Genomic DNA, 60,948 nt, shown 5'->3' on the forward strand with positions numbered 1-60,948 from the left:
ACTAAGAAAGAACCATATTATCCAAGCCGTTTTATACCTTTTGTTCCATGTATCAATTGGTCTTGAATGTCTTCCCATGTTTACATTATGTCAAATTGACTTCATCTTGTAAATTCCTGTACAATATGTCATTCAGTCAATCATTTATTGATAGACTTTTAGACTGTTCCCAATATGTCCATAATATGAGTAATGCTGCAAGAATATTACCAGACACACATCTTTGGATCTTCTGCATGTGTATCTGCAAAATAAATTCCTGTTTAGGATAGCTGTGTCAAAAACTAAGAACATTTTCAAATTTAAGATGCATTTCCAAATTGTCTTCCAAAAAAGGATGTATCAATTTTCCTTTCACCAACAATGAATAAACAGAGTTAGACAAACTAATGTTCTTAACATCTATTTCCACATGGGTAAAATGAGTGGGCTGGACTCTATGCATTTATATTCTAATTGCTTGATTGTCTCCTAAGGGCAGGTACTACAATTTGCTCAACATTAAATTCTTAGTGGGCAGAACATTGCTGGGCACATAGTAGGTCACCAATAAATATCTGCTAAATGAACTTATCTGTAAATTACTCCCAATCTCACATTGGGATATGCATCAATGGTAATGGTAATGTCAATGAAATCTCTTAGTTTTCTTTCATGGATCGCTAAATCTGAAGTAGCATGAACTGCTGGCAATTGGTAATCAGGATGGCTCCTAATTTTCTAAATTTCTTATTTAGTCTTTTTCAGTTTGGTATTATAGTAGGTCCAAAATAAAACTGTGCCCTAATTCTTTCATGAAGGTAGGCAAATGATCAAGAAACTCCTTTTCTGCACTATAGTGAAGAGGTAAATAAATTCCTTATTCCAGAAGATCTTCAGGCTGCCGCACCCCCCTCTCATTAAAAATTTTTCCAGACACTTACTACAACTTTTTTTTTTTTGAGACAGGGTTTCACTCAGTCACCCAGGCTGGAGTGCCGTGGCATGATCATGGCTCACTGCAGCCTTGACTTCCTGGGCTCAGGTGATTCTCCCACTTCAGCCTCCTGAGTAGCTGGGCCCACAAGCATGCACCACCAAGCCTGGCTAATTTTTGTATTTTTTGTAGAGATGGGGGTTTCACCATGTTGCTCAGGCTGGTCTTGAACTTCTGGCTTCAAGCGATCCTCCCATCTTGTCTTCCCAAAGTGCTGGGATTACAGGGGTGAGCCACAGCACCTGGCCACTTTTTACAAAGATTTTAATAGAATGTCCTCTGTTCTTACTGACAGTTTTAGGTTTTCATACCTATTTCTCTCTGAAATAACTATAATGTCTTGGCTTTTCCTGAGAATTTCTAAGAGTATATGGTAGAAATACAAGCCAGCAATTATATTTTCTTAGCTGAACATGGGAAAAATTGTAAGAAGGGAATGTTGTGCTGGAATTGCTAGGTCACATCAGTAATGGTAAAAAGATTTTATGACTTAGAGCTAAATATAGAGTATTTTCTTCCACTTTCAACTTTTCTCTTACCAGAGGATAAAATACAGTACATTGGGAAATGTACGACAGTGGGATCAGGTAGGCTTGGGTTCAAAATGTTGGTTCTGCCACTCAGCAGCTCTGAGTCAGAGTATGTCCATTTCCTCACCTATAAAATGGAGAAAATTATGCTACCTACTAATGAAGATTTTTATGAAAATCGATCCTGTTTCTCCTTGAGATCTCAATGTAGTCATCATCTCCTCTAAGAAAGTATTCTTGACTCCTTTCTCCCACAAGGTAAAGTGTCTTTTGTCTGTGCAAATTGCCACCACTCCCTACCTACTTCCCACTCCACATCAGAATTCTATGCTATCACTGCATTTCTTATTGTATTAAAATTGCATCTGTGTATGCCTGTCACTCCTACTAGACTGTGAGAAATTTATAACTCATATCTCTAACACTTAATAGGGAACCTGCCTATCAAAAGTATAGTCTTAGTAAATGTTTGTTGAGTGAATGAATGACATATTTCAAGTGATTGCACCATACTTAAAACATTGGAAACATCAAACAATGTGCTCTTTTTTGACTTCTATCATAAATAGAGGCCTGAAAGTTTGAGTAAAAACATTCATCTCTTGCCTATGATGCTGTAGCTAAGAAATATAAGGTTAGAACTGTTTTTTTGATTCATTCTAGGTAATTAGATACACTGATGGGCATGGTTCATGGAAGAGGTTAAGATTTAACAAACTTGATGAATAATGGGATGAAAATTTCTTTGAACCTTTAGCCATAGCTTATGCACATGCATCCAGAAGGAAAATTAATTGTTTGAGCCTTTGTTCATATTTTTTTGTAAATATATAACTTGGCAATGTTGATTTAGATCATTAAAGCAATGTATTGGTGTCTTTTGCATTTGTCTCAGCTGCCTTTTTTCATTGCATTACAAATGATGTTAATTCTGTGCTTAATTATGCTTAACATAGTTTATAGGCAATCCAGTATTTATCAGTTGGACAGAGCAAAAATTCTGTTGTTTTCTTTCCATCTTCCTTCTGCTGATCATTTGTTGATTTTTGAAAGCAGCTGGAGTTGTTCCATGTGAATGGAAACAATTATAAGGCTGTACAATCTTCTCTAGAGAGAAATGCATTTCTCTGTAGAAACCATCTTATCAACTACAATCTTTGCTTTTTAAATAATTGATATATCTTCTCATGCAGACTTTTAACCTGATCTTTGCTGTCCTCTCAGATCAAAAGAAATCTCCACTCAGATTATAAAAAAAAACCTCTCCACCTATCAGGATTTTCCAAAAGCCTGTGTATTTCATCCATTGAAATAGAACCTCCATCTATCCAAACTGACTACTATAGGCAGTGAGACATATATTGATGTTTTAAGGAAATTATAACTGTTTGAGATGAGGGATATGCTAATTACCCTGATCTGATCACTATACATCATATCATTATGTATAAGTATAGTCAATTAAAATTTTTTTTCTTGTTTTATTTATTTTTACTTTTTTTAATGGAATGTTTCATGAATCTCTATGTCATCCTTGTGTAGGGGCCATGATAATCTCTGTATTGTTCTGAGAGTGACAGAAGGCAGCCAAATGCCTAGGCAGAAAGGGGAGGGTCCCCAGTGAAACCCCACCTCCAAGCCGAAGACAATTTAAAGCCTGAAAGCCAAGCTACAGGTTAAATCCTCAGACTGGATTGAGAACTTCCTGTTTGGCATGCTTTCCTCTGATTGATCCCCACCCTTCACCTATTTAACGTATAGCTACCCTTTCCTAATTGGTTTTCTACACTGTCATGCCCATCTTTGAGTGGTGTCTTTGCTTTAACCATTTTTGCATACTCACAAACCAATCAGCATGCACTTCTTATCCTCTGCCTGTAAAGACCCCAGACTCAGTTGGTAGAGTCGAAGACAGCCTAACTTCAGGGAAGAGACAATCTAACTTTGGGAACCACGACCTGCCCTTTTCATCCCCTATCCAGCTGCCCTCTCTGCTGAGAGTTGTTTTCATTGCTCAGTAAAATTCTCCACCTTCACCATCCTTCAATAATCCATGTGATCTTATGCTTCTTGGACTCTGGACAAGAGCTTGGGACCCACCGAGTATGGGCACTCAGAAAGGCTGTCATACTGGCCCTTCGCCCTCGCCAGCAGAGGGCAGCCATCCTCCACAATGAGGCAAGTGGCCAAATGAGCTGCTAAGACACAGCTGTTGTTGGACTGTGGCTGGTGGAACTAAAAGAGCGCTGTTAACACCTCCTCTGGGGCTTCAGGGTTGAAAGCACCTTCACCTGGGTGCCTGCATTCCCCTTGAGGCAACATGCTTAGTCTGGCCGCGGGTTCCACACGGAGCTTGTTCCTGTGTCAGCACCCAGAGCAGCCTGCCAGATTCCGCACTCACTCGCTTAGTTGCTCCCTTCTGCAAGGGGCTGAGCGTGGTGGGCCGAATAGAGGGGAATGTCTGCCGTGAGTCTAGGGAAGGGGTCAAGAAAAATACTGCATCGGTTCCAATTTTAGTATACGTGCTGCCGAAGCGAGCAAGAGAAAAAGTTGTTTAAAAAGTTCATGTTAATATAATGATTGGATATTTGTATCTTAGGTTCTCATATTTTCTTTTTTCTTTTTTTCAGATGGAGTTTCACTTTGTTGCCCAGGCTGGAGTGCAGTGGTGTGATCTTGGCTCACTTTGACCTCTGCCTCCCGGGTTCAAGCGATTCTCCTGCCTCAGCCTCCTTAGTAGCTGGGATTACAGGCGCCCGCCACCATGCCCAGCTGATTTTTGTATTTTTAGTGGAGTTAGGGTTTCACCATGTTGGCCAGGCTCGTCTCAAACTCCTGACCTCAGGTTATCTGCCTGCCTTGGCCTCCCAAAGTGCTGGGATTACAGGGATGAGCCACAGCGCCCAGCCAGGTTCTTGTGTTTTCAATTATTATGTGTATCGTAGAAGTTGAAAAGGGAGTACTTTTGTTTAATATTTACTTTATTATTTGATTTTTTATTGTCATTTTTAATTTAAATTCAGGGGGTATATGTGCAGGTTTGTTACAGGGTATATTGTGCGGTGCTGAGGTTTGGTCTTTTATTGATTCCATCACCCCGATAGTGAACATAGAACCCAAAAGGAAGTTTTTCAGCCCACCCCCCTCCTCCTTTTGGAGTCTTCATTGTTTATTGTTCCTATCTTTATGTCTGTGTGAACCCAAGATTTAGCTGCCGCTTGTAAATAAGAACATGTGCTATTTGGTTTTCTGTTTCTGCATTAGTTCGCTTAGGATAATGGCCTCCAGCTGCATCCATGTTGCTGGAAAGGACATTATTTAATTTTTTTTATGGCTGTATAGTAGTCCATGGTGTATATGTACCACATTTTTAAAATCCAATCCTAGGTTAATTCCATGTCTTTGCTATTGCAAATAGTGCTGCAATGAACATATGAGAGCATTTGTCTTTTGGGTAGAATGATTTATCTTCCTTTGGTATACACCCAGTAATGGGACTGCTGAGCGGAAATGGTAGTTCTATTTTTAGTTCTTCGAGAAATCTCCAGACTGCTTTCCAGAGTGGCTGAACTAATTTACATTCCCACTAAGCATTCCCTTTTCTCCACAACCTTGTCAACATCTGTTGTTTTTGGACTTTTTTTTCTCTGTACATAGTGATGACTTTTTAACAATAGCCCTTCTGACTGGTGTAAGATGGTATGTCATTGTGGTTTTAATTTGCATCTCTCTATTATTAGTGATGATGAGCATGTTTTCATGTTTGTTGGCTGCTAGTTGTCTTCTTTTGAGAAGTATCTGTTTATGTCCTTTGCCCACGTTTTAATGGGGTTGTTTGCTTTTTTCTTGTTGATTCATTTAAGTTCTTTATAGATTCTGAATATTAGATCATATTTGGATGCATAGTTTGCAAATATTTTCTCCCATTCCCTAGATTGTCTGTTTGTTCTGTTGATCATTTCTTTTTGCTGTGCAGAAGCTCTTTAGTTTAATTAAGTCCCATTTGTCTATTTTTGATTTTGGTGCGTTTGCTTTTGGGGTCCTCATCATAAATTTTTTGCCTAGGTCAGTGTCTAGAAGAATATTTCCTAGATTTTCCTCTAGAATTTTTGTAGTTTGAGGTCTTACATTTAAGTCGTTAATGCATCTTGAGTTAATTTTTGTATATGGTAATAGGTAGGGGTCCAATTTCATTCTTCTGCATATGGTTAACCAGTTTTCCCTACGACATTTATTGAATAAAGTGTACTTTCCTCATTGTTCATTTTTGCTGACTTTGTTGAAGATGAGCTGGTTGTAGGTGCAACTTTATTTCAGGGGTCTCTGAAATGTTTCATTGGTCTATGAGCTTTTGGTTAGTATTCACTTTAAAAGGATCATTTCAGTGGGCTTGACACACTGAAGATAAATTCATTTTTTTAAATTTTTATTTTTTTTTCAGTGTAGGATCAAAAATACAATTAGAATATAAGTGTTAAGTATTGAAAAGCAATGTAGTTATGTGATTTTCTTTCTAAGAGTTCTGAGATCAAAATATTTATGCAAAACATTTTTGGTGGCTATCATGAGTTTTTAAAGATTAACATAATTTCTCAGAGTAGTTTTGCAGGTAAAATTTAGGTCATTATACAACATATGAGTTATGCTCCAAAATTAATAATTATATTTATCAAGTGACTATTCTGTGTCAATTGTTTTACATACATTACAATGATCTCATTTATTCCTTAGAGAAAAAACAAACATTTAAAAGGTGAGTGCAGTGGCTCATGCCTGTAATCCCAGCACTTTGGGAGGCCAAAGTAGGTGGATTGCTTGAACTCAGGAGCTCGAGACCAGCATGGGCAACATGACGAAACCCCATCACTACCAAAAATACAAAAAATTAGCCAGGTGTGGTGGCATGTGCCTGCGTTCCCAGCTACTCAGGAGGCTGAGGTGGGAGGATTGCCTGAGCCCAGGAGGTGGAGGTTGCAGTGAGCCAAGATTGTGCCACTGCATTCCAGCCTGGGTGACAGAGTGAGACGCCATCTCAAAAAAAAAAAAAAAAAAAAAAAAGATGAGGGCCTGAAAGTTTATAATTTTGTTTAGATTTAGTAGGTGGAAGGTGCAGGATTGGAGGCCATGAAAAAATGCTCATCACTGGTCATCATGCCACATTTTAAAGGCTGCAAAATCTCTAACCAGAAGTTTATAAAATCTGTCCTTAAAAACGGTCCAGTCCTCAAAAACTGGATTCTTTCCATTTCTCTAGGGTTAAAATTGCTTTTTTTCTGTGTAGACAAAGGAAGCAGGATCAGGAGGGAGGACCAGATGAGAAGAGAGTTTGGGCACTTAATTGTTACCACTTTGATCAACATACTTTGAATTCTCTGAATCCTCAGTTGCTCATCTGTAGAGTGTGTATTTAATGGTATGTAGGCTCACAGGATCTGTGGCAAGGCCTAAATGAGGTAACACACATGGAACCCTTAGCAGACTCCCTGGCATGTAGTAAGTACTCAATAAATGGCAGTTATTACTACTCTTCAGGGTCTGGGGCTCCTCCTTGAAATAATTTCTAATAATAGCAATAATAATCATGGTTAATATTTATTGAGCACTGACTGTGTACCAGAGGCTCTTCCAAACACTTTCTTTTTTTTAAACTAGAAATCAACTTTATTATTCATTTATTTATTTATTTTTTATTATTATACTTTAAGTTCTAGGGTACATGTGCACAACGTGCAGGTTTGTTACATATGTATACATGTGCCATGTTGGTTTGCTGCACCCATCAACTCGTCATTTACATTAGGTATTTCTCCTAATGCTATCCCTACCCTTGCCCCCCACCCCATGACAGGCCCCTGTGTGTGATGTTCCCCGCCCTGTGTCCAAGTGTTCTCATTGTTCAATTCCCACCTATGAGTGAGAACATGTGGTGTTTGGTTTTCCATCCTTGTGATAGTTTGTTCAGAATGGTGGTTTCCAGCTTCATCCATGTCCCTACAAAGGACATGAACTCAACCTTTTTTTATGGCTGCAGTGTATTCCATGGTGTATATGTGCCACATTTTCTTTATCTAGTCTATCATTGACGAACATTTGGGTTGATTCCAAGTTTTTGCTATTGTGAATAGTGCCACAATAAACATACGTGTGCATGTGTCTTTATAGGATTTTATTTCTCCTTCACTTATGAAGCTTAGTTTGGCTGGACATGAAATTCTGGGTTGAAATTCTTTTCTTTAAGAATGTTGGATATTGGCCCCCACTCTCTTCTGGCTTGTAGAGTTTCTGCTGAGAGATCTGCTGTTGGTCTGATGAGCTTCCCTTTGTGGGTAACCCAACCTTTCTCTCTGGCTGCCCTTAACATTTTTTCCTTCATTTCAACCTTGGTGAATCTGACAATTATATGTCTTGGGGTTGCTCTTCTCGGGGAGTATCTTTGTGGCATTCTCTGTATTTCCTGAATTTGAATGTTGGCCTGCCTTGCTAGGTTGGGGAAGTTCTGGATAATATCCTGAAGAGTGTTTTCCAACTTGGTTCCATTCTCCCCGTCACTTTCAGGTATACCAATCAAATGTAGATTTGGTCTTTTCATGTAGTCTCATATTTCTTGGAGGCTTTGTTCATTTCTTTTTACTCTTTTTTCTCTAAACTTGTCTCCTCCTTTTATTTCATTCATTTGATCTTCAATCACTGATACCCTTGCTTCCACTTGATCAAATTGGCTATTGAATTTCGTGCATGTATCACATAGTTCTCGTGCCATGGTTTTCAGCTCCATCAGGTCATTTAAGGTCTTCTCTACACTGTTTATTCTAGTTAGCCATTCGTCTAATCTTTTTTCTAGGTTTTTAGCTTCCTTGCGATGGGTTCAAACATCCTCCTTTAGCTCGGAGAAGTTTGTTATTACTGACTTTCTGAAGCCTACTTCTGTGAACCCATCAAAGTCATTCTCCATCCAGCTTTGTTCCATTGCTGGCAAGGAGATGAAATCCTTTGGAGAAGAAGAGGTGTTCTGGTTTTTAGAATTTTCAGCTTTTCTGCTCTGGTTTCTCCCCATCTTTGTGGTTTTACTTATCTTTGGTCTTTGATGCTGGTGACCTACAGGTGGGGTTTTGGTATGGATGTCCTTTTTGTTGTTGTTGATTCTATTCCTTTCTGTTTGTTAGTTTTCCTTCTAAGAGTCAGGTCCCTCAGCTGCAGGTCTGTTGGAGTTTGCTGGAGGTCCATTCCAGACCCCTGTTTGCCTGGGTATCACCAGCAGATGCTGCAGAACAGCAAATATTGCAGAACAGCATATAATGCTGCCTGATCCTTCCTCTGGAAGCTTTGTCTCAGAGGGGCACCTGCCTGTATGAGGTGTCAGTCGGCCCCTACTGGGAGGTGTCTCCCAGTTAGGCTACATGGGGGTCAGGGACCCACTTGAGGAGGCAGTCTGTCTGTTCCCGGAGCTCAAACGCCATGCTGGGAGAACCACTGCTCTCTTCAGAGCTGTCAGACAGAGAGGTTTAAGTCTGCTGAAGTTTCTGCTGCCTTTTGTTCAGCTATGCCCTGCCCCGAGAGGTGGGGTCTACAGAGGCATCAGGCCTTGCAAAGCTGTGGTGGGCTCTACCCAGTTTGAGCTTCACCAGCCACTTCGTTTACCTACTCAAGCCTCAGCAATGGCAGACACCCCTCCCCTTGCCAGGCTGCTGTCTCGCAGGTTGATCTCAGACTGCTGCGCTAGCAGTGAGCAAGGCTCTGTGGACGTGAGACCTCCTGAGCCACGTGCGGGATGTAATCTCCTGGTGTGCCATTTGCTAAGACTGTTGGAAAAGCACAGTATTTGGGCGGGAGTGTCCTGATTTTCCAGGTGCAATCTGTCATGGCTTCCCTTGGCTAGGAAAGGGCAATCCCCCGACCCCTTGCCCTTCCTGGGTGAGGTGATGCCCTGCCCTGCTTCAGCTCACCCTCCATGGGCTGCACCCACTGTCCGACCAGTCCCATTGAGATGAACCAGGTACCGCAGTTGGAAATGCAGAAATCACCATCTTCTGCATTGATCACTCTGGGAGCTGCAGACTGGAGCTCTTCCTATTAGGCCATCTCCAATTGTTTTGAAATGGAAGCATATGGTTGGGCTGGTTGTTGAGTCTCAAATAAATAGCTTCTTTGAGCCCACTTTCTAAAAAAATTTTATGTATTTTTTGAGACAGAGTCTTGCTCTGTCACCCAGGCTGGAGTGCAGTGATGCAATCTTGACTTGCTGCCACCTTGCTTAGTTCCTTAGCTAAAGAGCTAAGACTCACTCCTTAGCCTGTTGAGTAACTGGGACCACGGGTGTGTACCACCTCATCCAGCTAATCTTTGTATTTTTAGTAGAGATGGAGTTTTGCCATGTTGGCCAGGCTGGTCTCAAACTCCTGGCCTCATGTGATCTGCCTGCCTCGGCTTCCCAAAGTGCTGCAATTACAGGCATGAGCCACCACGCCTGGTCTCTTCCAAACACTTTAAATGCATGTGTTTGCTTAATCCTTAAAACAACCCAAGTGGTAGTTTGCGTTTATCATCTCTCTTTTGTAAGTGACAAGATTGATATCCAGGATATGCTTACCCAAGAGCATCCCTTTACTAAGTAGAAAAGATGAGATTCAAGCTCAGCAAGTTCGGCTTCGAAACACATGCTTTTACCCTTTCCATTGTCCCAATGCTGTTTTAACCTTCCCTGGAACATTTTTGTCCTTTTTTAAAAAGTTTTCTTTTCTGTGAACTCTGCAGAGAAGTATTTTGTCCTTTTTTGGCATCCATTCAACACCAAGCCCATTGCTGGACTCATATTGACTGCAGAGAACACCTGATCATTTAATGATTATTTGATGTGATAATTGGTTGGTTGATTAATAATTTCCAATATAGTGAGTGATCAACAAACATTTGATAAGCAGTTATGAGATGCTAGCCATTTGGCCCAGCATTGTAGCAACAAAGATAAGATTAAGAGGCAATTACAGTACCTTGTGATGAGCCCATAGACAGACATATTCTGAGGGCAATATAAGTACTTAACTATGCCTCTGGAAGGAGACTGCTAGGGACTAGTACCAAAGTTAGTCTCTGTTTATACTTGCCCTTTCTCTGATGGTTGGACAGATGCAGAATATGCAAGGTAATGGTAATCAGGAAATAAGCAGCTACTATGAAAGCCAGGCAGGTAGAAAGCATTCTGCATGGGTGAGCTGGAACATAGTATAGGGATCCCCAGGAAGTGTTGAGGACATGGCAGGCCTGACAGGCCAACCTGAGGTACAAAGATTCAAAAAAGATTTTAATTTAAGCCACCTGAGGCAGTCTTATAATTTGTTTTTTTTTTCTTTATCCAACAAGTACTTATTAAATATCTACCATATTCCAGCCCCAGCCAAACATTGTGCTAGGGATACAATAATAAGCAAAAAATAAACATGACTCCATCTCCAATGGATTTTAGTCTAGCCAAAAGACAGATATTAATCAAATAATTATGTAACAGTGAATGCCAAGTCTCAATAACAATTTGAAACTAAGAGTGGTTTCTTTACTCATTCAGTATGCAAAAGATGTGAGTTCATGTATTGCTAATATTAATGCACCAGGCTCCATCCAAGGTGCCCAGTGTACAAAGACGTAGAACATGAATTGTTATGTTAAGGCAGTTCTTCCCTGTCTTTTTCAAATCATGGTATGCTTAGCAGATGTGTTTTTGCACAATGGGATAAATGGATGAATTTGGTTGTGGTCAGAGGCATCTGATTCACTGTCTGGCTACCCCAGGAGTTGAGAATAAATGAGAGAAATCAATATCCTTCCATGCCTACATTCAATTGTAGCTCATTAGTTAAGGGTCTCTTAATGTGTTCCATCATCTAGTGGGAGGAGGAAGATATACAGACGAATCACTATAGAGTAAGTAAATGCTATAGCAGATATACAAAAAAAAATACTGTGAGGACACAAAGGAGGGAGAAATGATTCCTAACTTGGAGATGCCAAGAAAGTCTTCAGAGAAGAAGGGACATTGAAGCTGGATTCTGACAGTTTTTGTCAGTCACAGAGGATCAAAAGGCATTCCAGGGCAAGAGACCCACATGCACAAAGATGTGGAGTTATAAAAGCCATTACATGTTCAAGCAGCTGCTATGCTCTGTAAATGCAGTATCTGAGGAATGGAATGTGATAGGAAGAGAATGGTAACAAGATATAGATAGAATCCATATTTTGAAGCTCCTTTTATACATATGTTTTTAAATGGCTTCATCTTCTCTTTCCTAATGTCTCTTTCATTTATTCATTCATTTCTTTTCTTCAGACAAATATTTATTGAGTGATTGTTATGTGCTAAACACTATTCTTGGAGCTAGCATTAGAATAAAAACCTTGAAAAACATTAGTGCACTACTCTGTTATATTATCCAGCAAGAAATAAGGTGAGTCTCAAAGAGTGTATTACTGGTCCAAGATCACATGGACCGCTGGTTGGAAGTCATTGTTCTGAAGCTCAGGTTTTTTGACTTCCAGTGCTTTATTGACTCATGTGTCGGCTGCAGAAATGTGCCACTCAAATTTCCTTTAAGAGAAGCTGCTGTGAGGAGCGTAGTTGATGACAGCGTCTGGATGCCACCCTTTTAAATCCACTATGGTGTCCATGAAAAAACCACGCCTCCCACATATACACCATGGAATACTATGCAGCCATACAAAAGGATGAGTTCATGTCCTTTGTAGGGCCATGGATGAAGCTGGAAACCATCATTCTCAGCAAACTATTGCAGGGACGAAAAACCAAACACTGCATGTTCTCATTCAAAGGTGGGAATTGAACAATGAGAACACTTGGACACAGGAAGGGGAACATCACACACTGGGGCCTGTTGTGGGATGGGAGGAGGGGGGAGGGACAACATTAGAAGATATACCTAATGTAAATGATGAGTTAATTGGTGCGGCACACCAACATGGCACATGTATACATATGTAACAAACCTGCACGTTGTGCACATGTACCCTAGAACTTAAAGTATAATAAAAAAAAAAGAAAAAAACACACTTCCTTCCCCTGCTTTGCCCCCCCAAGACAATGACTGAGCATTGGTGAAGATAATAGTACTGGCTTATTCTAGGAATGGGGAAATTGATTCAACATTAGTAACTCTTGTTCATATAATTCACCTACGAGAAGAACAAATAAGAGAAATAATATGATCACCCAATCAAGCACTGAAAAAAACTCAATCAATTAAAGACTTTATGGACACATTTTAAACTAATAGTCACTTTTTAAAAGCCAGCATTATGTTTAATTAAAACACACTGGGAGTGCATTAAATATGATGCTAGCTTTTGGATGGTGACTATTAGCTTAAAATGTGTCTATGTTGTTCCATTAATGTCAAGAAAAAGCCAGAGTGTCTACTATCACTACTATTTTATTAACATAGTCCTGACTATACTTGCCAATGTAATTAGAAAAAAGAAGAAATGAATTACATATATATTTGAAAAAAGAAAGTAAAATTTTTTTGCAAATGTTATATTTGCTTACATGGAATACACAAAAGAATAAACTAAAAAATTGTAGCTAACAGTAGGGGAATTCATAACTACTTGAGTACAATAATAAACAGTAATCAACAGCTTTCATAGGTACAGACAATAACCGATTAGAAGAGATAATGAAAAAAATCATCACATTTACAATAGCAAAAAAAATTAATTTCTAGAAATAAATATAATAAAAAGTGTACAAAATCTATATAAACAAATGGAAAACATACATTTAAATACAAAGATTCAATATTATAAAGATGCCAGTTCTTCCTAATTTAAGTAATAAGCTTAATTCTCTTACTGTAACAATAAATACAGTAAGAGTATTTATTGTTTGTCTGTGCATTTGTTTTTGGAACTGAAAGTGTTGATTCATACAGAAAATTTTAAAACAGCAAGAAAACGTCATGCAAGTCCGCCTCCGGTTCACCTTTCCCTGCCTCAGCCTCTCGGTAGTGGGATACAGGCCCGCCACCGCCCGGTAATTAGTAGAGACAGGGTTTCACCGTGGTCTCGATCTCCTGACCTCGTGATCTGCCTGCCTCGGCCTCCCAAAGTGCTGGGATTACAAGCGTGAGCCACTGCGCCCGGCCAAAAATTCTTGAAAAAGAAAAATAGCAAGTTAATTACCCACCCAAATGTTAAAATATAGCACTACTGTAATTACATTAATATAATAACAATTACATTAATTACTGCATGAATTCACAGGCAGATAAATGGAATAAACAAGAAAGTCTGTAAGTAGATCCAAATATATATCAGATGTTAATATATGGCAAGAATGGGATAGAAAGTCGGGGGTAAGCAATGTAATGGCAATTACTCTTGCACCAAACTAATAATAAATGGTATTGGGACAACTGGATAGCCATCTGGAAAATAAAATTAATTTTGGATCCTTACCTCATTACTTACAACAAAATTCCAGATTTTTCCAAGATTTACAAAGAAAACTTCACACTTGATCTTAGCCAAAAGGCGGAGAAGCGATACAAAGAAAACTTAAAATACAAGTGTACTAGGAAAATACTATATATGTATACACAGGTGTGTGTATGTGTGTGTTCGTGTGTGTGTGTGTTGGGAATACTTTTCTAAGGTTAATCCAAAACTAAGAAATCATAAATGAAAAAGTTGATTAATTTGGCCACATATAATTACAATAAAATTGTCATGGTATTAAAATACCTTAAGCAAAGACAAATTACACATGACAAACCAGGAAAACATATTTGTTTGCACATCATGACAGAACAAAGGGTATATTCCTCAGCATATACAAATAAATATGTAAGAAAAAGACCAATAATCCAATAAAAAATGAACACAGTATAAAATAGTTTGCATTAAGGTAAATATAGGTGGGTCTGAACATAAGCAAAGGTATTTACTTTATACATAATAAAAATTAAAACTATGCTGAGATGCCATTTTCCCATGTCAATTTGGCAAAGAAAAAAGAATTCTGATGGCATATTGTATTGAAAAAGTGTAAGGAAATAGCATCTTATACACTGCCTTTGGGGATACAATTTGGTGTAAACTCTGTAAGAGGCTATCTAACAATATCTATCATAATTACAAATGCACATATCCATTGATCTTGCAATTCTACTACAGGAGTTTACCTACTTATATACTCACCACACCTTAAATGACAAACTTAAAAGTATATTCATCATAGCATTGCTTGGAGTAGCAAAAAGATTGAAGGCAGCAGAAATATTAATATTAGAGAACTGGTTAAATAAAAAAATAAAAAATAAATTATGTACAGGCATGGCATGAGAAACTATGCAACCTTCATAAAGAATAAAGCTGCTCTATCTGTATTGATTTGGGACAATATTCAATATGCAATGTTAAAAGAGTAAAAAATATTGTATATAATACTCTTTTTTTTTGTTTTACACACACACAACTTCATATGCATAGAATATCTATAAACTGGTAAAGGTGGTTACTTTAGGGAAGGAAACTAGGAAACTAAAGACAGGAGAGATTAAAAAAACTAAATTTTGAATCTATAGATTTTTATTTTTATTTATCATTGTGATATATTACATATATACAATTCTCACTACAACACTAAGCATGCCATTCAGTTCAGCTCATATTTTCTTTGTAAAAAGACTTTCTCAATGAAGGAAGCAGTATGTTCATTCACATCTGGCACAGCTCCTTACCCTGTCACAGATTGGTAACAGTTTGCTGACTGGCTGCTTTCAGTAGTGGTAGTGAGGCTGTCTCTGAAGCAGGGAATATATGGCTATACTTATGGGACTCTGGTGACTTGACCTGTGTTTGTGATGCTGGGATGAAAAACTAGAGTAATAGGAGTGTGAAAGTAGGAATTGTGGTGGGTGGTGGGCACAGCTGGTAGACTTTGCAGAAAGGTAAAACTTGCTAGCAACTTTTAACCTTTTTACTTAGCTTGGATGAAGAAAGGCATTCTGGATGTCACTTTGTATTCTGGAGAAGTATAAAATCGTAACAGAAAGTTAACCAGAGCTTAGAGTTGTCTCTGAGGAAGCAAAATGGCTAAGAAAACACAGCAGTAATTTAATGTTTATAAAGACTGGACTGAAATAACTACAGTATATCAAAAGCAAATAACTGCTGAGGAAATTGGCATATTTTAATTTGGTTCAGACTATATTTTACATGTTCTGGGTGTACTGTGATGTATGAGTTTGTATGTAGAGCTTAAATGTATAATTAATACGGCTTTGAAGCTAGTTCTATCCACATGATTAAAATTTATCATGGTATTAGCTTTCAGACAGAGACTTTTTCACAAGTTATAGTCAATGCTGTAAGTTAGATCTTTTCTGCTGAGCTCTGAACAAAGGACTATAATTTATCTCAATGGTATTTTATTATAGGCATTTTAATTGCTGTGGCAGGTGAAAAGCACCATTCAATATTTTGACCAAACTTTTAAAAATGAAATTATTTGCCTCCAGTACCGTTGGTTTAAAGAATATTCTGTTTTATCGAAGATGAACTAAAAGTCTTTATTTATACATGTGACTCAACCTCACCTTGAATACTAGGCAAATCTACTTAGTGGGGAGTTTATTCCATAAAGAAGACCAGGAATCCTTTAACATTTGTAAAGGGGTTGACAGGTTGGTCCTTGCAAGTGTAAATCAAAAAGAAGAAATTCCAAATTTCTTTTTCAGTGGTCTATAAGTGAAGAACTGGGAATTGATTGCTGCCAAATAAATTATGGGTGTGGCACATTTCTTGCTTTCTACTTCTTTTTTTCTGATCATATAAGTAATATATGCTTTAAAAAATCAAGTTATAGAAATGTGCAATTTCAAAAAAAAACTTTAACAATCATTTCTCTAAGAGATAACTACTATTAACAATTTGGCATACATTCTTCCAGAAATTTTCTACACAAAATACTTTTTTTCCCTCTTAAGACTGTGGGTCTGATGCCAACAATGTCTGAATTTTTCCTCCTCTGCCTGCTGTATTTTATCACATTTGCCCACCCCCCACAGTTTCAATTACTTTGTTGGAATGATATATTATGCAAATGTATCCAAAAGTCCCAGTTACTGGGCCTAAGGACAGATTTCATGCCAATGCATCTGTGCCTAAGAGCGGATTTTAGATTTGTACCTGTGCCCAAGTAAGGACTGGGTGCCAGCTTGTCAAAGCTTAGCTGAGTACAGACCACCATGCCATGAGTTAGGCTGCTTCTGGTGGTTCCATTTCCTCCAAACCAGACGGAAGTATCTGGTTGAGTACAGTGCTGGAGGGCGGTGTCTTTATTACACTTCCCCACATTTGGTTCAGTGGATTAAGCAAGGTTTCTTACTTCAATTTCACCCTTGTCAAAATGATTACCAAGCTTATTCCATCTTGGGTTGTATGTTTCCTAGCTTCTAATGGATGCTTTTTATGGTTTAGTATTTGACCACTAATTCAGTAGACACTAGTGAGAGGCTTTAAAAAATGTCTTAGAAAACAATCTTTATTCAATGTGATAGGTCATTTGGAGTAAATACCGATGTATAGAGGGACTGAAATTAACAGTCTAAATGCCTAGCTGCATTTAGTGTGTGATTGAGTTTTAACACATCAAATAGATTTACTAAAGCCTAATAAAAAATTCCACGGATATTAGAATATTAATTCTGAGAAACCCTGGGTTAGAATGCATCAGAAGCTGTTAAATATCTTATTTAATTTTGTCAACATGCTCACTCTTCTTAATATACCATATTCAGAGTAGAAAAACAATGTGTGCATTGTCAAAGAGACTAAATCTATCCTTCTAAATTATCTTTCAAAGCCATCTAATATTTCTTCTTCAGAAAGGATTGAGACAGGAAGTTTAAAAAGCCAGCTTTCGGCCAGGTGTGGTGGCTCATGCCTGTAATCCCAGCACTTTGGGAAGCTGAGGCAGGTGGATCACTTGAGGCCATGAATTCAAGACCAGCCTGGCCAGCATGGTGAAACTTCGTCTCTACTACAAATACAAAAAATTAGCTGGGAGTGGTGGGGCATGCCTGTAATCCCAGCTACTGGGGAGGCTGAGGCAGGAGAATTGCCTGAACCCGGGAGGTGGAGGTTGCACTGAGCCAAGATTGTGCCACTGCACTCCAGCCTGGGTGACAGAGCAAGACTCCGTCTCAAAAAGAAAAAAGCCAGCTTTTCCTATTTTCATGTTGGAAACATCTTGGGTGTCACAGACAATGTGAAATTTGGTGTATATCTATATGCATACATATAGAAAACTTACATAGATATACTACCATTTATGAGAGACTTATTTTGAAACGGACACTTTACTAAGTGTTCATGTGGATTATATTGTAAACTATAAGCACCTCTTAAGCTCATCAGTATTCACAAAGTAATGGTGAAGCTCATATAACATCCCCATTTTCAAAAAGAAATAAGCAAAAGAATATCTCTGTTTTTTTCAAACAGAATAGAGACAGGAAGATGACATAACATGTTGTGATGAATTTCTGAAAAATCTCTGTATCGCTTCCAAGACTAAACTTGCTATGAAGCTTCCAGAAGCAGAGTCTAGATTTGTATCTGAACCTCCTGCCTGTCATTGAAATATTTGCCTGATGACACTTTCAGGGGTCTTGAAATTTAGAGCTGGAAAGAACTTAAAAATTATTGTCCTTCTTATTTTACTAATGAGGAAATAGAAGATGCGAGTCACTTGCTCATTTATTTATTCTTTCTATTGCCAGTCACTAAAAACAGGCTACGGGCTTGATTCTTTATTGTGTCTTGTGATTAAAAGCGAATAAGTTGACTTAGTCTAGTGCCCAGAATTTTAGAGCTGTTTATTTTAGTGGGAAAGGGCATGGAAGAAGCACTGGATCTATTGTCATAGGATTAATATGAACCCTGACTCCACTTATGAGTAGAAGCCATTAATTCACCATTAATTTTTTGAGCCCCTACTATGCATCAGGCATAAAGACACAGTAAATAAGGCCTCTGATCTTATCCAGTTTGCAGTCCAGTGGGAGAGACATTTGAAAAGGAAGCAAGCAAAAGAAATGAACATTCACAATGAAATGAAAATTACAAACTGTGATAACAAACAGGGCTAGGTGAGAGAAGTTTAGAGGGTGGGTTCCAGTGAGAAGGTTTCTCTGAGAAGATGTCACTGAAGAATGCAGAGACAAAATGATGAGAACGGGCAAGACAGGACTTGAATAGGAACTGGTGTCCAGGGTGTGACTGTGAAAAGTACAGTGACCGGGGCAGGCAGAGCAAAAGGTCATGGCAAGGAGGTGAAATTATATATATATTATACATAATATAAAATTATATATTACATAAAATTATATGTTTTATATATATTTATATTTGAAACAGAGTCTCTCTCTGTCACCCAGACTGGAGTGCAGTGACTTGATGATCTTGACTCACTGCAACCCAGGTTCAAGCGATTCTCCTTCCTTGGCCTCCCAAGCAGCTGAGATTACAGGTGCCTGCCACCATGCCCAGCTAATTTTTGTATTTTTAGTGGAGATGGGGGTTTCACCATGTTGGCCAGGCTGGTCTCGAACTCCTGGCCTCAAATGTGCACCTTGATCTCCCAAAGTGCTGGGACTACAGGCATGAGCCACCATGCCCTGCTTGAAATTATATTTGAAAAGCAGTGAGAAACCATTAAGGGGTGCTTAGCAATGGAAGCAACATTGTGAATTTTTAAAAAGACTTCTAAAGTGACATTATGAATTTTAATTTTTTTTTAATGGAGTCTGGCTCTGTCGCCCAGGCTGGAGTGCAGTGGTGCAATCTCAGCTCACTGCAACCTCTGCCTCCTGGGTTCAAGCGATTCTCCTGCCTCAGCCTCCCGAGTAGCTGGGATTACAGGTGCCCGCCACCACACCCGGCTAATTTTTGTATTTTTAGTAAAGATGGGGTTTTGCCAAGTTGGCCAGGCTGGTCTCAAACTCCTGACCTCAGGTGATCCACCTGCCTCAACCTCCCAAAGTTCTGGGATTACAGGTCTGAGCCACTGGAATTTTAAAAATTTTTATGTTGATTAGAGAATGTATTAGAAGGGAGCAAGTGTAAAAGTGGAACGTGCAGTAAGCAGGTTCTTTGCAGTAGTCCAGGTGAGAGAGTACAAGTGGGTAACTTGGCAGTGGTAAAGAGCAGCCTATGGACTGAGCTATTTTGGGGAACCATATACCGAGGCTTGCTCATGGATTGAATGTGGGAAATTGGAGAGGTTATCATGAATGACAACCAGGTATCTGGCTTTAAAACTGAATGGATGAGAGTGCCGATGTATTTACTGATAGGTTGAAAACTGAGGGAGGATGGAGGCTGATTAGGCTCTTTGGAAGTCTTATGCATTAAAAATATTGCATTGCCTCCTTTCTTTAAACATAAGATGAAATGAAAACAGTACTAAATTATAACGTAAACATAAAGATGTCTAATCAAGTCCTAACCCTTATGACTACTTACATGGTGTTATTTTAAAATATTAAATATTAAGTTATTTCCTTAAAAAATTATTAGGGGAGGAGTTTCCCCTATTTTGTTTTGCTTTATGCCCAAGTTTGCCCTTCTCATTCAATTTTCCCAAGTCCTGGGAAAAGTCAGTAGTTGTATTTTGGTATGTTGTGTTTGAGATGCATGTAAAACTGCTAAGAAATGTCAAGGTGGCAGTTGAATATATGACCGTGGGGGCACAGAAGGTGGAATGGATATATTAAGTAGGGAAATGTGAACAAATAGGTGGTTTTAAAAGCTACATAAATAGATGTGATCATCCAAAGAAAATGGGTGAAGAGCCAGGTAGAATCTAACATTTCTAACCTTCAGATGAAGAAGAGAAAAAGGAGAGTGAAATGGAGTGGCCAGACTAGGAGAAGATGATGTCAGGGAAGCTAAGGGGAGAATAATTCAAGAATAGGATAGTGTACAGCTGTGCCAGTGCTTCCGTGTGGTCAATTCAGATGATGTCAGAGAACTGGATGTCATTATTGACCTTAGGATGACGGAGTTTCAGGTTATGGTTGAGATTGAAGTTGATTGAGGGTTAATGGGAGATGAAGAAATTGAAATGATGTATATAGAAACATTTTGAAAACTGGTTGTAAAGGAGAAAAGAGAATTGGGTTAATAAGTGGAAGGGATTGTTGGGTCAGAGGGTGTTTTATTTGATTTTATTTTTAAGGGTGAATGGTAATGGTGTATATTTGCACAAGAGGAAAGACCCAATAGGAAAGAAAGTTTGGTTGATGCAGAAGAGAAAAGGCCTAACTTTAGGCGTAAAGTTCTTGAAAGGGTGAGAAGGAATGTGATTCAGAGCAGAAAGGTCAAAGAAGATGAAGAAATTCCTGTCTGATGCTTAAGTATGGGGAGAACATGTATCTTTAAAACATTCATCTTTGTACTCATCTGAGCCAACCTCCTTGTATGAAAACTTTTTCTTAATCAGAACATACAGATTGCCTTGAGAAATCATAATTTTATAGTATGAATAAAATACTGGTAAGTAGTAAAGTATTCAAAGGGAAGACCTGAAGAAAAAAGATACAGAATTTATGCCAGAAAGATGCACCTGGAAAGTCGATGATCTGCCTGATCTACTCCATCTTCTTGGGGGAAGCCAGGAAAGCACTGAAGCCTGAGAGGAGGTCTGAGGGTAAGAGACTAAAGAGAAGACCTCAGAGAATCACACAGAAGAGGGGCAGTTAGCATTAGGAGACTGCTGAACGCCCTCTAGTAGCCAGCATCAAAGAGTTTTGTGGAAGCTTAGACAATACCTGCTTCTAACAATAGCTCACATTTATTGAACACTTGTAGACATTTGTTTACATGCTCTACACACAATAATCAATTCAGGTTGTTTAATTCCAAAAACCATTTGCAATAGAAAGTTATTTCGCCATTATTTGGATGAGGAAACTGAAGTATAGTACTTAGGTAACTTTCCCAAAGTCATGCAGCTATAAAGTGGGGTCAGATACTCAAGTTTAAGCAGTCTGGCTCCAAAGCCTCATTCTAATCACTATAGCCAACGGCTAGAGAGTAGTTTTCAACAGTAGGAGTAATCACTGCATGGCTGCAGAGTTGTTGCTGGCTGCTGACTGGCAGCTCAGTTGGAAGCTGTTCAACCAGGAGCCTTGGTTCCTGCCCACATAGGTCTCCTGGGAATACTGGCACTTCCTCACAGCATTGTGGATGGGTTACAAGAGTGAGTGTTCCAAGAGGCCTGAGTGAAAGTATAACAAGCTTCTTGTGACCCAGTCTCACTTCTGCCGTAGCAAATTTGTCAAGTGATTGAAGCCAGTCCACATTCAAGGAAAGTGGAACTAGACTTCACCTCTCAATGGGATGAGTAGCAAAGAAATCATGGCCATCTTTATTTTGCCACAGCCAGCTTTTTGAATTTTGTAATGTGCTGTGATTTTTTCTCATTTTAATTAAATACTCTCCTTCACATCTAATTTTGCATACGTAATTTTGTATTCTTTCTCTTATAGAAAGCCCTCAAATTATATAAGGTGGAAGCTCTAATGGGAAATGTTGATGTCATCTCACGAGTCAGAGGTAAACAGCTTTGAGCCTGCATGACTTAAGTTCAGAGAATTACTCTTGGTTTTATTAATTTTTTAAATTTTAGACTTGAATTTTTCCCCATGGCTCTGGGATCATTTAGGAGGTAGATAATCTAGTATTGTATGCACTGTTCTGGGAGGCCTGTGGAGTGTGTCATTACTTGTGAGAATAAATTCCAATCTTTTAGAAAGGCAAGCCAGTGGTGTCAGCAGCAGGCAGAGCTTGCTTTTTTTTTTTGAAATGGAATCTTGCTCTGTCACCCAGGCTGGAGTGCAGTGGCACCGTCTTGGCTCACTGCAACCTCCGCCTCCTGGGTTCAAGCAATTGTCCTGTCTCAGCCTCCTGAGTAGCTGGGATTACAGGCACCTGCCACCATGCCCAGCTAATTTTTGTATTTGTAGTAGAGACAGGGTTTCACCATGTTGACCAGGCTGGTCTCAAATTCCTGACCTCGTGATCTGCCCGCCTGGCCTCCCATAGTGCTGGGATTACAGGTGTGAGCCACAATGCCCGGCCAATCTTGGACATTTAGATGTGTTTTTCTACTCATGTTTATTTTCTGCTACCTAAAAAAAGAGAATGGACACATTGGCCAAACAGAGACATATGACATACCCTTGATTTTCTAAACAGAGTTGCATCCATGGTATCTACCAAATTGAAGCAAAATGTTTGGATTTTGATTTTTCGGTACCCAACAAGGAGAAGGAGAGACTAGGAGAGCAACTTTTAAGGTAGGAACAATTTTTCTCCTTCCTTGAATGAAAACTACATTATGTTCAGATTGACAACAAAGAATAGAACTAAAATGATCCACACACTTTCCAGGAGCATTCTAGATAGGCTGTAAAGTCAAAAACGAAATACATATGAGAGCATATTAAGGAGTCATTATCATCATTATACCCAAATTCTAGAGCCTCAGGTATGGCCCATCATGGTGGTATAAAAACAATCTGGCAAACTATCATTACATGGACTATTGCATTCTGAATATGTGCACCAAAACGGACTAGTAACCTGTCCCAGAAGTTCAAGCCATCTTGGACTGACTGCCAAGGAGACATTGGAGGTCGCTTCTGGACTTGAGGAGTAAGAATGATTAAAGGCATATGGCTAAAGGAGATAAAGAAAAATATTGACTTCATCTGCCCTGTATGTGAGAAATGGGTGGAATATTAATTTGAAAAACTGCCCAAACATATTTCCAGGGCCTCTGCCAGTTTCCAGTGTTTAATGGAGAAGGTAATTGGGGGATATAAATTACCTAGAGGCATTTATTTATTTAGATGACATAATCATTTTTGGCAGGATTCTGGGAAAGCCAGAGCAAAGACTTAAAGTTAGCAAGGGCAGGGTTGATGATGTCCCTTGATAAGTACAAATGCTGACAAACCTTCATGAATTATGATATAAAGACACAGCGCAGAGTGAATACTGTTTCTGGAAAAAAATACCTATTAGCCCAAATGACATCAAATTTAAAAGCTTGTCTGAGGTGAGTGATGAACAGAGTAGAGTATGAAGGGTATTCTCTAAAAGCTAAGCCATGAACAACCACAGATTGCCCTATCAAGAGAGGACTAAGGTCAGCAAGGGTGCAAGACACCAGGTAATGGCCATGTGGCCTCTCCAACTTTTCAGGGATTGCTGCTTGAAAGCCTGAAACCAGGCAGTGAAAGGCAGTTGGGGAAACTTAACTTGGCCTTCACGAACCCTGCTATGCATTTGTTACCTGTATGGATGTCAAAATCGAGGTCTGGGAGCTGTTATGTCCAAAGAAGGGAAACAAGCCAGTGGTATTCACCAGCCATTGTCTGTTGGATTGCAACCTCATATACTACTCACACCTTGGTAATTTCTAGCCCTAAGACAAACCATTACTGACAAATTTCAGGAATATGTAAATGAGGTGGCTTTGCGGTATGAATGAATAGCAATATACTTAAATTCATGCTCATCCAGACCTAACCAGACACTACGGTGAGTGGTTGACCTAGCTGACATATTTAGTGTTTATTATAAATCAGGCCTCAGCATCAACATATGTGGCTGCACATCCCTAAATATTCTTTATATATGATGGTAAGAGCATTGCTCAAAAGGAGTCAAAGCAATTTATGATTCGTAAGTCCTCTTGAAGGACTTATGGCCAAAATTTTGGTGTTCTTTCTAATACAAATGGTATATTGTTCTGGTTTTCATTTACTTGCTCGTTAAAAATATGTTTATTATTACAAATATAGTATGTGTGTGATGTAGAAAACCAATATAGGCAGGAGAAAAATAAAACTTTACATTCCCTCCATCTGGATATCCTCTTTGTAATACCTTAGTGCCTTTCCTTTTAGATCTTTCTCTTTGCATGTAATATGTACATATATAGACTCATACATATGTGTAATATATATATGCAAAATACACTCATACTGTTAGTACCTGCTTTATATATGTGTGTAGAAATAATTTCAAGCTTACAGAAAAGTTGCAAAAATAAAAATAGTACAAATAACACTCATATACCTTTTCCCCACATTCATCAATTATTAACATTTGACTCCATTTGCTTTATCATTTGTGATATCTATCTAGATTTTTTCCCTCGAAACCATTCAAGGGTAAACTTTATATATCATGGCACTTTGCCCTTCTTTTTTAATGTTTTAATTTTTTATTAAAAAAATTTTTGTAGAGGCTGGGTCTCACTATACTGTCCAGGCTGGTCTTGAACTCCTGGCTTCAAGCAATCCTCCTGTCTCAGCCTCCAAAAGTGTTAGGATTACAGGCGTGAGCCACTGCATTCAGCCCCTTAAATACTTCCACTGTATGGCTAGGTTTTCTTCTAGGGTTTTTATCCATTGTGGAAGACAGTGTGGCAATTCCTCAAGGATTTAGAACCAGAAATACCATTTGACCCAGCAATCTCATTACTGGGTATATACCCAAAGGATTATAAATCATTCTGTTATAAAGACACATGCACACGTATGTTTATTGCAGCACTATTCACAGTAGCAAAGACTTGGAACCAACCCAAATGCCCATCAATGATAGACTGGATTAAGAAAATGTGGCACATGTACACCATGGAATACTATACAGCCATAAAAAAGATGAGTTCATGTCCTTTGCAGGGACATGGATGAAGCTGGAAACCATTGTTCTCAGCAAACTAACAAAGGAACAGAAAACCAAACACTGCATGTTCTCACTCATAAGTGGGAGTTGAACAAGGAGAACACATGGACACAGGGAGAGGAACATCACACACCAGGGCCTGTCAGGGTGTGGGGACTGGGGAGGGAGAGCATTAGGACAAATACCTAATGTAGATGATGGATTGATGGGTGCAGCACACCACCATGGCACATGTAAACTTATGTAACAAACCTGCACGTTCTGCACATGTATCCCAGAACTTAAAGTATATATATATAAAACTTCTACTGCGTTCAGCTCCTTAAATACTTCTGAGGGTATTTTCTAAGACTCCCTGTTTTTAAGAGGCCTAGATAGTAGGTAACTTGGATTACTGGAGGAAAGAAAATACTTCAGATTTCATCTAGAATTGAGATAAGACGCTAGACGACTTTAAGTTCAGAAGTAAGCCTTGCATTCATTGCATCCAGCAAAAAGCCTGCCTCTGCTGACTGCTTCCTTGGTCTACTCAAAGCAGGGTAGTCCATGGAAACTGTTGTGCATGGAGTTTTCTAACCTTGGATGCTGGTACTTATAATCTGATCTAGTTACCTGGGTTTTTTTTTTTAACCTGCTATTTTAGCCGAGAAAAGATGTTATAAACATGAGTATTTAAAGTCCAGGGGGTTCCAACTTCCCTTCTTAAAAACTAAATATTTTCCAGCCTCTAGACAAGGTGTGATCTAGAAAGCTTGCTTGAAAATAAAGAGAAAGGACAGATTTACTTTGGGCGGTGAAAGAAGGAAAAAAGAGGAGAAAGGAAGGAAGAAAGAGGAGTAAGAAAGGGAGGAAGGTCATGAGATACAAAGCATATACAGTACATATAATTTCTAATTTTTCTGGAATCAACAGTGTGCTTTATACTGTAATTTCAAACGCTGTGACTTCCCAAAAAGTCAGTTTCACAAAAGTAAATTAATAATTCTTGAGCCAAATGGAAATGGCTTTGATTACTGTGCTCCTACTCATTTCTGACAGTGCCAATAATCAGAAGCCACAGAATAAAAGAAGGCTTAGATTCTCTAGCTATAGACAATAAGGCTGAGGACAATGGCACACATCAATTAAGATCTCATGGTAAATCAGTAATAAAACTAGGAATTAAACTTTCATGTTCTAACTTCCAGTGTTAGAGTCACTAATTTACACTGTTCTGCTTCTAATGAGCACTGATTATTTTAAATATAGAGAAGTTCTACTCTTTTACAATGCTAAGCACACTACTTATTGTGTTGTATTCGTGGTATCACTGGTGGAGAAATGAAAAAGCCCAATTAGGTCATCTTGTCCTCTTCCTGGGGACGGAACTATGTCTATTCAACTGCAATGACTCAGCTGATGAAAATTTCATTGTGGGCTGAGAACTCATTGTAGAACTCAGCCTGCAGTAGAAATCAGGCTGAATGGGATGATGGGTTTATTAAAAAAAAAAATCAAAGCAGAATAAGATGGAGACCAGGAAACCAGCAGAGGGGTAGATAACTTGCAGCATCACAGCACTGTGAGTGACTGTTAGAGGTCATCATTCACTGTGGACAAACCTAATGAATTTAGTCTAAGCGTACCTGGAAAATATTGCATATTTTCCTTAGAAAGGCTTTTTAACAGCTGAGTTCCTGACCTTCCCTGAAGTCAGTTTTCTTTTGTTTTATTCTCATAGCTAAATTTAAAATCAGTACAGAAATAAAAAAGTCTGGTAGAGAATGGGTTTTTCTTTAAAACATGGGACATTTTAGCTCCCTGATATTTCAGCAGCTTTCCGCGACTTCATCTTCTGCTTTATAACTTGGCAGATCATTAGAAACGACTTTATTATTGTCCCATCCAATCTGATGGAGACCCTTTAGGCGTCACATCTCAGCTTCTCATTTTGTTACCTCTTTAACTCTCTCAACTCCCCTGTCCACTCCCTTCTCTGTGGCAACTACATTGGCCTGCTTCCTGTTTTTCAGACGGCCTACAGAATTTCCTGCCCCAGTGCCTTTGTACCGGCTTGGATTGCTCTTCCTCAGATATAGGCCTCACATCCTTAGGCCACTTCTTTCAGGTCGTTACTCATCTTCTTGGTGAGGCCTTTCTGGAAACCTTATTTAAAGTTTTACTCTTCCTCTTTAATATGCACAATCAGGAGCACTCATTCTATTTTACAGAAGGTGTTGCCCCATAAAAAAGATAATTAAAAAATATCTAATATATACAATCCCTTTTTCCTTTGCTATTTTTTTCTCCTTAGTACTTACCACATTCCAACCCAGAATTTACATTTAAATTATTATCCATTTCTGCTCCTCTAAGCGAGACTATAATAAGCTCCATGAGGGTAGAAATATTTATCTTTCTACTTTCTGTTCTACTTTTCAGGATCCGTAAGACTGGCTGACATTCAATAAATATTAAATAAAGGAATGTATGGATAAAGTTAGCTTTTGAGGAGAGGAGTATATCAGGGCTTCCATAGCTTGAAGGACTTTTTTAACATCAACTCAGTGAATTCCCATACCTCACCTTCACCACTCTCTTATTATACTTAAGATGAGAAAACCCTCGCAGAGCAATTCAATTTGAAATCTCAAGCTTTAACAACAACAAAAATGCTACCTAAAAGAACAAATTCTTTTTTTTTTGTTTGAGTCAGAGTCTGGCTCTGTCGCCCAGGCTGGAGTGCAGTGGCGCAATTTCGGCTCACTGCAAGCTCCGCCTCCCGGGTTCACGCCATTCTCCTGCCTCAGCCTCTCCGAGTAGCTGGGACTACAGGTGCCTGCCACCACGCCCGGCTAATTTTTTGTATTTTTAGTAGAGACAGGGTTTCATCGTGGTCTCGATCTCCTGACCTCATGATCTGCCCGCCTCGGCCTCCCAAAGTGCTGGGATTACAAGCGTGAGCCACCGCACCCGGCCAAAAGAACAAATTCTTATTGAGGATGCTAGGACCTTGATTTGGGGGCATGGGTATGGTAAAAGAGGCAGTTCAACTCCCAAAATTTGGGCAAAAGAAAAAGTAATCTATACAATCTGAGATTTTATAACTAGAAATCTTTCTAGGTATTTATTTCAGATTCTAATAATTGGCACAGTGATGTAAGTTTGAGGATAATCTATTAATTTTCCCGACATCTATTTACATAGTGTGATTTTCACCCAGCCACATTGACTGAGTTAATTCATATTCTTTCCTAGGAGCTTCAGGCTCTGGAAAATAGACTGAATGTATCTGTCAGCCCCTTTCCCCTTCAAGTTGTATGAATCCATTGCCTATTTACTAAAATAAAAAGGAAATGTATAGACTTTTAACAAAAGGAGAGAATCAACTATAAGTTTGTTGAATAGTTCCTCAGATGTCTTATGTGAGAGCTTGCGTCCTGGTACGTGGAGTTGAATCAACAGCTTCTGTTCCTTGAGATGTCACCACACAGAACCATGGGAATTTAACTGTTTTGTGAAATGGATATATATATATATAAAATAAATATATAATATAATATATACTACATATTATATATGGATATATAATACAATATGTATTATAATTTGTACACTTACATATTTATAAATTTATACTTATAAATTATAATTTATATATTGTATATATTTATAAATATATGATATAATACATATATTTATATAATATATAATATATTATATATGTTTTATATTTTATAAATATACATTTATATAATATATATATTTTTTACTTTTATATAATTATACTTTAAGTTTTAGGGTACATGTGCACAACGTGCAGGTTAGTTACACATGTATACATGTGCCATGTTGGTTTGCTGCACCCAGTAACTCGTCACTGAACATTAGGTATATCTCCTAATGCTATCCCTCCCCCATCCCCCACCTCACAACAGGCCCCGGTTATAATATATATTATATATGTTTTATATTTTATAAATATATGTATTTATAAAAGAGGTAGGGACTTCTGAGTTCAACTTTTCCTATTTACCACTACTACAAGTGAGACTCATGGGGTTAAGTGACTTGTGTAAGGTCACAAGATAAATAGTTAATTGTAGGACTTCACTAGAACCTGCCTCCTGACCCATTTCTCTAACCGTGTCTTTGTTTTAGCTAATGCTATGACCATCCGCCCAAGCTGCAATCATGAACTCCATCCTCCTTATCCACTGGGAGGTCAGTTCTTTCCTAGAACTGTTACCGAATAGAGTTGCCCAGGTTCTCGGTGTGTTGAACAAAGAATTGAACAAAATGCACAAAGTAACAAAAGAATAAAGCAACCAAAGCCAACGCAATAGAAGAAGGGAGTAATGAAAGCACAGATGTATTGAAGACAACTCACTGAGTGGGACTGGGCTCCAGCAAACCGCACAAGAGCCTCTCCAATTAGGATTTTTATAAAGCCAAAAGAACTTGGCAACACCCCTAGGTGCCCTTTAGAGGCCTCAATTGGTTACACCCTATGAAGGATTGGAAGTGGAAACATCTGTCTTGTCACAGGATTGAAGATATGGCCTGTATGCGGCCCAGTCTTGCCTACAACTGGCTGCACCTGCTGTTCCTTTGCTTATGCCCCCAACCCTTGGCTACCCTAACTCCCTATTCTCCTGCCTCAGAACTATCTTCTGATCTGTCCACGTCTTTTACTCCTGTGTCATTTTTTGGTTGGACTCTAGCAACAATCTACTGAATGATTTCCTAGCTCCATGTTTCTCTTATTTCTAATCCACACTCCTTCTATACAGTTTCCAAAGAAACAAATATGATCACATCCCTTTTGTTTGTAAAGACATCCAAATCCTTCAATATGGATCCAAAACCCTAATTAATCTCCTTTCAGAATACCTATTAATCTTTATTTTTATCATACTCCTTGTCCAACCCCAACGTAATATTATGAGCTTTATGTCATTCTTCAAACATATCCTGCTGTTTAAGTCTCTATGTCATTAGATTTCTTTCGTTTTTTTTTTTTTGTTTTTTTTTTTTCTTTTGTGAGATGGAGTCTCACTCTGTCACCCAGGGTGGAGTGCAGTGGTGTGATCTCAACCCACTGCAACCTCCGCCTCCCAGGTTCAAGCAATTCTCCTGCCTCAGCCTCCCAAGTTGCTGGGACTACAGGTGTCTGCCACCACGCCCAGCTAATTTTTGTATTATTAGTAGAGACGGAGTTTCAACATGTTGGCCATGCTGGTCTCAAACTCCTGACCTCAGGTGATCCGCCTGTCTTGGCCTCCCAAAGTGCTGGGATTACAGACGTGAACCACCACGCCCAACCAAGCCACTGCGCCCGGCATCTATGTCATTAGATTTCGATTTCTTTTTTGTTGTTGTTGGTTTGTTTTTGTTTGTTTTGAGATGGAGTTTCGCTCTTGTTGCCCAGGCTGGAGTGCAATGGCACGATCTCGGCTAACTGCAACCTCTGCCTCCCAGGTTCAAGCGATTCTCCTGCCTCAGCCTCCCGAGTAGCTGGAATTACAGGCATGCACCACCACACCCGGCTAATTTTGTATTTTTAGTAGAGACGGGGTTTCTGCTTGTTGGTCAGCTGGTCTCGAACTCTCGACATCAGGTGATCTGCCAGCCTTAGCCTCCCAAAATGCTGGGATTGCAGGCATGAACCACCGCAACCGGCCTCGATTTGTGTATATATAATGAAAAAAGTTACCTGTGTCTCATACAAGATACATATTTAAATTTCTCTTACATAAAAAAAGCCAAGAATGAGGCAGTCCAAGGATGGTGTGGCAGCCCCACAGGTATCAAGACCCCAGACTCCTATTTCCCTGTTTTACCACCCCCAGCACATGACTTAAGTACACCCCATTATTTAAGTACACCTCATAATTCAAGGTGGCTTCTAGGACTTCAGCCATCACATTTGAGTTCCAGGCTGAAAGCAAAAAGAAGAAAAATATTCATTCCTTCCCCTTTAAGAAGACTTCTTGGAAGTCTCACATATTTACTCACATCTCACTGGCCAGAAATTAGTCACATTATTATGAGTCAGAATGTAGATTTTTAATTGGGTATACTGTCCCCCTTCCCCCAAAATAGGGTTTTTGATAGAAAGAAGTCTTACTCACAGTTTTAAGGGCCAGCTCAAACGCTTTCATGCTTTTCTAACTTTTCCATGCAGAAGAGGTTCCCCTCATGCTTACCAAACATTTACTTTTCATTATCGATGGATGGATGGGTGGATGGATGGATGGATAGATAGGTAGGTAGATGATAGATAATCAACAATCAACAGATAAATTCAGGTACAAACACACACACATGCACACACACATACACACACACATATATATGTAAACACTTATGTTTTCCTTATCAAAGGAGCTCCTTATAAATAGAGATCATGGCTTACTCAACTTTTTATCTTGGCACTGAGCATGGAGTAGGCCTTCATAAATGTTTGTTGAATAAATGCATTGATGCTTACATAAATAAACCAGCCGGACACAGTGGCTCACACCTGTAAACCCAGCACTTTGGGAGGCCGAGGCGGGTGGATCACGAGGTCAGGAGTTCAAGGTCAGCCTGGCCAAGATCGTGAAACCCCATCTCTACTAAAACTACAAAAATTAGCCAGAGTGATGGCGGATGCCTGTAATCCCAGCTACTCTGGAGGCTGAGGCAGGAGAATAGCTTGAACCTGGGTGGCAGAGGTTGCAGTGAGCTGAGATCACACCACTGTACTCCAGCCTGGGTGACAGACTAAGCCTCTGTCTCAAAATAAATAAAAATAAATAAATAAATAAACTATGAGTTTTGAGATCCTTTAATGAATTGCAGTTTACGTCCATGATAAAATTTGGGCCTTATTTTTGTGTTAGTGGTGAAGACCTTGTTAACCCAAAATATCAGAGACAGGTCTCAGGCAATTTAGGAAGTTTATTTTGCCAAAGTTAAGGACGCACGCCTGTGACACAGCCTCAAGAGGTCCTAATGACACATGCCCAAGGTGGTCAGGGCACAGCTTGCTTTTATACATTTTAGGGAGACATGAGACATCAATCAATATATGTAAGATGTACATTGGTTCTGTCCGGAAAGGCGGGACAACTTGAAGTGGGGGAGGGGCTTCCAGGTCATAAATAGGTGAGAGGCAGATTGTTGCATTCTTTTGAGTTTCTGATTAGCCTTTCAGGCAATCAGACATGCATTTATCTCAGTGAGCAGAGGGATGACTTTGAATAGAATGGGAGGCAGGTTTGCCCTAAGCAGTTCCTAGCTTGATTTTTCCCTTTAGTGTAGTGATTTTAGTGTCCCAAGATTTATTTTCCTTTCACAACCTGAAGTGGGCTAAACCCTCCAGTCAGTGTCTCTGCAGACTATTGTTCTGGCGGTTCCCTGCTTTAACACCACCAAAGGGGTGACTGAGGTCCAAAATTCAGCCCTTGCTCTGCCCTGCATGTCCTATTCCTTGGAGAGGGGCTGCATCAGCCTGGAGAGCACACTTTTTCTATTTGCCCAGGGTCATTTGTAGCACTTGCCCGTAGTGGTATCTAAAAGGCTGCTGAGGTTCTTAACCAGGGAGTGATGGTCTGCCTGACTGAATGGTGGGCTACGGAGCTGCAGGAAAGCACAGAAAATGCAGACAGCACACTGACCTTCAGAAGCAGGAGGCTTGGTTGATTATCCCACCTTTTTCTCTCTTTTTTCCTTTTGCCTTCACTTACGCACCCCTTTATTGACATTTCAACTTCCAGAACACAGAGCCTCCCAAACACTAAAGAACTGGAGTTTAGGACAGGCATGGTGGCTCATGCCTGTAATCCCAGCACTTTGGGAGGGCGTGGCAGGTGGATCGCTTGAGGTCATGAGTTCGAGACCAGCCTGGCCAACATGGCAAAACCCCGTCTCTACTAAAATACAAACATTAGCTGGGTGTGGTGGCAGGTGCTTGTAATCCCAGCAACTTGGGAACCTGAGGCAGGAGAATCATTTGAACCCGGGAGGCAGAGGTTGCAATGAGCCGGGATCATGCCATTGTACTCCAGCCTGGGTGACAGAGCAAGACTCCGTCTCAAAAAAAAAAAAACTGGGATTTATAATCTTCATTTGGAGAAGCCAGAAATTTAAGTCAAAAAGGAATGCATTTGAAGACACATGGAGTAACTGAACTTAGGCTGCAAATGATTCCTTACAGAACTGATACTTAACTCAGGGGCATAGAGGACAGCTGAACTTGGGACACAGAGGCAAATGCAGAGGAATGGAGGATCTCATAGAGTGGCATGTTGTTTTGCCTGCACTCCTGAGAGAAGAAAGGGCTTTCTGCATTACTCTATGCCTGCGTGGGTGGCATTCACACCACTGTGAGTCCTGTTGTATTAGTGGGGTTATTGAGTCCTGTGGGCTCCTGATCCCAGAAAGCTGCCCCCTCCAGTAAGGGTATTGTGTGTATCCTATGAGCTATGATGCTTGGGATTGTTTTCCCATCAACACCTGAAGAGCTTCCACAGCCCTTCCCTGGGCCCTGAATGTGCAAAATGTGACAATCAGAGTTATTTATTACCAGCACCTTCCTCTCCAGGCGGCGGATCAATTTTCTTTTCTCCAGATGGCTGTCATAGGCCAGCCAAAGAGAGGACTGGGCTGGCCATCTGCTTCCTGTTGCCTTTTCAAGCTGGCTAGCCACTCAGTGAGGCTGGCAAAGCCCAAGGCACCAGCTGTCAGTCTAGGCTGCCCCTGCTTGGCCTTGCACCTTGTCACACTAGGCACCATAGCACAGGGGCCATGCTGAAATCAGTGTTTGACACTCACGAGGCAGGATGCTTTCCTTCCAAACCATGCCAGCCAGCTTCTCTGATGGCAAACAGAAAAGATGCCTGCCCTGGAACTTCCTCTAAGAATGAGCTTCCACTGATTTAATATTTGACTAACTGGGATGACTCTGGGGAGGGCAAAGGCAGTGCTTGTGGTCAACAGACAGAACAGAATGTGACATAATTCCGAATTTCATACAAGTAAAATGATTTAATCAGAATTTCCAATTCACTCTCCCATTGTGGTGTTTTTTTCTATTCTTTCTAATTAGATGTTTATTTATTTACAATGACAAACTAACTATGTGCATATTGAAGAAAATCTGTAAATTTTTTAAAAATCACCTATAATTCCATTACCCATAGAGATAACTGCTTTTTATTTTTTTCAAATATCTCTTCAGTCTTTTTTTCCTCCTAAAAAAGTTGAGATCACACTATTTTGATTTTGTGGCTTAATATTGCAATAAAAATATTTTAAGCTTTAGTAAATAAAAATAATAAATTTTTATAAAATATTTTTAATGACTAATATTACAGTGCATGGTATCTTAATTCACTTAACTATTTGCTAATTGTCAGACATTAAGTTTCTTTTTTTACAACTTTTTACTATTTTACATAATTCTATAATGAACATCTGTGCATAAAACTTATTTAGATTATGTCCTTAGAGTCATTTTCCTAATGTAGAATGACTGCACAGATATTAAAAACAATTTACTATTTTGCCAAATTGCTCAAAAAAAATAATCAGGAGTGCCAATTTCATAGTTCCTTCAACAATGAGTCCTTCCTTCCTCTCTCAATCTCTCCCTCCCTTCCTCCATCCTTCCTTCCTTCCCTTCTTCCTTCCTCTCTCCCTTCCTATCTTTCTTTCTTTTCTTTTTGAAATTTCTGTGGGTTTGGTGCATTTTCCCATCTCAAAAGCACAAAAGCTAAACGGTACATCTGGGGATAGGCACTAAGCTGGGTACCCTATACTAGACATTTGTTTCTGCCAAGTTCCAAGCAACGGATCCAGGAGTATAATCTGAGCACTGATTCAGCAGTAGGGATGTGTGATGATGAATCTCTGTTCCTGAAAGGGATCCACTGTGCTCAGAGCCCCAGAGCATGCTCCCCTTTGAAGAATGCTCATCTCCATTAACCAACTCTGTGGGGTGTCACTGATGGCCCTAGGTCTTTAATGTCTTCTTCCGGAGGCCAGGTGGTCCCACCTACAGAGAACAGCACAAGTGCTCTACAGAGTGGTGAGGCTGCAAGCGCCAAGTTAGGTATGGTGGTTGGCTCTCAGAATAGAGCTTCAGCAGGAGAGCCGGGAGTCCTGCTAGGAGGCTGGGCTGCTTCCACAGGCCCTGTGGTGAGAGGCCAGCACAACGCCTTCCGTGCACTTGAGTTAGTGGTCTGAAGCACCCAGTGGTGGTGATGTATAACCATGTTATAGCCTTGTTATACCATCCATCACAGCCTCAGTTCTTTTTCTTTAGTTGTACCGTTGCTGAGCCCTCACAGTTTCCCACTGATTAGAATAGCTTTTCCACCAACAACCCTCTCTTCCCCTCCTCTTTGACAAATCAAATCATGCCACCTCCAACCCACACTCCTTCAAGTAATGTATCCCAGTATTTCTGGACTGCATTTGTCGCTCTCTTTTCTATATTTCCATAGTTTAAAAATTATTATTGATGCAAAACATTTTGGTATTTGATCACTTATCACATTGTATTTTCTCCCAATTTGTCTACATAGGCAAATCTTGTGGCCTCAACAATGTCACAGTTTTTTAAAAGAGAGATTTGTGTCTTTGTATTACAACTCTAGTCTATATCTTTCCCTTGAGTTCCAGACTCATGACAAACTGTCTAGTTGATATCACGCCATGGGCATCACACAATTCAAACTTTGACCTACTCAAACTTGGATCTGTTACAGTATTCCCTATTCAGACTGACATCCTTATTACCTCCCTACATCTCCACCAATTACTGATCTAAAATTTATATTTATTAGATCTGTCCTGATCTAACTGGTCCATTCGTATCCATTTTGGATCTCATCCAGTTCTACACTACAACTAAAGTGACCTTGACAAAATCTAAATTTGATCATGTCATGTTCTACTCCCCTACAAAGCATATTTTAAATTTGTTAATGGCTTCTCTTCTTTTGAAAAACTTTTATTGTGGTAAAATATATATAACATAGAACTTGTCAATTTAACAATTTTTAAGTGTATAATATAGTGGCATTCAGTACATTTATACTGTGCAGCCTTCACCACTATTTCCAAAACTTTTTCATTATCCCAAATGGGAGCTCTATAAACATTAAGCAATATCTTCTTATTTCCCCCTCCTCCCCATCCCCTGCTAACCTCTAGTCGACTCTCTGTCTCTTTTAATCTGCCTATTCTAGGTTTTGTATTTAAATCATACATTTGTCCTTTCTTTTTTTGGTCTGGCTTCTTTCCCTTAGCATAATGTTTCCAAAGTTTATCTATGTCGTAACATGTATTAGAACTTCATTTCTTTTTATGTCTGAATAATATTTCATTATATGAACATATCACATTTTACTTCTCTTTTATTTAATATTAAAAAGCAAACTTTTTTTGTTTGTTTTTTTGAGACAGAATTTCACTCTTGTCTCCCAGGCTGGAGTGCAATGGTGTGATCACAGCTCACTGCAACCTCCGCCTCCCGGGTTCAAGTGATTCTCCTGTTTCAGCCTCCCAAGTAGCTGGGATTACTGGTGCCTGCCACCACATCTGGCTAATTTTTGTATTTTTAGTAGAGACGGAGTTTCACTAGGAGTTTGGCCAGGCTGGTCTCAAACTCCTAACCTCAGGTGGTCTGCCCACCTCGGCCTCCCAAAGTGCTGGGATTACAGGCGTGAGCCACCGCGCCTGGCCACAAACTTCTTAAATTGGCCTATAAGTTTCTGCATGGTCTGGCCCCTTCACCTCTCATTCCCAGCATCCTCTGCTCCCTGAGCTCTCTCTCTCTCTCTTCTTTGGAGACTTCATGCTAACATGGTTCCTTCCTGCATCAATGCCTTGGCACAGGCTGTTTTAATTGCCAGTGACCCTCTCCCCTCCTGCATTTCACCAGTTAAGTCTTTCAACCCTTCAGATCTTCACTTAAGTGTTTTTTTCTCAAGGAAGCCTTTTCTGGCTTCCCTGAGTTCATGCTCCTATTATAGGATTTCAAAACAACACATATTTATACTTAGTTGTTCTTATAAAAGTTCACATTGACATGTATTTGTCTTCTCCAGAAGATTTTAAGTTACAAGTAGACAGTGTTTGTGATTTGGCATTTTGTTTTGTCTTGATTTGTTTTTTAGAGACAGGATCTCGTTATGTTGCCCACACTGGAGTGTAGAGGCCATTTACAAGCATGATCATAGTCCACTGCAGCCTCAAACTCCTGGGCTCAACTAATCCTCCTGCTTCAGCTTCCTGAATAGCTGAGACTACAGACTTACATGACCATGCCTGGCCAAAGAGGGATTAATGGTGAGTGGCACTTGGTGGATGCTCAATGAAGGTTTATTAAAGCTATAGAGACTGTTCATAGAAATATATTTTTTTCCCTATATCCATCATAGATCTTATAATAGTCCTTGGCACATGTCATAGATTCATTAAAATGTGTTCATCTCAAGCTTCAAATTAGCCAAGTTCCATTTTATGCTGAAATAACAGTATGTTGAATTTCAAAAGAAGAAAAACACAACGCTCTTAGAATGTAAGAGGCAATAATTACCCCCAAATCTTGAGAGACAGTTGTGACTTCATATCCGCTGTGTGAAATATCCTGTGTAGTGATTAAGACCATGTGTTCCTCAAGAGGTTAAATACCAAGTTACTGTATGACCTAGCAATTCCATTCCTAGTTATATACCCAAAAGCAATGAAAGCCTGTACATGAATGTTCACAGAAGCATTATTTATAACAGGAAAAGGTGAAAACAATGCAAATGTTCTTCAACTGATTAATGGGTAAATAAAATGTGGTGCATCCAGACAACCAAATATTATTTGATAAAAAAGAAATGGAATGCTGATACATGCTACAACATGGATGAATCAAAGACCACATATTGTGTAATTCCATTCATCTGAAAGGTTCAGAAGAGCTAATTCAATAGAGATAGAAAGTAGATTAGTTGTTTCTTGGGTTTGGGGAGCTGAAGAAAAATGGAGAGTGATTGACAATGGGTATGGAGCTTATTTTGGAGCGATGAAAATGTTCTAAAATTGTAGTGATGGTCGCACAACTTCACAAATATGCTAAAAATAATTAAATTATACACTTCAAAATGCATTTTATAGCGTATAGACTATATCTTGACAGGGTTTTTGTTTTGTTTGTTTTAAAAAACTGATGATAAGCTCCAAAGCCACACTGTCTGGGTTCATCTCAAGACCCCTTCATTTCCTAATTATGTGGCCTTGAGCAGGTTACTTAGTCTCACTGTCTTTCAGATACTAATGATGCCTACTCGGTAAGGTTATGGTGAGAATTAAACGCATCAATATGCATAAAAGGTTTAGGTAACCACTTAACAAAAAGTTCAATAAATATAAACTTTTATTAATGTTGTTTTCGTGTTCTAGAGGATTCATCTGCAGGTTCCTAGATCTTCCAACACGCGCATCTGTTTTGACCTACAGTGCCTTGGGGAATGGTTCATACGCTAGTGATCGCTTTTCTATAGTTTATCTTGTTGATAGCCAGTCTACTGTTCTCCCCTCTCTTAGCAGAAATTTCTCCTTTCTTCTGATTTTAATCTGTAAAATAGATTTCTCCTGTTGCTACTACTATCCTCATCTATTAAGGTGTAGACTGCTGAAGGAAATTTCTCTTTTCTCAGGGCTGGTTCTCTTTACACAGGAGTGCCCAGCAACCCAAGTGATGGGTATCCAGAGATCACCCTAAGGGCTGAATCATGTGCATGGGGAGAAAGGATGGACAGCAATCAGGATACTACTGTCTAATCATGAAATAAGTATCCCTGAGTCAGAGTATGTTCCACCTGCATCCAAACTTTGCTAGTCTCTTGGCCATCCAGGACAAGTTGGGTAAAGACTGAATAAACTTAGATGAAGATCCACTATTATGCCCATGATGCTATTAGCTAGACATTTTCAGACATGAAACACTCTCTCTCTTTAGAACTTACTTATTACAAGAATCAATCTGTCATATTCATTTTCTTGTACTATTTAAACCTCTTTTTTTCTGGGAAAAATTTAAGCTTGATCACAATTCTTAACAAGCACCCCCAGATTCAGTTCTTCTGTTATAAACGTAGATTGTCTTGCTTATCGTATCTTTTTGTTGTTGTTGTTGTTGTTCTGGTGATATGCTCTTTCCTTTCTTCTTTCATTCAGTGAATGAATATTAATTGAGTGTTTCTTACATGCCGGGTACTCTTTTAAGACAAATTCCTTGTGAGCTTGAAGTTTACATACTAGTTGGGAGAAGTCAGGGAACAAGTATAGGCCGGGCATGGTGGCTCACGCCTGTAATCCCAGAACTTTGGGAGGCCGAGGCAGGTGGATCATCTCAGGTCAGGAGTTTGAGGCCAGCCTGGTGAACATGGTGAAACCCCACCTCTACTAAAAATACAAATATTATCTGGGCATGGTGGTGGGTGCCTGTAATCCCAACTATTCAGGAGGCTGAGGTGGGAGAATCACTTGAACCTGGGAGGCAGATGTTGCAGTGAGCCGAGATCACACCACTGTACTCCAGCCTGGGCGACAGAACAAGACTCTATCTCAAAAAAAAAAAAAAAAAAAAAAAAAAGAAAAGGAAATAAGCAAGTATATTGGTGTTATGTCAAATGGAAATACATGCTATGAGGGGAACAAAAACTAAAACAAGCCAGGAGGATTGGGAGTGCTGGTGAATATTATTTAATGTACAAATTTCAGGAAAGGACTCATGGATAAGGTGACATTTGAGCAGAGACGTGGAGGAAGCGAGGTAGGCAGTCTCTTGGGTACCTGATGAGAGAGAGGCTGAGTTGGGGGTGTGCTTGGCATGTTTGAAGAGCAGCAAGGAGGTTGCTGTGGCTGGAGCCCACTAAGCAAGCAGGAGAGAGGTAGAAGAGAGAGATCAGAGAACTAACAGAACCAGATCACGCAGGGCCTTGAAGGAAACTGTGTAAAGGTTAGATTTTACCCTCAAGGGAAGGAAAACCATGAGAGAATTTTGAAAAGCGTATTGAGACATTCAACTTAGATTTTTTTTTTTTTTTTTTGAGTCTGACTCTTGTTGCCCAGGCTGGAGTGCAATGGCATGATCTTGGCTCAGTGAAACCTCTGCCTCCTGGGTTCATGCAATCCTCTCACCTCAGCCTTCCGAATAGATGGGATTACAGGCACCCGCCACCATGCCTGGATAATTTTGTATTTTTAGCAGAGATGGGGTTTCATCATGTTGGCCAGGCTGGTCTCAAACTCCTGACCTCAGGTGATCTGCCCGCCTCAACCTCCCAATGTGCTAGGATTACAGGTGTGAGCCACTGCGCCCAGCCAATCTAACTTCGATTTTTAAAAGGCTCTTTACAGCTATGTTGTTGAGAGGGAGACAAGGGTGAGAATCAAGGAGCCCAGTTGGGGCACTGTTTTTGTAATCCTGGAACATCCCAATTTTAATAACAGTGTAAGTGACAGAAAGTACTTAGGCTCTGGATATGTTTGGAGTGTAAAGCTAGCAGAATTTCCTGATAGATTTGAAGTGCAATGTGTGAGAAAGAGGAGTCAAGAATGACTTAAATGAAAAATAAAAACAAAACTACCAAACTACGTCTCTATTTCCAGAGTGGCTGTATCATTTTGCATGTGCACCAGCAATGTATGAATGATCCACGTTCTTCACATTCTTGCCAGCATTTGGTGTTATCACTATTTTTTATTTTAGCTATTCTGATAGGTATGTAGTAATATTTCATTGTGGTTTTAATTTGTATTTTCCTAAGAAAAGAAACTAGAGCAAACAAACAGCAAGAAAAAAGAATGACTGAACCAAAGATTCTTTTCGGGTTGATGAAAATCTTCTGCAATCAGATAGTGGTGATGGTTGCACAAAACCCACTGAATTATATACTTAAAAAGAGAGAATTTTGTGGCATGTGAATTTTATCTCAATTAAAAAGTAATGAATACTGCACTGTCTTTTCTTTGAGGAGCTGGAAAAATCTATTGGCAATTACCAAAGTGGGAAAAATGGGTGGAAGGAAGCAGGTTTTTGTGGAATGGGGGAAGAGAACAGGAATAGTGAATATATTAATTTTGAGATGCCTAACAGATATCCATATGAAAATGTTTAGTGTGACTTGGATATAGGAGTCCAAAAATCCAGTGAAATCTCCAATTTGGAGACAGAAATTTAGACATTGTCAGAATATAGATAATGTTTAAAGCTACAGGCCAGGCTAAAGTCACCTAAGAGAGAGAATGTAAATAGAGAAGAGAAGCACTTAGCTTGAGCACGGCGACATTTAGCGGTCAGAAAGATTTGAAAATCAGCAAAAGAGACTGAAAAGGAGGAGCCAGTGAGGTGGGAAGAGAACTTGATGTCCCAAGTATCAAGTAAAGAACATATTTTATGAAGCAGAAGTGGCCAATTCTGCCTAATGCTGCTGATGAGTCAAGTAAAATAAGAATCGAGAACTGACCATTGGATTTTACAAATTGTTGATCATGACAAAACAGTTTTGGTGATACTGGGGGCAAAAAAACCCCAGCAAAAACATTGGAGGGTTCATGAATAAATGGGAGGTGAGGATGAGAATTAATGGGCGCAGAGAAATAGTGGAGGGAGAGGGAGAAGAATGTGAGACCAAGAGAGGTTCTTTTCTTTTTCTTTTGAGGTGGGAGAAATATAGCACCTTTATAGGCTGATGAGAAACAAGTAGAGGGAGTGAAAACTGATGATGCAGAAGTGAGAGGAGAGAATGGCTGTAGTGATATTCTGGTTTTTTTTTTTTTATAGCGATATTCTTTTTTTTTTTTTGAGATGGAGTCTCGCTCTGTCGCCCAGGCTGGAGTGCAGTGGCATGATCTCGGCTCACTGCAAGCTCTGCCTCCTGGGTGCACGCAATTCTCCTGCCTCAGCCTCCTGAGTAGCTGGGACTACAGGTGCCTGCCACCACGCCCAGCTAATTTTTTGTATTTTAAGTAGAGACGGGGTTTCACCAAGTTAGCCAGGATGGTCTCCATCTCCTGACCTCATGATCCACCCACCTCGGCCTCCCAAAGTGCTGGGACTATAGGTGTGAGCCACCGCGCCCGGGCTATATAGCGATATTCTTGAATACAGATGAAGAGGATGGAATCCAGTGGTAAGTGGAGGGCTGTCCTCAGATAGGAGTCCAGGTAGTTTATATCTTGAATAACTGGAGGAATGTGAGTGTATAGGAGCATGGGTACAAGTAGGGTAGCAGATATGATTGGGAGTATGTAGTTTTCTTCTTATCATTTTTATTTTTTTAGGGAAATAGGAACCAAAGCCACTGGCCAAGAATGAGGAGGGAGGAGGAGATACTGAAAGTTTGTCAAAGGAGAAGATATTAAAAGCTCGCCTAGAGAAATGAAAGAAGGAGATTCTGAAAATGTAGTGACCTTTCCTTGGCAGTGCCATGGGCCCATGTGAGAGATTACTGGTCATGAATTTACAGTGAGATCTGTCAGCATAGCTGTATTTTGCTTTTTTCCCCAACCATAGCACAGGTGCAGGCATAGAGTAAACAGAGAGCTGGAGTAATCAGAATTGAGGATTTTTTTCAGGTAAGTTACAGGAAGAAAGTGTGTGTTGGGAGGGAGTTGTAGGTGTCTACAAGGAAGTGTTACAACAATGGACCATGACCTCTGAGCCCCGTAAAGACAGAAAAAAGGACCTGAGGGGAGTGAAGAACAGTGAGTAATGATGAAGGCACTGGATTGTAGAACCAGGTGGAGTCCAAGAATTTTCAGAATTGGAGTGCTAGAGGTAGTGAGCCAGAAAAACAAGAGAAGCACAAGTTTGCAATGTATAATAGCACGCCAACTCTGCTTCATGCAAAGATGTTTAAATCCAGCAGTACAGAATGGCTTGGTAAAAACTCAAGGTGTGTTAAAATATCATTCACATGAACTCAAGTGGTGATAGTCAAAGTTGTGAATAAAAAAATCCTTTCACACATTTTATAAAAACAGGTAACAACAATTGAATGTATGTTACAATTGCTCTGGGGCAAGAAAAGAGCAGTCATCTGTTTATGACTAAAATTGTCAGTGCTTAAAATGTTCCAAGAGTCAATATTTAATTAACAAATTGCCACACTCATTTCACAGATGCCACATATGAGAGAATTAAGTATAGAATGAAGAATTAATGAACCCCTATTTAGGAAAACATGGGAATTAATACACACACCCACACCCAACCAGCCACACACACACGTACACATCCTGGTAATCAAAACTGTAAACTGAGGAAATTAAGAAGATTGAAGAGCAGTCACTAAAAATATGCTTGTGTCAGAGTATCTAAAGAATGCAGCTTACATAGAGCACAGGACTTTCCTGTGGTTTAAATCTTGAGTACAATAAAATGTTTGACACCCAGTAAGTATAAAACAAATATTTGTTCGATCAAATTAAATGAATGAATAAATAAATGAATGATGATGATAAGTCATTTCTCTATCATGACATTTGTGTATAACAAAATCTTTTCCATTTTGTCCCATGCAGGTTCAATTTCTGGTTGGTAATTGGCAATGATGGAATGACTGTCCAGAGTAAAGAAGCCCCTCTTTGTTCTTGTGCCACGATTTCCCAGCCAGGCAGTGCTTGCAGTTCACTGGACTGATCATTTTCTTTCACACTTTGTGCCTTTGCAAATATTATTCTTTTGTCTGAAAATTGCCTGCTGCCAACCCTTCATTATCATCCCCACTAACTCTCACCCACCCACCCCCAGCTTGTTGACTTGGAAACTCCTTTTTTTTCCCAGCTGCAATTCAAGCAACATCTCCTCTGGGAAGCCTTTTCAACTCTGCCTTAGTCTTTTCTGGCCCTAGTTTTTGCATCTCTCCAGATTCACTGGGCTTTATCTGCTTTCTGGGTCACTTGTTCAGTGAAGAACCCCTACCCCATCATCACCACAACTCTTAACCCTACCACCCTTCTTAGCCCTTTCCAGATGAGGGCTGTGCTCTAGCATGGCTCCTTCATACTCACTATGATGGGACTGCAAAGACCCTGGTGCCTGGGGCCTGAACTCACTGGGCCCCTGAAGTTCAGCTCCCTGCAGCATTCCCAGAGTCTGAGGAAGCACCGTGAACTGAGGTCTGGGCTCTGACTTCCCTGATTCTGGAGCCAGGTCATCCAATCTGTAAATGTAAAGGATGGAATTATTTTACCAATGAGGAACATGTAGACTCTTATGCCTTCCTCTCCATGCCCTATCCCCACCCTTTACAGACTGTAGAAGCACACAGATTTCTACTTACAGACTGTTCTGAAGCACATAGATTTCTACACGACTGACTGGAGACATCTAGTGTGATCAAGACCTCAGCTGTGTTTTGTAATCAATGTGCCACCTTTGCCTCCCCCTCTACTCTCATTCTTGCTGCTCAATAACACCAGACCTCTGCTCCAGGTTCTCATTTCTATGCAAGTGTGGAAATCCTCTATAATCTCCTAGCAACACAGGCATACCCCTACCCTAGCTTGAAATAACCTGCGTCATGATTGTTGGTTTACTTTAACAGAGATTCTTGAGTGCAGAGGAATTTTTTTCAGTGGTCTCATTACTTAGCATCATGTTGGGGACATAGTAGGTGACTCAATCAACAGTTTTTAATTAATTAATGGCTTTAACATTAAATAATTACAGAACACATTTAAAACAAAAAGAGCTCTTAGACATTTTTGCTTTAATTCTCTGTATGATATGGAGAAACAGCCTGAGGCCAGGAGAATTAAGGTACTTTCCAGAGTCATGCAGCTATTGAGTAGCCAGACTGGAGATGGCATATTGGTTTCCTGATCACACAGCACTATTCTGTTTTTGAAAACTGTTATTTCCGTTTATGGCAGTGGAAAACAACATCAGGATCAATCTGGCAAATCCCTGGGAACTGTGTTTCTCCAGGCCATCTTTAAGCCTTCAGATTAAAATATAAAATTGGGTAACACTAACAGTAGAAGACAGTGTTCCTTTGCCTCTGTCCCCATCCTTGTGGGGAAAAGAAAGAGAGATCAGATTGTTACTGTGTCTGTGTAGAAAGAAGTAGACATAGGAGACTCCATTTTGTTCTGTACTAAGAGAAATTCTTCTGCCTTGAGATGCTGTTAATCTGTAACCTTACCCCCAACCCTGTGCTCCCTGAAACATGTGCTGTGTCAACTCAGGGTTAAATGGATTAAGGGCTGTGCAAGATGTGCTTTGTTAAACAGATGCTTGAAGGCAGCATGCTCCTTAAGAGTCATCACCAGTCCCTAATCTCAAGTACCCAGGGACACAAACACTGTGGAAGGCCGCAAGGACCTCTGCATAGGAAAGCCAGATATTGTCCAAGGTTTCTCCCCATGTGATAGTCTGAAATATGGCCTTGTGGGAAGGGAAAGACCTGACCGTCCCCCAGCCCGACACCCGTAAAGGGTCTGTGCTGGGGAGGATTAGTAAAAGAGGAAGAAACGCCTCTTTGCAGTTGAGACAAGAGGAAGGCATCTGTCTCCTGCCCGTCCCTGGGCAATGGAATGTCTCGGTATAAAACCCGATTGTATGTTCCATCTACTGATAGGGGAAAACCGCCTTAGGGCTGGAGGTGGGACATGCGGGCAGCAACGCTGCTCTTTAAGGCATTGAGATGTTTATGTGTATACATATCTAAAACACAGCACTTCTTTACCTTGTTCATGATGCAGAGACCTTTGTTCACGTGTTTATCTGCTGACCTTCTCTCCACTATTATCCTATGACCCTGCCACATCCGCCTCTCCGAGAAACACCCAAGAATGATGAATAAATACTAAGGGAACTCAGAGGCAGGCGCAATCCTCCATATGCTGAACGCTGGTCCCCTGGGCCCCCTTATTTCTTTCTCTATACTTCGTCTCTGTGTCTTTTTCTTTTCCAAGTCTCTCATTCCACCTAACGAGAAACACCCACAGGTGTGGAGGGGTAACCCACCCCTTCAATCCTCTACAAAGTCCCTGCTGCCTTTTTTCCTGGATGTCTCCAGGTGGTGTCTCACAGGTGATTGCAAACACAGTCCTGTCAGCTCCCATATGGCACCTGTAATGACATTCCTTTTCTTCTTCAATTTCTAGCTCAGTGCCCACAGCCAGAGCTTCCCAGGCTGCCTGTCCACGAGTATGGCACATCTGCAGAGCCTCAGATGGCTCCTGCTACTGCTCACCCCACGAGCCCTGACTGCTAATATCTGCCCAGGGCCCTGTTTCCTTCCCTAGTGTTCGTGTGGGTTGGTTAGCTTGTTACTCAAGAGCCACCGTGTGGAGTCCATGCTCCTATAGTAGCCTAAAATGAGGAAACTGCCCTGCATTAACCCAACTCTAGCTTGTTCCAAAACATGGAGCACAGAGCATTGCTGCCTGCAACCCCTGGAACGGCACAAGATTATCTATTTATTTATTCTTTAATCACAGCTGGAGGCCTCAGATATGAATATTCAGGATTGGTGAAAGAACTCAATAGTTTGACTGAGTGTCATAATTGTGGCACAGGGAGGAAGGAAGGACAGCATACCAAGCCCTTAATCACACGCTCCCCAGATACCAACATAAGGCCCGACATTCTAGAGCAGGGGTCAGCTCATGGCCTGCTTTTCTTTGGCCGGTAAGCTAAGAAAGGTTTTTACATCTTTAAATTGTTGTGAAAACAAAACGAAAAACAAAGAAAATGCCAGAGAGCTATGTGACATGCAAGCCTAGAATACTTACTATCAAATTCTTTAGAAAAAGAGCTTGTGTACCCTTGTCCTAGAGGGCAAACAAAATGCCTCTATTGGAAATGTGACAATGCATAATATGAACCATGTAATTGTAAATTATAAATGAGTTCCATTGGCTTTGCACCTGTATTAAAATCTTGAATTTTTCATCATGATAGGCACCAAGAGCACAGAGAAGTGAGTGCACTCTCTCGATGACTTGTCACTTCCGTGTCAGACAGCGGTTCTGCCTTCAGACATCATGGCCTTGTGCCACCTCTGGTCTTAGTGCCTGACCCTGCACCAGAGAAAGAGTCCATCCTCTCACATCTGTCCCATTATTGCTATTATTCTAGACAATTGGGAGCACTTCATATTAGTCTTTCTTTAGGAATTTTCCTTTAGGATAAGGAGTGCCCTTCTCCCAGAATGCAGATCCACAGGCTTGTCTATAAATAGACTCCTGGGAGTCTTGGGCCACCAGTTCTGCAGCTATGCCAAGAAATGAGTGAATCTTAAAATGAACACAGCTCAGACTCAAACTGAGGCCCCTACCACACATAAAATTCAATTTGATTTCTGATTAACTTTATCTTGATTTGGTTTAGAATAAACCAAAAGTATAAATATTTGCCTCCTATTCGATGCAAACAGATTTTCTTCCAGCCCTAATATAAATGTAAATTTCAATAATAATTTCTTAGAAATGGGAGAATGATTATTTTTAGTTTATATTTTCTTTTCCTTTGAAATATAAATTTCTGTGCCATTTTCAGCTGGTTGTCTTCTAGCTCATCATTGGTAGATAAAGGTTTCATATGCCAATAAATAATCTAGGGTGCCAGAAATACAACAAAAATTTTACTATATGCTATTGGTTTTTTTTTTTATTCATTTGAGCTTCTCATTCCATTTCTATTTTCTAAGTATCAATTAAAAACAACAACAAAGTAATATCTACTTTTAACTTAGAAGGAAAAAGCAGCTTCAGCGTTAATTCAAACTCTTCTTTTTGATTGATACTAGTATTTTATTGGTACTAGATTAAACTAGATTAAATGAATTATGAAACTAATGTCAAAAATATGCTTAAATTTATTTGTGTATTCACTTCCCCTTCCTTTTTTGTAAGTAGAATGGGAAAAGGGGTTTCCACAAAAAGTGGCACCTGACTCCTGTCTGTTAGTTAACACCTGTGGAATAGTCTTTAAATAGCCAATTTCCTCTCTAAGCCTCAGTTTCTTTTCTTGTACAGCATCAGTTTACTGTTTATTGATTCTTTCCACAGGTGTTCTGAAGGGAGAATGAGATAATGTCTACAGAGTGTTTTATGTTTCTTGGATGAAAGGTTCTTTGTAGCATTTAAGGACAAGTTTCCTGGAAGAATACAAGGATTCACCTGAGATCGTACTGGAACTGCTGTTAAGAATGCAGACTGGGAAAATGAACCTGCCTAAGTGGCTGATGACTGTAAACAACCTAAAGCTTTGTACTATTTGATTTTTGGTTCAGACATCTCTGTAGCTATTCTTCAACCATCAACCTATTTTAAATCTTAGGTGAAAGGGAGATTTGATTTTTTTGAAGTAGAATACTGTTTTAATAACTTGTCAAGTATCCATACAGTGGAATAGTGTGTAACTTTTTTTTCCTGTTTTAAATTTATTAACATATATTTTAAATTCTAGGGTACCTGTGTGGGATGTGCAGGTTTGTTACATAGATGAACGTGTGTCATGGTGGTTTGCTGCACAGATCAACCCATCACCTATGTATTAAGCCCAGCACCCATTAGCTGTTCTTCCTGACGCTCTCCCTCCCCATCTCCACCCGACAGACCCTAGTGTGTGTTGTTCCTCACCATGTGTCCGGAAGTTCTCTTCATTCAGCTCCCATTTATAAGTGAGAACATGTGGTGTTTGGTTTTCTGTTCATGCATTAGTTCACTGAGGATAATGGCTTCCAGCTCCATCCATGTCCCTGCAAAGGACATGACCTTGTACCTTTTTATGGCTGCATAGTATTCCATGGTATATGTGTGCCACATTTTCTTTATCCAGTTCTATTGTTAATAGGCAATTGGGTTGATTCCATGTCTTTGCTATTGTGAATAGTGCTGCAATGAATATACACGTGCATGTGTCTTTATAATAGAAGGATTTATATTCCTTTGGGTATATATTCAATAATGGGATTGTTGGGTCAAATGGTATTTCTGTTTCTAGATCTTTGAGGAATCACCACACTGTCTTCCACAATGGTTGAACTAATTTACATTCCCACCAACAGTGTAAAAGCGTGAGGAGATTTGATTTGCTAGAACCTTGATACCACATATTTAGAATAAAAACATTTGGCAACAATAGTACCAGTATCTTCCTGCCAGCTTCTCAGAGACTTGCTTTCAACTCTTTTCCATTCTGACCTGTGGTGGAGCTACTCTTATTTAAGCACAATTAAATCTAAATAAATCAAACAAAAGAGAATGAGAATGATAGGGTGTTTTCAGAAACAGGCAAGCAAACAAAACCTATAGTAGAAGTTCTGTGGAATGACACTCTGGATTAATCAGTGTTCACATTCACATGTAAGATTTTCCAGATGATGACCATGGCCTGCTGAATACTCGCTGCTGTCTAATATGCTGCCATACTTCTCCCTCCAACTGAGCGGTATGTTTACCAAGATTCTGTTGTGTTTACCCTCAAACTGGATTAGGCTAGTTGTACCTGTTATTACAGTGGTCTAATTTAATTGTATTTTGCCAACACTTATTAAAATATAAGTTTGAAAGAAAATTATTCTTTCTAATAAAAATTATGAGCCCTCAGGAAAGGAATATGCAAGTGAATCTCAAAAATAATTACTGTTAGATTCGATGTGAGTGAGGTAGCTATAAAAGATTGGGGTAAAATCACCAAAATTTGGGGAGAATTTTGCACTCAAATTGCTGAAGAATATCTTTAAATTCTTGCTCTATTTTAGAAAAAACTAAAATGAAATGGTAGAGCTAAATTATAGGTATGTTTTGAGACAGAAAAATTATACAAAACTCCAATCAATCAAACCATAACTAAAGGAAATACCAGTAAAGGAATAAGGAAAGATACAAGTCATTAGAGGTAGACAGTGTAATGTGATCGTATCTTAAAAACATGATGCTGAATGAAAAAGTCTAAGAAATTGAATAAGAATTTTAACACCATACCATGTGTATGTTTACATTTATATACACAAAACAAAAAAATACACATTTTTAAGAACTCAAACAAAACCATGCCCATTAAACACTGTTTTTGGAGAAGAAAAGGGTTGGGAGTGGAAAAAAGATAAAAGACGATAAATAGACATATAAATAAATAAACAAGAGGTGGCCCTTCCCTAGGCCAATACTGTTGATATGTCATGATTGGAGAAGTGTGACTAACTCATCCTTCTTTAACAGGTTCTTCTCTCACCCCTCCCAAAGAGGGTATATAAGCCTAAGGACCTAGAGAAGTAATGACAGAATTCAAGGGAGGGAACGAAACTTAACAATTGGGTAAGCAGATGCATCAGTGGTAATCACCTTAATCAATCAGAAAAAACTGAAACATCAGTGCTTGTAATGGGGGAAAAATAAGAAGTAAGCTGATTCTTACCACCAAACTCCCACAGACAGGGAACACTAGATACATCTGGAGGCATGTGTGCAGGTATGACTGGAAATGGGGTTGACTGAAATTCTGCTCAAGAAATAGTTAAAACTTTGGATGCCCTCCCCTAACCCATGCAGTCAGGCAGCCCACCCATCTCACTGTTAAAAGAGCTGGAGTGGGCCGGGTGTGGTGGCTCATGCCTGTAATCCCAGCACTTTGGGAGACCAAGGCAGGTGGATCACAAGGTCAAGAGATCGAGACCATCCTGGCCAACATGGTGAAACCCTGTCTCTACTAAAAATACAAAAATTAGCTGGGCGTGGTGGCAGGTGCCTGCAGTCCCAGCTACTCAGGAGGCTAAGGCAGGAGAATCACCTGAACTCGGGAGGCAGAGGTTGCAGTGAGCCAGGATCACGCCACTGCACTCCAGCCTGGTGACAGAGCAAGAGTTCGTATCAAAAAAAAAAAAAAAAAAAAGAGCTGGAGTCGGGGACCAGATGATGGTTGACTGGAGTAGGAAAAGGAAATCCTCAAAAACAGTGAACAGCAAAACTAGCACATATTGAATGGTGCGACTCTTCAGCTCCTCCTTCCCACTTGTATCCCAGAACAGTATCAACTAGGTCTATACCTATCCCTCTCCTCCCCATGTGGGACATTTGAGAATCTGCCAAGCCAAGAGAAAAGACTTCTGGATAGTGACAACTGGGAATCTCTCAGAGAAATGACCGATGCCCTGCTCTATCACCTACAGTGAGCAAGCCCTTCCAGAAACACAGAGCTTTCAGCTACCTTCCTGGCAGCTCATTAGTGCATGTGAATGGGCAGTTAAGGATCACAGAAACAAGAAGTCACTTTTGAACAGTAATTTTGCATTATAAGAATTGATTCCAGATTATTTGCTGTTTTGAATAATTCATGCCTTTGTCCTTTTTCAGCTGTCTAAGATTTTGTCTATCATCCTTAGGTGAACAAGGACCTAAGCAAATCTTTATCACATTCCCTAATATTACAATGTTCTACATCCAGGTGGCTAAAAAGATCTCACAAGTGTTCTTTCCAAGAGTGCTCCCAGAACTTAAATGTGGAGACAAAATGGATTTTTCTGACTGCAGTTCTGCAGCAGTTGGCCTGCATTAATCACATTGCCATCAGCTGGGTACCTTGTGTAGTCATGTGGGACTTTAGATGGACTGAAAGGAAAAGAAGGAACAGTTCCGTTAGGTTCAGGCATGTCTTGATTGGGATATAAGTCAGAGTATCTGTCATCTGCTGTTCTGAGTGTGTATGCATGTGTGTGCATGACTGTGTGTGTGTGTGTGTGTGTGTGTCTGTACTTACGTATGTGTGCACACATACCCATGCTCCACCACAAAGCGGGAATGCTTGTTAAGCTTTTTCAAAGACATGCATCAGGCTGCTAAGACACTTTGCCTTTTCTCCTTGAGAAATCAGGAACTTGGCAAGGCAGTTGAAACCCTAGAGGAGATGCCCTGTTTGCTGAAATCAGAGCCATCTAAGTGACTGTCCAGCAGGAGATTACCAGTTTTGTCATCAGTGAACATTTTGGTTGATGAATTAAAGCCTGGGTACAATATCTAGAGAGCATCTCTAGCTCTACTATAGGAGAACAAGAGAGATTTGGGTGTGTGTTGGGGGAGAAATGCTTGAAGAAGAGCTTTCTTACCGTTGCTTTGGCTTCTCCCATTAATCTTCCTTCGTGCCCAAGATGCCCTTGTGCACTGTTATTGCTGAGAGTGGAAGCTGGAAGTCCATCTGCAGGATGATTGAATTGTCACATTTGCCTCTCCTTGCCTCCTGTGGAAAGTACAAAGACAAATGTTCCTTCTACAGACTAAGACAAAAGTACTCCTGAGATTCATTAACCATGTCTTTTATTTTCCAAGTTCTGATGCTTTGATATCTGGAGCCTTGCTAACGAGGGACTTCCCTCCCAGGGATAGCCAATTCCTAGAGAGAGTAAATACTGGAGATAGTAAATAACTTGGCCTGAGCATGGCTTTCAAATGCAAACCAACCAATCCAGAGCTCATACTTCCAGCTACCTCTCTTATTGGAGTCTCATACTCCAGGCCGCTCTCCACACGCCCTTATAATCCCAGGGCCAGGTATCAGACAACCAGGCACAGCCTCTATGCCCGAGAGCCAGCTAAAATCATTTATGCTAGCCATTCCTAAGCCTGCTTACTCCTTCCCCGTTCTTCCTCATGAAAACCACATTAAAGGCTCTTGCCTTTGGGTTCCCCTCTCACTCTGCCTCCTGACTGACCCTGGTGCTTCTCCATACATAGTCCCATAGCATAGCATGCCTCCCTGTCTTGGGAGTTACAACGTACAAACAACTTTTTCAAACGGCAATCATCTCTTGCTATGTTGGCCTTACCATGCCTACATAATGATAAAACCAATGAAAACAGGGAAAGCCTGTTACAGTGACTGGAAAATCACAAGAGGTGAGGGATTTATGGGTGGATAGAATCTATACAAGTAGAGAGAGAACAAAAGAGAGTTCCAGAGAGGAAGAATGTTGTGGACCAGGTTACTGGCAGAAGTGACTGCTAGGGTTGTTATGAAACACAGGTAGAGTAATTTTGTTGGCGTACAGGCACCACGGAAGCAAGATTGAAAAATAAGGATGGAGAGGTTCAGACTGCACTTGGGTACAAATTTGGGACTAATAAATTTGGACATTGAATGATTCATTTGAGCAAGAGAAGTTATTAAGGCAATGTTTCCAAATGAATCTTAAGTAGTAGTTAGATATTTTGGAGGAAGAAGGAATTGGAATGAGTTGCATTTTGAAGTAGGGCATTGCTGTGACTGAACACACTCAAGTGTAGGCTGCATTACCACTTAGTTGGAGATGGTGTATTGCAGGTAAGCAAATCACTTGGGAGATCTTGTTAAAATACAGAGTCTGATTCAGCAGGTTTGAGATGAGGCCTGAGCTCATTTCAAACAAGCTGATGCTGCTGGTCCTCAACTACACTGTAAGTTGCAAGAAAGTAGATGACCTCTATATTCACTTACAACCTGCAGTTCCTTGATTTTACTACCTAGCATGCTGAGAAAACAGCTGAAATTTTTCATCTCATATCAGCTTGAGCCATTCTGCTTGTCCCCACTGGTGAAACTGTAAATTTTAGAATGCCAAGTCAAACCATGAGAAAGGGATTACACACAGCTCCTTGCCTTGCAATTACCTCATCACACACTGAGTTAACGTGGGCAAAGAGAAAATATGCATAAGATTCTGAAAAGACTGGAACTCAACTTAAGTTAGGGATAAAAAAGACAACTTTGGGGCTGGGCGCAGTGACTCAACACCTGTAATTCCAACATTTTGGGAGACTGAAGCAGGCAGATTGCTTGAGCCCAGGAGTTTGAGACCAGCCTGGCCAACATAGCAAGACCTTGTCTCTGCAAAAAAAGAAAAAAAAAAAAACTTTGGAATCTCCAGAAAGATATAAAGGAAAGGATTGTGGAGCAAATTATGAGTTAGTTGCATTTTATTCAAGAATATAGTTTGGCTTTCTCAGTAAATATAAAACTTGATCTCACTATATATTTTCTAGTTCCCATGAAGCTGCATGTGAGCAAAATTTTATCTCAAATCAGTTTTTTTCTTTTTCTTTTTTTCTTTTCTTTTTTTTTTTGAGACGGGGTCTTGCCCTGTCACCCAGGCTGGAGTGCAGTGGTGCAATCTCAGCTCACTGCAACCTCTTCCTCCCTGGTTCAAGCGATTATCCTGCCTCAGCCTCCTGAATAGCTGGGATTACAGGTGTGCTCCATGACGCTAGGATAATTTTTGTATTTTTAGTAGAGATGGGGTTTCACCATGTTGGCCAGGCTGGTCCCGAACTCCTGACCTCAGGTGATCCGCACACCTCAGCCTCCCAAAGTGCTGGGATTACAGGTGTGAGCCACCGAGCCTGGCCTCAAATCAGTTTTTTTCTAATGGCTTCTTTTAGACCCTGAAGACATGGCCATACAGAAAATACTTCATTAGAAGGAACTTAAAAATATTCAAGAATCTCAAACTTTCCCTCTAAGGAGTTTTCTGCTTAGGTAGCTTTTTGTGTGCTTTTAATTCTTTGACATGATCATTTTTTTAAAGTTAGTTAAAAAGTATTGTTTTAATTTTCACTTGAACCACTCATCAAAAGCACTTATATGTTGTTTTATCTGTCGGAAAGGTATAAAGTTGATCTTATAGAGAAACTGAGATGAAAGCTGATGGGGAACAGGGTTACTTTAAATATGAAATATAAGAAAACGGTAATAATAAGCTAAAACATGGTGAAGCCGACTTGTTTCAAAATAAAAATGACATTGAATTTTAAGAATAGGAGTAGGTCCTGAGATTTTTGTTTATAAAAATTACTTTTTTTAACAGAATAATGGAATCTAATAAATGGAAATGGACAATATTCTTTGAAGTCATGTATTCTATTACCTTCATTTTACAAATGAGTAAACCAAGGCTCAGAATGTCTAGGTCTGGCCTTCCTTCCTTCCTTCCTTCCTTCCTTCCTTCCTTCCTTCCTCCCTCCCTCCCTCCCTCCCTCCCTCCCTCCTTCCCTTCCTCCCTCTCTCCCTCTCTCTCTCTCTTTATTTTATTTTTTTTTGAGACGGAGTCTTGCTCTGTTGCCCAGGCTGGAGTGCACTTCCTGAGTAGCTGGGACTACAGGTGCATACCACCACACCTGGCTAATTTTTGTAGAGACAAACAAGGTTTTGTCATGTTGCCCAGGCTCATCTTGAATTCCAAGGCTTAAAAGATAAGCCCATCTCAGCCTCCCAAAGTGCTGGAATTATAGGTGTGAGCCACCGCACCCAGCCTTAGGTGATTTTCTTATGACAACTTAGTACATTAATGGCAGGGTTAGGGATACAGTGCTTTCTACGTACTCCTAAGCTATTTCAACAACACCAACAACACCATACTAACACATTTTGGGTAATAATAATGTTACATTTCTGAGATAAGATATTATTCCTCAACATGTCCTATCATTTTACAGGACATACATGAGTGATAGCTTCGTGTGTTCAGAAAAGATAGGGAGGAAGAAGCACATCAGTTTTTCCACAAAGAATTGGATAGCAAATGAGTAGACAGAAGGATGTAGTAGAGCATATTAGGACCCAGAGGTGACACTGTTAGCTAAAGCATGAAGGCAGAAGTAGCAGGAAATAATCCTGGGACCTGGGGATATTGACTAGCTGGGAGTATTAGGCAACAAAATTGAGGAGAGGATGGGCCAGCTATTAAAGATGGAGAGCAAGTCAGATACTTCAACTTGGCACTACCAAAATAGAGGGCCAGAAACAGATGTCCTGGGAAACAGCTTAAATCAGCTTGTGAGAGTGAATTACAGTATGTTCTTCTCGTCCCAACTTGGAGTTCAGTAATATTACATTAGCAATTGAAACTGGCCACGGTAGCAGCATTTACTCCATGGAAATCAGCAAATACCACAAACGGCAGATTTTTTTTCTTTCTGGACAGCCAATTTACCAGCATATCCAAATAAAATGATCTATGTTCCTCCAGTAGCTAGACTAGACATACAGGAGGATGGAGAAATTGAGAGAAGGGTTGGGGAGATGCGAACGTCTACCACCCCATCCAATGAGAAGTTTTAGAGGAATGTTCTCACATCCAATTTTCACGGCAAATACTTAGTACATGTCCTGGTTCCTTAATTTGTAAAACCCAAAGTTTCTGACTTCCAACTCCTTCAGTCTGAAAGCACACATGACACTTTTGAATTTTTCAGACCCGAATTCAATCTACAATGCTTTAGGTAAGAAGAGAATGAGCATCTCCATTAGAAAAGGAGTAAGCCAAGAGGAAGAGAGTCGGAACACTGAACATAATTTTGCTACATTAAAGTCTAACTCACATCTGCAGCCTAAAGCAAGGTAAGATTTGCATCTGAAAATCACCGTTATTTACTCCAGTCATGTAGAAGGCTATCATCATACTTCCTACCGTGATTTTCATTACTACCATCTGCACATCACCACACCAGTAGCAATAGCAACGTCATTTATTGAGCAGTTATCCTAAGCCAGGCCCTATGCTTGTCATTCAATCATGTTTACTATATGGTTTACTAATAATGCTTACTATGTGTCAGGCTTGTGCTTGATTAGTGGTACTTAGGTTTCTTGGTCATGAGACACCTTTACATTCTTAGACATTACTTAAGGTCCCAGTGAATTTTGATTGATTGACTGATTGGTTTAAGTGACAGGGTCTTGCTCTGTAGCTCAGGCTGGAGTGCAGTGGCATGATTATAGCTCACTACCACCTTAAACTCTTGGGATCAACTGATCCTCTCACCTCAGCCTCCTGAGTAGCTGGGATTATAGGCACTTGCCAGCATACTGGGCTCCAGCATGATTATGGGGGTTACAGCCACTGATATGTATTGTATTAGAAATTGAAAACAACTTTTTTTTTTTTTGAGACTGAGTCTCACTCTGTTGCCCAGGCTGGAGTGCAGTGGTGTGATCTCGGCTTGCTGCAACTTCCATCTCCCAGGTTCAAGTGATTCTCCTGCCTCAGGCTCCTGAGTAGCTGGGACCACAGGTGCACGCCACCATGCCTGGCTAATTTTTGTATTTTTAGTAAAGAGGGGGTTTCACCATGTTGACCAGGGTGGTCTCGAACTCCTGACCTCAAATGATCTGCCCGCCTCGGCCTCCCAAAGTGCTGGGATTAGAGGCATGAACCACCACGCCAAGCCAAAACCAGCTATTTTTAAAAAGTATTCATTAATTCATTGAATGATAATATAAACCCATTACATGTTAATATAATTAACATATTTTCATGTAACAGAAATATATTCTCCAAAACAAAAGATAATAGAATTACGACATAGTTTTAAAATCTGGCAAATCTCTTTAAGGTCTACTTTAATAGAAAGCCCCTGGATTCCCTTATCTGCTTCTGCATGTATCTGTTGCAAGTAGTTTTTGGAAAACTCTACACTCATGAGAAAGAGTGAAAAAGGCAAATAACGTCTTGGTATTTTTACCAAAATAGTTTTGACCTGATGGAACCCCTTTCAGCATCTTGTGGGTCTCCAGGAGGCTCCAGACCATACTTTAATAAGCTGCTGTACTACATATTTAGGTGTGAAATCAATCTCTCCTATCCTCACAGAACGACTGTCTTTTACATGCCTTATGTCATTCAAGCCCACCACAACCCTATGAGATAGGTACTTCTATTGCCTCCATTTTCCACATAAGGAAGCAGGAACAGAGAGGAACAAAGAACTACAGAACACAGAGGTATTATTGGCAGAACTCAGTGGTGAAGCTGAGGCTCAATCCAGGTGTGTCTGATGATAGAGATGATGCATATAAAGTACCACACAAAGAATAAAGTTTGTAACGAAATTTTTTTTTTTGAGATGGGATCTGACTGTGTTGCCCAGGCTGGAGTGCAGTGGCATGATCTCAGCTCACTGCAACTTCTGCCTCCTGGGCTCAAGCGAACCTCCCCCCTCAGTCCCCCAAGTAGCTGGAACTACAGGCGTGAGCCACCATGCCAGCTAATTTTTGTATTTTTTGTAGAGACAGGATTTCACTATGTTGCCCAGACTGGTCTTGAACTCCTAAGGACAAGCCATCCACCCAACTGGGCTTCCCAAAGTGCTGGGATTACAGGCATGAGCCACTGTGCCCAGCCCATTACCTACTTTTTAAAGTTCCATTGAGACAGAAAAGTTTGATCATCTTTTGAAGAGGTCCTTTATGAAACAACTTCTAATCCAGCTGCTACTACTGTTCTTCTGCCACAAATGAAATGATCCCATCCCAAGGTAGGCCTTACCGTTTTGGAATGATGGCAAATGGTAGGGATGGCGGATGCACTGTGAGAATTTGGGAGTGAAAGAGAAAAATGTGTATGGAAGATCTGGCCAGGATATTGCAGTCTTTGAAATGGGTCCAAAAGTGTTGGGGGAGGAAAAGTAAAAGGTTGGTTGGTGTTAACCCGGGAGGCGGAGCTTGCAGTGAGCCGAGATCGCGCCACTGCACTCCAGCCTGGGCGACAGAGCATGACTCCATCTCAAAAAAAAAAAAAAAAGGTTGGTTGGTGTTTCCAGTCAGCCAGAAATGTGAGCTGCTGCCATAGCCTGCAGGATTTGCTACTTCCCCAAAGACTCCCTCCTCCCTGCACAGATGTAGTGGCACAAATTAATAGCTTTTCTCTGATATGCTGAGATCAGCCAGCAGATCTGAGAGCTACCTATCACTGTACTTATGGGAGATAATGGATTACAGACATCATTATTATCAGATTATCCAGGGATAGAACAGACATTAACTGCGACATCATCATAATTTATTGAAGAAAAATTTCTCAGAGGTTTTTTTTTTTTTTTGAGGCAGTTTTGAGACACTCTGTTGCCCAGGCCGGAGTGCAGTGGCACGGTCTCAGCTCACTGCAAACTCTGTCTCCTGGGTTCACGCCATTCTCCTGCCTCACCCGCCAGAGTAGCTGGGACTACAGGCACCCGCCACCATGCCCGGCTAATTTTTTTGTATTTTAGTAGAGACGGGCTTTCACCACGTTGGCCAGGATGGTCTCGATCTCTTGACCTCATGATCCACCCACCTCGGCCTCCCAAAGTGCTCAGAGTTTTATAAATAAAACTCTTTATATATAATCTCTACTTTCTACTACCTTGTACCATGTATATGAGCTTCTTAGTATAGCTGCTATAGAATTCTTTCAAAAATTACAGCATCTTGAAAGATATCCAAAAATCACCTGGATTTTTTCCAGAATTCAAATACTACAGTAAAAAGAGCATGAGCTTTGGAGTCATAGAGATCAAGGTTTAACTGGTGGTTCTGCCAGTGATGAATTTTATGGTTTCAGGTAAATGACTATCCTTTCGGAGCTTCTGTTTTTCCATTTGGAAATTGAAGAAGACAAAGTTGTCCTCATAGGAACATTATGAGGCTTCGATGAGACTCTAAAAAAAAAGGGCAAGGTCAAAGACATACGTTAAAAAGATTTTACTTCTCTCTTCCCCTCTATGTACAGTGGCCATGCAATTTATCATTGGGAATGGAAGACTTCTGAGAACAAAGGGAGACTCAGTTAATAATTACACCTGGACAACAGACATAAACTGAATCACCCTGGGCAAATCAAGTGCATGATCACGCTATCTCTGAGTAAAACCTTCTGGTAGGCAAGCGGATGCTGGCACTGCTATAGCTACATAATGTCAAAGTGGTGCTTTCTCTCTGTCATTAAAAAAAAATAAGACTTTTATAAGTTTTAAATTTACAGAAAAATTGAGCAGAGGGCTCATATGACATTACCCCTACAAACATAGTTTCTCCTATTAACATTTTGCATCAGTGTAATACATTGGTAACAATTAATGAACCAATGCTGATATGTTATTAACTAAAGTCTTTTTCACATGAAAATCTTCAGTTAGGAAGTAAGTCCATAACTTCCCAAATACAACGTCTGTGTTTGTGCATAATGTTTTCTGAATAGGAAATGGGATGAAGGGCGGATAGAACATGAAATCAAGTGCTTAAAACCAAACACGTCATCTCTAGACTTTGAGAGTCTATCAGATTTTCCTGCTGCCATCTCTCTTTTCAAAACCCTCATTACCCATGTCACCCACACTTGAAAGTTTGATGGCGTCTTTTACTCTTTCTTACTGCTGAAGTATAAGCCGTCATCACTTTGCAATGTTTTGTTTTGTTTATACCATTGTAAACTTAGAGCAAGAGAGAAAAAGACTGCTTGAATATCTTTCCAAATGTAACTTTGTATGACACTGCCAGACTGGAACATATACAACTGAATCTTTTGGTTTCTAAAGAAATTATTCGGCCAGGCGTGGTGGCTCACGCCTGTAATCCCAGCACTTTGGGAGGCTGAGGCGGGAGGATCACAAGATCAGGAGACGGAGACCATCCTGGTTAACACGGTGAAACCCCATCTCTACTAAAAAAACACAAAAAATTAGCCAGCCGTGGTGGCGGGCACCTGCAGTCCCAGCTACTCTGGAGGCTGAGGCAGGAGAATGGTGTGAACCTGGGAGGTGGAGCTTGCAGTGAGCCGAGATCGTGCAGCTGCACTCCAGGCTGGGCAAAAGAGCAAGACTCCATCTCAAAAAAAAAAAAGAAATTATTATAGCAGTGGACTTTATATAACTTGTCCTTCAAGATTAAAAAAAAAAAAC

General features: G+C 40.1%; 1 long non-coding RNA gene and 1 pseudogene across 1 annotated transcript; both read right to left on the minus strand.

The window, feature by feature from the left end:
• Nucleotides 1-3,003: 3,003 nt before the first annotated feature.
• LOC116467663 (U6 spliceosomal RNA) lies at nt 3,004-3,102 on the minus strand (annotated as a pseudogene).
• A 34,512-nt stretch (nt 3,103-37,614) lies between these two features.
• On the minus strand, nt 37,615-44,728 carry LOC116466325 (uncharacterized). Its single transcript, XR_004247498.2, has 3 exons — nt 44,598-44,728; nt 44,326-44,477; nt 37,615-39,868 (listed from the first exon to the last, which is right to left on the minus strand). It is a non-coding gene; the product is annotated as an uncharacterized LOC116466325 (long non-coding RNA).
• Nucleotides 44,729-60,948: the final 16,220 nt, after the last annotated feature.

Source organism: Hylobates moloch, unplaced genomic scaffold (genome assembly GCF_009828535.3).
Source record: "Hylobates moloch isolate HMO894 unplaced genomic scaffold, HMol_V3 SCAFFOLD_4, whole genome shotgun sequence".
Taxonomy (NCBI): Eukaryota; Metazoa; Chordata; class Mammalia; order Primates; family Hylobatidae; genus Hylobates; species Hylobates moloch.